At 37.0% G+C, this 70,698-nt stretch overlaps 6 protein-coding genes and 1 long non-coding RNA gene across 11 annotated transcripts; 3 read left to right on the top strand and 4 right to left on the bottom strand.

Moving 5' to 3' along the window:
• The first annotated feature begins 4,934 nt into the window (after positions 1–4,934).
• Positions 4,935–7,800, top strand: LOC116202218 (F-box protein SKP2A-like). 3 transcript variants are annotated; one of them, XM_031533670.1, is made up of 6 exons: positions 4,965–5,082; positions 5,554–5,594; positions 5,689–6,002; positions 6,294–6,642; positions 6,738–6,879; positions 7,099–7,800. In XM_031533670.1, the coding sequence occupies exons 3-6, from the start codon at positions 5,740–5,742 to the stop codon at positions 7,506–7,508; spliced, it is 1,164 nt and encodes a 387-aa protein (XP_031389530.1). In that variant the 5' UTR covers positions 4,965–5,082; positions 5,554–5,594; positions 5,689–5,739; the 3' UTR covers positions 7,509–7,800. The 3 variants fall into 3 exon arrangements, with proteins under 3 accessions (XP_031389529.1, XP_031389530.1, XP_031389531.1); XM_031533669.1 differs by lacking the exon at positions 5,554–5,594 and having other exon boundaries at positions 4,935–5,082; XM_031533671.1 differs by lacking the exon at positions 4,965–5,082 and having other exon boundaries at positions 5,544–5,594.
• A 134-nt stretch (positions 7,801–7,934) lies between these two features.
• Positions 7,935–12,230, bottom strand: LOC116202217 (putative DEAD-box ATP-dependent RNA helicase 29). The gene is made up of 11 exons (XM_031533668.1): positions 11,786–12,230; positions 10,439–11,600; positions 10,238–10,295; positions 9,978–10,079; positions 9,791–9,839; positions 9,459–9,535; positions 9,287–9,339; positions 9,068–9,149; positions 8,929–8,985; positions 8,622–8,760; positions 7,935–8,456 (listed from the first exon to the last, which is right to left on the bottom strand). Exons 1-11 carry the CDS (start codon positions 12,228–12,230, stop codon positions 8,263–8,265), a joined length of 2,418 nt encoding a protein of 805 aa, XP_031389528.1. The 3' UTR covers positions 7,935–8,262.
• A 583-nt stretch (positions 12,231–12,813) lies between these two features.
• On the bottom strand, positions 12,814–15,667 carry LOC116202219 (ras-related protein RABC1). Of its 2 annotated transcripts, none has more exons than XM_031533673.1 (7): positions 15,484–15,667; positions 15,231–15,376; positions 14,465–14,533; positions 13,974–14,039; positions 13,736–13,857; positions 13,311–13,439; positions 12,814–13,104 (listed from the first exon to the last, which is right to left on the bottom strand). In XM_031533673.1, the coding sequence occupies exons 2-7, from the start codon at positions 15,364–15,366 to the stop codon at positions 12,991–12,993; spliced, it is 636 nt and encodes a 211-aa protein (XP_031389533.1). In that variant the 5' UTR covers positions 15,367–15,376; positions 15,484–15,667; the 3' UTR covers positions 12,814–12,990. The 2 variants fall into 2 exon arrangements, with proteins under 2 accessions (XP_031389533.1, XP_031389532.1); XM_031533672.1 differs by having other exon boundaries at positions 15,231–15,384; positions 15,484–15,666.
• Positions 15,668–31,645: 15,978 nt separating this feature from the next.
• LOC116203309 (probable indole-3-pyruvate monooxygenase YUCCA11) lies at positions 31,646–33,412 on the top strand. The gene is made up of 4 exons (XM_031534995.1): positions 31,646–32,269; positions 32,551–32,787; positions 32,911–33,033; positions 33,166–33,412. Exons 1-4 carry the CDS (start codon positions 31,646–31,648, stop codon positions 33,346–33,348), a joined length of 1,167 nt encoding a protein of 388 aa, XP_031390855.1. The 3' UTR covers positions 33,349–33,412.
• A 269-nt stretch (positions 33,413–33,681) lies between these two features.
• LOC116205998 lies at positions 33,682–35,429 on the bottom strand. The gene is made up of 3 exons (XR_004156615.1): positions 35,204–35,429; positions 34,824–34,875; positions 33,682–33,925 (listed from the first exon to the last, which is right to left on the bottom strand). It is a non-coding gene; the product is annotated as an uncharacterized LOC116205998 (long non-coding RNA).
• A 5,836-nt stretch (positions 35,430–41,265) lies between these two features.
• On the top strand, positions 41,266–43,886 carry LOC116202568 (heavy metal-associated isoprenylated plant protein 30-like). The gene is made up of 3 exons (XM_031534163.1): positions 41,266–41,462; positions 42,869–42,944; positions 43,393–43,886. The coding sequence occupies exons 1-3, from the start codon at positions 41,307–41,309 to the stop codon at positions 43,713–43,715; spliced, it is 555 nt and encodes a 184-aa protein (XP_031390023.1). The 5' UTR covers positions 41,266–41,306; the 3' UTR covers positions 43,716–43,886.
• A 10,565-nt stretch (positions 43,887–54,451) lies between these two features.
• LOC116206045 (B3 domain-containing protein Os03g0120900-like) lies at positions 54,452–56,855 on the bottom strand. 2 transcript variants are annotated; one of them, XR_004156626.1, is made up of 2 exons: positions 54,743–56,855; positions 54,452–54,648 (listed from the first exon to the last, which is right to left on the bottom strand). XR_004156626.1 is itself a non-coding variant. In XM_031538776.1 (2 exons), the coding sequence occupies exons 1-2, from the start codon at positions 56,392–56,394 to the stop codon at positions 55,130–55,132; spliced, it is 1,191 nt and encodes a 396-aa protein (XP_031394636.1). In that variant the 5' UTR covers positions 56,395–56,855; the 3' UTR covers positions 54,704–55,129. The 2 variants fall into 2 exon arrangements, 1 of the variants encoding a protein (XP_031394636.1); XM_031538776.1 differs by lacking the exon at positions 54,452–54,648 and having other exon boundaries at positions 54,704–56,278; positions 56,353–56,855.
• Between the last annotated feature and the right edge of the window lie 13,843 nt (positions 56,856–70,698).

Raw genomic sequence — 70,698 nt, forward strand, 5'->3', positions numbered from 1 at the left:
TGTAAGGGAATGTCCATTTAGACCAAATATCAAAGATATTTCTCCGATTTAACATGGACTCAACTCAACATCTTGGAACCGGACCAAGTTTGGAATGAACAATTAACGAAATGAACCAGCAAAGAGCAGCTGCGAATATACTAATGCACCAACTGGGGGGAATTTTGTTCGTGGAGAAGCGTCAAAACAAGAGAAATATTCCGAGTGACCCCATCTGAGCTAAAAGTCGATCGATCTCTTCATTAAAGATATTGGCAATTTCTACAATACAAAATGGGGGATGATAAGCTACACAATGTGAGGGTGGTGTGATCCTATGGAAAACAACAAAGATAATCAAGACCTCTATCCGACTTTTTCACTTAAAACTTTTGTTCTTTATCAACGACAATAATGGAGTCATTTCAAATCTCCCATCAAGCAAAAAGGACGAATTTTAGGGATCTTGGAAATGTACATGGACAGGAAGAATTGGACAATTCATCACTTCAAAAAAAGATTAAATAAATGAAAAGAAAGAGAAATGCGGGGATTAGATTTGGAACATTACAAACAAAATATAATAAATATACGTATCTATCTATCCTTTTCGTACCAAAGATATGAATAATTTACCCGCACGAAGAGGACATTGATGGTGGCATGACCCACCACTCTTACTCGCCGTCATTATCTCATGCATTTGGTCTATACAATAGAAATTCTGATTTATTACCCAAAAAAAATAAAAAAGAAATTCTGATTTTAATATATTTACATGGCATTAAATTTCCTGGTTAAGAAGTTGAGTTTTGATGATTATTAGCTTGTTTTTGCCAGTATCCAGGTGTTTTTCCCCCCTCTTATGGGAGTTGTTTTATAAGGATACTTTATAGTTCAGTATAAGAAAATAAAAAAAATATGTACAAAGAGATATAAATGATCACACTACCAATAATCGAATCTAAAATATCTTACTTCTTAAGCGATAACGTGTATTGTGACATTATATCTCATTTTTCTAGTAATCAAGTGTTTTTAGACCATTTTCTATTATTATTTTGATATTATATATATGTTATCATCACGTTCTTTTCCTTTTTTTTAACATAATTTATAAATCAAGTCTAATCTGCACTGTTATTGCTCTCATCTATCAAAACGGGTACTGCTTGTAATAGACTACAATTTATTAGTTACTAAGTTTATTCTTGCATACTGCTGGATAGCAGTCAATCGTAATATATATTTTCAAAGTATTTCGCAATATTTAGAAGTATGTAGTATGTGTACGGAGATGCATCTCATATGCAACCTCGCGGCTCAAGTATGGCCGATAATTGGTGGCTGGACATGGATGACATTGGATTAATTGGTACACCTACAATTGTTCATGTGAATGATACATTTAGACCTTACAAAAAATATCCAATTCCAACCTTTATAAGAAAAAGATGCACGCCAGACTAATTGCCTCTTTAACTGGAAAAGCAAATTGGGTGTGCCCCTTCTTTGATTATGTGATTAATTTTGGGATGGGACCATCCTTAGAAAGACTTTAGGTAATATTAATATGGGCTTTTTTTCTCAGTTATTAACTCTTCATAATGCTTTAAAATTCATATTCTAGATGACGTTTAAAAGAATGGATTGTAAACTTTTTTTTTCTCCCCTTAAATCACTACACCATCTAACGTGGGGAGACTCATTGCCACGATGATACGAAGTCATATTAGAATTTTTCAAATTTTGAATATAAATCATTGATTTGCACGACAAACTCTGAAAATTCATCATTTCTATAATTTTACCGAGTAGTGAAGTTTCATTTTACATATAACTAGCCTTTTCCTCATGCAATAATCAAATTTTCGACCTGTTTTACTTTTAATTTTCACTTATATTCGTAGCTTTAGGGTATTCTTTTTAATCTTTGAAATTTTGATTAAAGTATTTTTAGTTTGAAATAATTCAAATTTTAATAGATTAACAATGTTTTATTTAAATAGATTAACTATGCTTTATTTATAAATTTAATAAATTAAAATATTTAATATATAATAAATATTTTAATACCAGATAAAACCTGGACAGAACGATAAAATAAAAGTTGAAATTTTTCGGAAAAGAATAGATTTAGTCCTCTAGGTTAGAGCACTTTTCTATTTTCATTCTTTTTTTTATTATTATTTTTATGTTTTCATTATTTACCTTTGAACACTTTTCTATTTTAATCATTTATAAAAATTGTTAAATGTGGCTGAGTTGGAGCCAAGTTTGAAAGGTGCTCAAATCTTGAGGACCAAATCTATACTTTTCCCAAATTTTTATGGTACGTTTGATAACTAAGTTTTATTTAATTTAAATTAACTTTACTTTTATCTCAATTCACTAACACATTATTGTATTTTTTGTTGTTTGTAATCGATCACTTACGGTTACTTGGTTCATTGAAAAAATCATTCCAAGGCCCCTCACGGGGGTCGTTCAAAGCAGAACATAAAACTGAAAACAAAGACGTGTTTCATTAAACCCAATATATATATTGTTTCTAATCTAAGATAAAATAAAGAAATCCTTTTTTCTTCATTAATCTTCATTGGCAAATTGCATATGATTTTTTTTTAGTGCCCGCAACAAAAGAATTCGTCAAACTTCTTTTTTTTGATATACCTACCCAATCCTGGATAGTTTTTGGAGTCAATATCAGGTTAGGACATGAAACCGGCTACAGACTCTAACTTAATCCAATATTTTCTATTTTTTTCTTTAATTTCATAATAAATTCACTCACATATATTTTTTTGTCTTTATTACAATTAATTTTTTAATATTAAATTCTATCAACTATTCATTATTTTTTTCCTCAATTCAACAACACCATAATGGCTTTTCTATTTTTCTCAATCTCTCACATACTTTTTCGAATTACTTTTGTCTTTATTCCATCAAATCAAACTAAAAGCAAACTCTACTCTATTACCAAACGCATAGTTAAGTATTAATATAAAAGTATTGAAGTTAATTTAGCATGTAATTCCAAATTTGATCCGGTGACAATGCACCTAGAATGTGTGCCACCCTTTTTTAGGGTGGCACACATTCTAGGTACATTTACGTGGAGTAACTCCCGATATAGCAGTAAAAGCAAGACGTGTAGGCGGATCGACTCATCAAGTTCCCATTGAAATAGGATCCACACAAGGAAAAGCACTTGCCATTCGTTGGTTATTAGGGGCATCCCGAAAACGTCCGGGTCGAAATATGGCTTTCAAATTAAGTTCCGAATTAGTGGATACTGCCAAAGGGAGTGGCGATACCATACGCAAAAAGGAAGAGACTCAATGCACCTAGAATGTGTGCATTTCTGAGAAGAAATTTTTATAATTAACACTTCATTTGATGTAACAGTCTGGAGGGCCCCTACTAGAGGGGGATAAGATTGGATTTTAAACCCAGAAAACAACGGAAATTTAAAAAGAAAAAAGAAATGAATAAGTTAAAAAAAAAGAGAGTAATTAATCACTTTTATCTTTTTAGGAATTCAGTGGGTGGAAACAAACAAATAAATTTCCCAAAAAAGGGAGATAAGAAAGACATCCAACGTTGGAAGGAAAGGGACCCGCATAAATGCAATTTGATTTGTGGCTTTTAGTAATTGTGGTGCGGCTTCGGTTCTTAGCAAAACGGAATGGAACATTCTAGCTGGACTCCATCACCACACATCCCACCCCTCCCCCTCTCGCCCTCTCTCGTGCTTTCTTCTTCTCTCTCTCTCTCTCTCTCTCTCGAAAGCTTTTACTTTTCCATTGAAACTTCTGTAGGTTGGCCGATGTATCCCTTAATTCTCGACCCTTAAATTGGGAAGGAAAAAACTCAATCAAGACGTGTAAAAAGATGCTTATCGACCACTTTAAAATGATCATCGATGGCTAACACGAGAAAAACGTCCGAGTTTTCACTTATGACCATGATCGATTCCTAAAATGTTATTGCACATAATCGTTTCGAAGATTACTCGTATAATCCGAATGTGGAAACTCATGAAAGATTTACAGTGTAATCACTTTAAAAATAATTGCACTATACATGCAGGTAAATTAGTCATAACTATAGCCAAAATAGCTTAATTCCAAAGGAGTTTGGTGTGAGATAATCCATGAGGATTATTGAGAATCTAATTTTAAATTCTATGGGCCATCAAATTATCATGTTTGGGTGAAGCAAATCATTGATAATATGAATGTCCAAGGCAATCCACATTTCCCTTCACTAGTAATATACTTTCCCAAACAGAGTGCGTCCAAAAAGTCTAAGATTACCAACAAAATTATCATCAATATAATATTACTAGTCCATATCAAACAAGGCAATGTAATATTACCAATAATTTGAAAGTAAGAATTTATATATCAGGGAAAATTTAAATTACCAGTCATCATTTATCTTAAAAAATTTGTCAGCAGTCTTAAATGATAATGCAACAAACCTGCATTTTGAAGAATTTTTATTTACATTATTGGTAAATTGCAACGTCTTTCAAGTGAGCACATGTTTTGAGAAAAATAAGTTATAATATATTACTTAATTTCTTAGTAAATTATTTACGTTTAAAGTAAATTAGTGTAATCCGAAGAATTTATTTTACATTGATAAAAAAGCATAAATTTTGAAAAAAAAAATACCGAAACTTTTAATAAAGTATTTAACTGAGCGTATGTATTTATTTATTCTACTATTTTTAGTGATTACACGATAAAATCTCCCGAAAATTTCAAGAGCGGGCGCAACGCAACTCAATCCGGGTCCACAGTATTTCCTTGTGATGATCCACTCTACCGTATTTCCTGGGGCCCATGCCTTCCCGGGTCACGTCAAGACACGTGGCATCATACGCGTCGACAATTCCGATCCCGTACGTATCTACTCCTTTTATGATTTTTCCCTGTTTTTTAAACAACAAAAGAAATTGTTTTTCTTCTTGGGGGACTTTAACCTTGCCTTGCCTCCCTCCTCTTGTCTTAATATAGGCCATTGAAGCCCGCGGCTTCCTTTCTCCTCCACAAGCCAAAGACCCTCTCCAAGCTCAGTACCCAAAGCAAGGTATGATCAACGCCCCCCCTCTCCTCTTTCCCCGTCTTTCTTTGCCTGCTGATAGTGCTTCTCGGTCATGTCCGGAAGTAATCTTACAGAGTGATTTCGTCTGTGCGGAATTTCCTTGTTGATGATTCTGTCAAGAAACATGCTTGATGGGTTTGTTGATTCGACCCCTTGAATTTTCTTTCATGGGGTGTCAAGTTGAATTCGTTGAATTGCTTCAGTAAACTGGTTTCTTGATTTTGGGTCGCTTTGGAGTTTGTGGGTGATCACCCATTTCTAGTCTCTGTTGCTCTGAAAGAAAATTTTGCTTGGTGAACGAAAAGATGATTGTCCAAGTTTGCATTTTTGATGCTTTCGTGTGGAGATCATACTCTTGGTAGCTCGTCCGTATGCTGAAAACTGGACATACTGTAGTTTGTGAAGCCATCAATGTTGGGTGGGTTCTGGTTCTGAATAGCTTCCAGTTTCTCACAGGATAACGGGTCATTGGTGCTTGTCTGTAGGCTCTAGGCCTGGTTTGTTTCACTCAAACCCTGAAAACTTGTTGAGGTTTCCTCGAGCTCTAATGTTGATGCTCACCTCTTGTGTTTGTCTCATCAATGGAAACAGGGAGTTTGTTGTTCGACGAATTGGTGGAGGTGCCTCGTCTAGGGTGAAGTGATGAGCAAGGATAAATTGAAGGGTGAGGACTTAAACCTGTGCTTTGAGAAGCTGATGATGGTTGTTGATGGTTGCGGTGGGATCAGTGGGGAGAAAGTGAAGATGGAAGGTGTCGTCATCATTGATTGGAAAGACATTCCGATGGAGCTTTTGCTGAGAATCATGTCGCTCGTCGATGATCGGACCATAATCATGGCTTCGGGGGTGTGCAGTGGATGGAGGGATGCGATTGGCTTGGGCCTCACCCGTCTCTCTCTCGCATGGTACATATACGGTCCATTTTATGCTTATTATGATCAATGGTCCTTTTGTATCTTGTCTGTTCTGCTACTGGGAATTTCATATATAGCATCGTGATATTGTTTTGATGGAATCTCGAGATTTTTTAGTTGCTGATTTTCTTCTTTTCTAAATGAAAGATCTAACTTGGAATTTCTATTGCTGTTCAAAGTTTCATGACTGAAAATTTTGTCTGTGGCCAGTTTCTGTGATCCTGTTCAAAATGTTCATCCACCTTATACTTTTTGCTGAATTCCAATTACTCCCCCTTTTAGGATGAAGAAGAACATGAACAACCTGGTACTTTCTCTTGCTCCCAAGTTCACGAAACTGCAGTCTCTCAATCTGCGCCAAGATAAGCCCCAGCTCGAAGATAATGCTGTTGAGGCCATTGCAAACAACTGCCGTGATCTGCAAGACCTCGACCTCAGCAAGAGCTTCAAGCTTACTGACCGCTCCCTGTATGCCCTGGCTCATGGTTGCCCTAATCTTCTCAAGCTCAACATAAGTGGGTGCTCAGCTTTCAGCGATGATGCCCTCGAGTACCTTACTAACTTCTGCAGGAAGTTGAAGATTCTGAATCTGTGCGGGTGTGTGAAAGCTGCATCAGACAAAGCACTGCTGGTACATCTATTTCCTGGAATCTTGCCTTACAAGACTTTTTGTATTGTATATATATAAATATATATTCTTGACAGAATATGTTATTCTTTCAAAAGGCTATAGGGAGGAACTGCAGTCAGTTGCAGTCATTGAATCTGGGATGGTGCGAAGATGTGGGTGATGCCGGTGTTATGAGTTTGGCATTTGGGTGCCCGAACCTCAGGGTTCTTGACTTATGTGGCTGCGTCTGTATAACAGGTATTCGTAACATGTTTATCAATTAATACATTGTTCATAAATTAATGTTTGGGAACTTATGAGTTCTCGTTCCCCTTGCCTCCTACTTGAGAGTCTATGTTCAATGGAAGAAAAATACTCTGGCACAAATATTTATGTCTACCCGGGAGCAAAGAGTTGTTGCTAGTGATGAACTCATATGGCCTAACTAATGGTTGGTGATTTTATTTTTATTTACAGATGACAGTGTGATTGCCTTGGCAAATGGGTGCCCCCACCTGACATCCCTGGGGCTCTACTACTGCCAGAACATTACTGATAGAGCCATGTATTCCCTGGCCCACAGTCGGGTCAGGCACCGCCCTCCTACTGCTCCCTCAATGTGGGAATCATCATCAGCATCATCCTTGTCATCCAATAGAAAGGGCGAGGACAACAATGAAGGGTTGAAGAGCCTCAACATAAGCCAGTGCACAGCCTTGACGCCCCCAGCAGTGCAGGCAGTGTGTGACTCGTTCCCAGCCCTCCACACATGTCCAGGGCGGCACTCCCTCATCATTAGCGGGTGCCTTAACCTCACGTCTGTCCACTGTGCCTGTGCTTTTCAGGCACATCGAGTTTCGAGCACTGTGCCGCACCTGGCTCATTGAGATCATGACGACATGGTAGGATCCTTCAGAGTGTAATTTGGAGGGGAATGTAAATATTGCTTTGTTTGTTTGTTGTAGAAGTTCCGAAGCAGATACTGAGGAAGGCAGATCTGCCCGTTCCGGGTCGTCGGAAGGATGCACAAATTGCTTTTTCTGTTCACCTCGAACTGTTCTAGGTTATGGGATGTGTTCTGTTATTATCCCAGACAACAATGTTTTATGTGCCAATATGAGAAAATATGAGGACGGTCTTCTGTTTTTTGCTGAATAAATGAGGACGATCTTCTCTTTTCCTCTAATCCCCTACTGATCATTTCAAATCAAGGACCAGAACTAAGATGTCACTACCTGGACTCAAACCCAGGTGGAGCTCATTGCGAGGTTTAGACCGCTATGATATTAGATGAAACATAAAAACAACTAATATAGCCAATAGTCCTTTGTATAGATACCGGAATACTTGACAATTCTGTTCGAATATCGACGACGATGTTCATGGAACAGGAAGACACCGACAGATTCGGATAAGCGCCTTTGTTTACTTTCTCTCGCAGATGGAGAATGACTATCCCTCATTATAAGCTACAATTCGGTTAATAAACAATCAAACCAATTCTTTGACTTGGCTCGCAGTTCCTCACAGTCAGCAGTTTTCGGGTGACAAAAAACGCTCATACCAAAAGGGGAAAGACCAGCGAGGTGGTCAAAATTTGTGGAGACAAATGTTAGCTCAGCTTAGGGCAACACCCAGCGTTCACTTCTTTGACTTTCCCTTGCCCTTTCTTCCATTCCTCGTGGATTGCTGCTTACGCTTCGCCTTGCTCTTGACATAGGACATCCTGTCAGCTTTCTTCTGCCTCTCCTTCCTAACTTGTTCGAGATCCTTGATCTCTGGACGAACATGAGCATTGGGAAGCTTCTTTTTGCCCCACCTCGAGCCATGATTTGCTGCACATTTACGCATTCACAATTAGATCACCAAACAGAACAGATGCATAGGAATATCGACTCTCGAGTTGGAAGATGGGGGAAATCGATATTAATATAGACTGTTCATTAACATCCAGGCAAATCGAATCGATTATCATATTGCTTAAAAATAATAAGGCTCACCTGTGACGCTAGTGTATTCTCCACCAGTCTCTTCATTGCTCGTCTCTTTATGGGAAATCTTGCTGTGTGATCTTTGTTTCCACTTGTTGTATATTCCAGTCTTCTTTGCTTTTACCTTCGACCCACTCTCAGTCTTTATCTGCACAAGAATTAGGGAAACATGGTAAATCAAGCAATAACTTCAAAAGGACAAATTAAGAGGGGGCAAATCAAGAGTTCATCCTGATTCATAAATTGACACCTGAATTGAAGAAACCGTAACAAGGAGAAAACAATAACATTAAATATCAGAATTGTCGATCGGTACCTTTCCACTGGCTGTAACCCGGTCACCATTATTCAATTTAACATACTTTTTGCTCCTCTGCCACAGAAGAGAGATCGCAATAAGTTTCAAACTGAAAGTCCACAGAGATAAATATCAATAAATCAGCTTTCAACTGCACCTTATCCCAATGATACTGTGATTTCTGCTTCTGCATGCCTTCACTATTGTCTGCGACCAGATCAAGCACAGCATTTTCCAACCTGAAAAAATTAGGATAGCTTAGGGAACCACCTAGAACTAGCTGGATAAGATCTGACTGCAACATTGCTGCAACAAAATTCATGCCGCATGCTTCACACCTGAATTCTGAAGAGATTTATGTCTCATAGATTTTTACCTATTTGATCCAAAGCCTTCGTTTGCTCTAACCAATAAACCGGACTCTGTGTGCTGAAAGAAAACCGGAGTCGAAGTTTGAGTTAAACATATTCACAATATATATCACAAAAGAAAAAAGAAATTTCAGCATGGACAAACTGAAAAAAAGTGATATTTAGTTTGATACTTACATGATTTGTTGGTATTGAGCTTATGTAGTACTCTTCATCCTTGAAACTCTTAGCCTTTCTTTTTAAACAACAAGCTTCTGTCATCCGTGAAAAAAAATCAACCACAATTAAGAACAATTAGACAAAGACAATAATCCAAATAGAGTAAACCACAATTAGTACAAGACAACAGTTTCATGTTTCCAATTCAATTTCAGCAATAACTGGTATATAGTACAACATATAGACTACATGTATTGACCAAAGACTGTGCCTATCTCCTATATTCTAACATTCTTTCCGCGAATAAACAGCAGACAACAAGAAAATTGATAGCTAGGACAAAGTATGACCTTTTGTTTCTCTTTCCTTGGAAGAAGGTACATCAGATTTGATCTCCTCCTGCAAGAAGAGGAAGGAAAGTTAATAATCGCGCCGAAAGCAGTGAAAACATGATCTGTAAAGCCCTTACTGCATATATTACATACCGACTGCTTTAACTTATTGAATTAAAAATAAGAACATAACCAACACATCTACCTCTTCTAAAGGTTTGGTACTCCGTTTCTGATGTACCAAATTAATGATCTCCTCATGGACAGCTCTTTTCTTCTTCATCACATCAACCCACTGACCAAGACCCTGAAAATACATGAAATAAATGTCAAGAGTTGATACACTAGCTGGAGTATGTTAAAGGAAATAAGTTAGAGCTAATGACACCCCCAACGAAAGAGAAGAGGCACGGAGAGAGAAAAGGTAACAAAGAAAAAAGGAAAGACATGGATGTGTAAAGCAACCTGCACATTCTTTGATTTGGCAGCTTCACCTTCAGCTTCCAGAATGGTCTGCTTGGGTCTAGCACAAATCAGCCATTAAAACAAGCAATAACTTAGGTAATTTGCATCTCATGAAAGAAGGGGAAAAAGAAAAGGCATGAACGCTAGAACTGTTGACTCTAACTAAAGAGTAATACTCTGGAAATGAGCAAATCTGCTTACCTGAATGCTTTCAAGCGTTCAGAGAAGGCCAGGGCCATCAGTTCACCGCCTTCCAGCACATTCTTAAATGTTGGATGCAAGCCTTCACGAGGTAAATCCTTGGACCTCTTTATTGATTCCTTTGAGGGTAAGGGTTTTGTCTTCGAATACAAGCGAAAAGCATTTGTACAGGTTCTCTGCAGTGAAGTCAGCTCTGCAGACGAGGAGATGATTTCACGAACTCTATCAGAGACAAGATCAATTGCTGTTTGTGGAAAACGGCCATAAACAGTTTCACCATTTGCGATTGCCTGGTCAATCTTGGACATCACCCCATCTTTATCGTTGAGCACCTCTTCCTCAGTTGGAGCAGCTCTAATCGGCTTTGATAAAAATAGATGGAGGTCCAACAGATAAGGCATATCCTCAGATGTCACAAAAGAATACGCTCTACCAGTCCGACCAGCTCTTGCAGCCCTTCCAACTCGATGGACAAAAATCTTGGGCTTAGGTGGGAAATCCCAGTTGATAACATTATCGAGCAAAGGAATATCAATGCCCCTGGCCGCAACATCTGTGACAATCAACAACATGGTCTTCCTTGACCTAAACCTTGATATATGAATCTTTCGAGCATCTTGGTCCATATCTCCATAACACACAGAAGGCTCAATACTCTCCTCTCTAAACAATGTATTTAGGAACTCCACGTGATGTTTAGTGGACACAAATATCAGTGTCTGCTCATCAGAACCAATCTGCTCACGTACTAAATACAACACTGCTGCAAATTTTTCTTCCTGTCTCAAGGTGAAAAATGTAAGCTTCAAGTCGGGGCTAATCTTGGTGTCAACATCAAGTCGCACGAGCTGAGGATCACGGAGACCAGCCTTGGCAAACTCAGCAAGAGCACTGGGTAATGTCGCGCTAAAAAGCAAGGTCTGTCGATTCTCACTAAGCTGGGTGAGTATTTTATGCAGTTGCTCGGCAAAACCCATGCCAAAAAGACTATCTGCTTCATCAAAGACCACATATTCCACTGTGCGCAGAGACATATCATCGACTTCAGTTAAATGGTGCATCAGCCTACCGGGAGTGGCAATTATAATGTCAGGGTTCTGAGATAATTCTTCGAACTGACTTTCCATTCTATCACCCCCGACGAGCAAACTTGTTCGAAGATCTGAGACATGAAGAATACTCCATATGGTCAATCCGTGATCGCTTTGCTTTGGGTTAACATGGGCTCGGAATAAGTAATCATGCTAAAAGATTAAAGCTTTACATGAGAATACACTCCAAATGCTCTCGCTTCATGAAAGTTCACCATAATTAAAGGGCTCTGAGCGCAATTCATCGAGAACTAACCTGTGAACCGGCCAAGCTCCTTCGTGAACTTCAGAGTCTGCAGAGCCAAATCTCTGGTGGGTGAGAGAATCAGAGCTCTGACCGCACCCTGAGGCAGGTGCTGCTTCAGCTTCTCCAGCATGGGCACAAGAAACGCTGCTGTCTTGCCGGAGCCGGTCCTTGCCATGGCGACGACGTCGACGCCGGAGAGGATGAGGGGCATCGTCTTCCTCTGAATCGGCGTGGGGACCCTGTAGCCTTTTCGCTTGACGCCGTTGTAGACATTGGGGCTGAGCCCGAGGGACTCGAACCCGCCAGACTTAGCCTTCTTCTTCTGCTTCTCCCTGCGTTTCAGCTCGGCCTTTGAGCTCACGAGCATAGGCACCGATCTCGCCATTGCAGAGGGCTTCTCCCAAGGTCGGTGCCGCCGAAGAAGAAAGAGGAGACACTGTCGCGCTCCGCTCATACTATAAACCCTCGCACTGGGTTATATCTTTCGAAAATTACATTTTAACCCCTCCACATGTATCTTTTGTAATGACCCCCACAATCATTAGTATTGAGATTTGGCCCCAAGTCTCTATCCCAAACTTTTTTGTTGTTTTTTTTTTTTTGGGTGAAAAAAATAGAGGTTATGATTGGGGGGCACACACAAAGCTACCCTCACAAACAAGGCGCTGCATACAAAACTCTTGCCTTAGGAAAACTGTAATCGCACGGGAGGAGACTTGAACTCCGGAATGTTCAAGGCAACTATCCCAAATCTTATCACCAAATTGCCAGGCCTCGGTGGTCTCAAACTCTTTACAAAATACCTGTATCTTAAGTCTTAAGACTCGAGTAGGAAGCAGGATAGGAATGCGAGTTGTCTCACCGAATTCGGTGAATATGCATGCAAGCACCTTGACAATTTGATTTTTCGACTTGAATCGACTTCCCTGTAAACCTTTGTTAGTTCAACAGACCTCATGATTAGAATTTACGATTCGATTCGACTGCAATTCAATCGATTTCATTTTTCTATCAATATTTTCTCGATTATATTGTAATTTTCACAGAAACAACACATCGCATATCAATATAATCAGTAGTCTTGAACATAGGGAAGCATCGAACATGAACATAATGCGCTAAATTAAATGCTTCACGGTTACATACAAGAGAATTTCCATCACAGAGGTTTTGCGAGCTTGGAACAAACATTTAAGAAAAACAACTCCTTCAATTCACCAAGAACAACAGTAGCCACTGGCGGCAGCAGATTCAGGCTGCTTCTCTTTGAAGATATTCTTCTTCACACCCGAAGAGCCCTCCGCCAGAAGGCTCGGAGTTTCTAAGATCTGCAAGACGGCAAGACATTGATAACTCTTCAGCACCTCATGAAAAAGGTCCTCACTTCTAGAACACAGGGATTCAATCACAAGAACGCATAATTATTACCGCAATGGCGTTTGCATCATTAACATCAAAATTGGGAGTGGTCTCTAAATCCTACCAATCGACTGTAATGAGTGTATATGATGGATGATACTAGGGAACTACCAACCTTTAAAACAAGCTCCTCGTAACATTGCTCCACATTCACACGAGTTTTGGCGCTGCATTCCAGGAAAAGGCACCCATATTCTCGGGCGAAGTCCATTCCTTCCTTTTTAGAGACAACCCTTTCACTTTCCTGCAAAAGTAGTAACCTGTATATTACCACGCTGATGGCCATTCCACTTACAGACCCGTACAAGAGTTTATTCATGTATCCGCAAGAACAAGGTTCTCTGACCAACAAATTACTCATCAAGTAATTGCACCAAGCATTCATATATTTACAAGGACAAGGTTCATTGACCAACAAATTACTCATCGAGTATTTGCACCAAGCATCGGAACTCTCTTTTACATAGGACTATTCAACAGAAGTGAAAAGACCAAAAAGGAGTCGCGTGCTCTATAAGGGAGTATGCCACAACTAGATACCTTGTCAACTTTGTTGCCGACAAGCATCTTGATGCAATCCTGATTAGTTGAGTACAAATCGATCTCCTTGGCCCATATATCAGCAAGATTTGTGAATGTTTCTCTCCTTGTGACATCATACACTGTCAATCGTTAAATTGCACTCAGTAAAACAAATTCCCAGTCCAGCAGCACCTCCAGAGACCAAGCATTGAGCGACCACATTTGTATATCTTCAGCAGTAAATAATGCCACATACCCATAATTATTCCTTGAGCTCCCCTATAGTAGGAACTTGTCAGGGTTCGAAATCTCTCTTGTCCAGCTGCATTGAAACAAAAGAACACATACATTAGAAAATATACGTCCTTCTATATTGCGCAAAAGCTCTCTTAAGGAATCATGCAACCTTCATAGGTTGCCACATACCACAATCATAACTCCACAAATTGGTGAATTCCTTCTGAGTTATACATCCAACACAACACAATCAAGTGTTCAAGGTGCAACAGTTTGCTTTGTCATAATAAGCACTCAATGTCAACAAATTTGGATTATCCTCGTACACGGAATGAATCTTCACCTCATCTAATAACCCACCAAGAAGACAAGAATAAACCAAGTGATGCAGAATAAATATTCCCTTCCCTCTCTCATTTCTATTTTTGTATAGTCTAATGACTTCGATCTTGAACTGTTCCTTAATAGTAAAGTGCAATAGTTTAGCCAGAATGTGAATTGAAGCATTACCTGTATCCCAAATCGCAAGCTTCAATTTCTTTCCCCCAACTGTAACATACTTTATCTTAAAATCCACACCTATAAAAATATAAGGAAAGTCAAAGAACAAAATTCAGCAGCCTTCAACCTGAACATAAAGAAACTCAAGCACATGATGATCTGTAACTACATAATCTATGACGACCAGAAACTGAAACTTACAAAACTAAACTGCTTCCAAGGAATTGAGAAGAAGCATGTAAGCTACCTAGGGGAAAAGCTATCTCTAAAATCGACTCAAGATAATACAGAAGACCATGACCAAAGGCAATCTAGTCTTGATGCAATCATAGACTCCACCATCACCTCCAATTGGAATACATACCAATCTTCGCAAACTTTTTGTTAAAAAAATTATGAAATGCCAAGTCTTGGATTCGATTTTTCATCTGGGTATCGCTAAAAAAGATCCTTTAGTGAATAGGAGTTCAAGAGTAGTCAATAAGAGCACAGGAGGTCAGATACAATACATTGTCGATAACTTAATAATAGCAAACGAATGACCCCGGCAGACAAATAACCTCAACTGACTGAAATATCAAATACTAGACTATTGAACTAGATAATACATATTCAAATATATAGAACAAGAGTCAGTGCACTGCTCCATGATTGCTAACTACTTCCTCCCCAACAATATCTAGTAAACAAAATAAGAGCTTTCAACATCCAAGATAATCGGTACGCGAACACATCATGAGGAGTTAAATTCATGACAAGCTAAAGAAAGGATTACCAATAGTAGGAGAGAGGTCCTCAAAGGTGTTGGAAGTGAAACTCAACAAGAGAGTGCTCTTCCCAACTCCAGAGTCCCCGATCAGTAGCAACTTGAACAGGTAATCGAACTCCGGCTGGCTCGACGAAGCATCCATAGCCGGAACCCTAAAACCCTAGCAACCGGACATAAGGAACCGCCACGAGTCAATAAACTTTAGCAAGAAACACATTGGGAATCGTTTCCGGGGAGCCGAGAGGGGAAATGGAAGTACCTGTGAGCTGAAAGACAGATTGATGATTCCGGCGCTCCGACGGCGAGCTGTCTGATCCGAAGAGAAGCAAGAATCTGAGGAAAAGCAGTGATCGGAAGATATATGGGTTGAGGCAAAGAGGAAGAAGAGTGAGAGGGAAGAAGTTGCAGAGGTGCGAAGAAAAGAAAGTTCTGAAGTCTCCTCTTTTTCTTTTTCTAAGCATTTTTATAGAAATATAATAATATAATTTGTTTAACGAAAGAGAAAACATTTAATTTTGGTCCTCAAAATATCAGTTTGTCAACAATTTGGTCATTGAAAGAATAGTTGGCCAACAATTTGGCCCTCGAAAGATTAATTTGACCAACAATTTTGCCCCTCAATAAATTTTGTCAATAATTTGGTCATCGAAAGATTAGTTGGCCAACGATTTGATTATTGAGAAATCAATTGGCCAATAATTCGGTCCTGAAATATTGTTCCGCCAAACAATTTAATCATGAAGTTAACTGACTATCAACACCGTAACGATAATTTGACGGACAAGCTAATATGACACATCCTTAACTATCGACAATTGAAAATTAATTTTTTAATCCCAAAACCTGATATGACGTCGTTTTGATTGTCCCACCCCTTATCTTCTACAACGAAAACAAGAATCTTAACTAACCCAGAATCAACAAAGGTGGTCCAACTTGCACGAAACACGTGATGGAGTTGTTGATTTCGTCACTCATTCACTTTGTCTTCACATTTTACATAGAGATTTTTGAAATTAGGGTTGAAATAGGGGAGGGAAATGGCGGGATTTACAAAGTTAAGGGAGTGAAAATGTGAACAATATCTTTTTGGTATTGTGGGGGGATTGAACGACATCATTCAGTTTCAGTGGGGTTGTGAGATTTCTTTTGAGAGATGGATGGATGATCAAAATGATGTCATATCTCGGGTTTAGAGATTAAAAAATTAAATTTTCAATTGTCATTAGTTGAGAATGTGTCATATCTGCTTCTAGGTCAGATTATCATCACGACGTCTGTAGTCAGATAATGTTAGGACTAAATGTCTGGAGGAATGGTCTTTCGAGGATCGAATTGTAAGCCAACTGATCGTTCGATGACCAAATTATTGACAAAATTCATTGAAGGACCAAATTGTTGGCAAAATTAATCTCCGAGGACCAAATTGTTGACCAACTAATCTTTTGAAAACCAAACCGTTGACAAAATTCATTGAAGGACTAAATTATTTACAAATTGATCTTTTAAGTACCAAATTGAATGTTTTCTCTAAAATAATCAAATTAATTGATGTATAATAAATAAAGCCATAGAATCAAATCTCTATTTTTATTTTTATTTATCATTTGGTCTTCATACCCAATATCCTCTCTCCTTCGCAAAGCACTCATTCTCTCTCGTAGCGTCCTACTTCACTTCAACGCCGCGAAGTTCCTCTCCAAAAAGATAAAATACGACAAAAAATTATAATTCAACCCAAAAAGATAAAGAAAACCAGAGAAGCTCCACGTTGTTGATGACCACCAGATAATCGTAGTGAGGTTGCCGTCGAGCACAGACACCACCGGTGACCTTGCGGTGTAGGTAGTGGCGACGGTGGTTGGCGATTGTGAGAAAAGAGAGAGAGAGAGAGCCGGCGAAGAGATAAATTATATATATAGTCCATCACAGTTGAGACGGTAAAAGTGCTGCAAAAATAGATTAGGGGGCAAAAGGTGTCTTTCCCTAAAATGGTTTCGTGGCAACGAGTTTATTAATTACCAATTTAAATCTTGCAATACATGGCAACACCGGTGCTGGCGCGATTGGCACAATTTCTTCGATCAAGTTTAATTTCAAGTGTAAATATATTGATTTACGAGATAAATCATATAGTGTACAGTGTACTCACCTAATTTAGTAACAAATCTAAAAAGTGTAATAAGTTCTATACATGGTTCAGTAGGGAAGCCAATATATCTTCATAATTCATCTCGATCTTAATTCATAACAACTCTTTTAATATTTTTATCTGATTAATCACATTACTATCTCTCTTACTATCAGCCTGTTACCTACAATTCAGAATCATTTTAGGATGTCGGTAAGAAATCACGTGCAAACATATTTTTTTTTCGTTATAAGATTATGGCGTAGTACGATAATAGAAATAACAAACCCAAATAAAGGGGTATGAAAGTCTCACTGACGAGGATTGACCCGAGATCTCATGGTTTCCGGCGGCGACTTATGCTACTGCACCAAATATCATTCCTCACAAAAAAAAAACATAAATTTTTTGGTATACATTATTACGAACATTTTTAAAATAGGAAAAAATGCATGAACAAAAACATCATATAACATCGCTCTCAAAAATAAAAAATAATATTCTATAAAATCTATAGCTTTTATATATCGTCATTGAAATTTAAATAATATAAAGTATATCACCTGGCATATTTCAGTTTCATTTATTTTGAACATAAGTTTTATAATATATAGTATATCATCCTCCTTTTTCTCTCTTTCATCTCACCGTTTTTGTTTTTGTTTTTTTTTTCCTTTTTAATTAATCAATATAAACGATCTACATAAATATGATTAAAAAACTATAAAATAATTATAATTTTTTGAGATTTTTAAAGAGCGAGAAGAAAGTTATAGCTGATTGTGCTGTAGTACGAGTATACATGTCTTGTATATACTTAATTATATCATGACGGACAGTTGAAACTTAGAGAAGAAAATATAGAGCAAATAAAACATCTATATAAATATGTTCAGACAGGATTTGTACGGGACATAGAAATGAACTCGGGAATCTTTACAGGTTCGATGGTGCATATAAGATTTTCTGAGAGAGTTGTTTATCTCAACATAAAGTTTAGCAATATTGAAGAACTATTCCTCATCTCTCCTTCGAACTTTTGGAATGATTTTGGAATAATGATTCTCGACATATAGAGGGTGCTCTATTTGTAAAATATTAAAGTGCACTATTGAATTTGAAGGGATACTATTATCGAAAAGATGTGTCTCAATAAATGTTTTTTTTTATAAGAGACTTGCCCTTATGAGTAATTACACTTTCACTCATACTATGTATTTAGCAAACTTGTTACACTACCTGAAAATGTTTTATGGAGATTTGACCGTAAAACACTTTTCCGAAATTATAACTAACTGTTGCAATGACCAAAAATGAATTTCATTGAATTTCGAATTTCCTCCTAACAAATATCGGAAAGTCAAGAAAGTTTTAAACCAAACAGACAGAGCATCAGATTAATTTTAATTCTGCACAGAAAAGCACAAAAATTGATTACGAATTTTTATTTTCTTTTAGGGATAAACGGTCTATATATGTTATGAGGGTAGAGTAGTAGGAATTAGTATTTACCTAAATATATCGAACGGATAAAAATGGAATCCTTGAAAATTTAATAAATAATTTTTTAGCTCCATCACTTGATTAAAAAAATATAAGAAAAAAGGCGTTGATTAATAAGTTTTAATTGATTTGAGTTAAAAAAAATAAGTAGAATGGCGCTTGTTATATCAAAATGTAATGTACAATGTATGGGAAATAATAGGCTACCATTGGATTTACACGTGCGATGACATTTCTAAATTGACGTAGATTCTAGGAAGGACAAAGCAAACAGGACTATAAGGGACATCTGTTGTGCAAATTTCAAACTACGTTATTATTTTTTTTTTCCGACCAAACGCTCAAACCATTACATAAAATCGATTGTTGTTGCCAATAAATTGAGTTTTCTATAAAGTAGTGATTTGTTACAATCTGTTGTTGTAACCAATGTTATCAGAACCGCACTAGACATCGAACCGGCCGAGCTATGAGTTCATGGGTTTATGGGTCCAATTGGGAGTTCGATGGGCCGGACCGTATGCTTAATTATAAAATAAATAAATATTTATTATTTTAAGAAAATAATATAAAATACAAAAAATAGTAATAAATATTAGATAATATGTGTCAAAAAATACAAAAAAAAATTATTTGCATCAATTGCATATGAAAATCGAAGAACCATAATTGTTACCTTCTCTCCATCTTTACTCTTTTTTACATGTAAATTCACAATTACAAGCAATGTGCTGAATGATTTTCCTCAATGATTATATGTGCAGCGACATTTAGTGAAACACAAAATCACATCTTGATGGGTTGCAGAGTTCTCCCTTCAAATATGAAAATGTGAAGTCCAAACCAAGGCATCCCTCTGCATCTGCTCGCATTTGTTATCACCGATCGACCATTATCAGAGGACAAAATAAATCTACAAAATGGAGTTTGCGATAGAGATATCATTGGATAAACTTAAGACTGATCCAATTGTGATCCCACTGAAGCAGTTGCTGAAGCAGTGCCAAGAGCAAACATGACTGCAGTTCAAAAGAACGAGTCAAATATATGAGCAAAGATCACCCAAATAATTGACAGTAAAGAAGCGAAAATTGTCTGCAGAGATCTTGAGAAAAGATTTTGCAACTCAAAATTGCGTGATTCTTGTTTGACGCATAAGATAATCTTTCCAAGGTATTGGATCATCTCACATATGGGCTTGGTTTCAGTAGCTCATCTAAGCAGAGATAAGATCTGGTCGTCTCTGGGGATCACTCTACCCGAAATGAGAGACACCCCCATCAAAATTCGCACACATAATGCCAAGAAAGCATACTCGTCGGGCAAAATTGGCGTTCACATAACAAGAGAATGCTCAAGAAAATACGAAAGCTGATAAAAATCCAAACTTTACCCTCTTTCCACTCGCAATTCACCACCCAAAGAATGAAAATCTCGAACAGGGACGTGAAATTGAAGAGAAACCTAGATTACAGATGGCACAAAATTGGATAAAAAGACAGAAAAGTTGAACCCAAATCAAGACAACCCACCAAAGGAAGAAGGAAAGCAATGAGATAATTACTTAGATAGAAGTTCGTTAACATTATATGTTTATATATCTAAGCTTCGCCTTTTGTTATGTATCCTTGAACCTGACTCAGGTGCTCCTTGACCTGGATATAAGCATGAAAAATTGGATGTTTGATTCCTTAGATGAATTCTTTTATACACCGATATGGCTTGCAAAGACCATTCCCCTGCAATTCTTGCTATTTTTCCGTGAAGGAATATCTGCAAAATAAGAAGAAAGCTCAAGCAAAGTTCAACAAAAACTCTCCTGCAACTCTAGTAAGAACTTCTCTGAGACTGGAAGATGAGCCGAGAAGAGGTGGGAAGGAGAACGGAAGGAGAAGATGAAGCCGAGAAGAGGCATCGATTCAGAATTCACTCGGAGACTTCGATATGGAGACTTCGAGAAGTTGCGGCCTCTGGCCCTCTACAATTGCAATAGAGAAGAAGAGGAGAACAAAGACTACTAGGGTTTCATTTCATCAGTTTTGAGTTTTTTTTTTATTTTTTTTTAGATTTACATTTAGGTCCTTCATGTTTAAAACATTATAAACCCATTCAATCGACTGGTTCACATGGGTTTGATGGGTTTACTTAAAAACCGGCCGATTTTTTGGGTTCATTGGTTTATTTGTGCATTTTCGGTTTTTAAGCTAACCGGACTGGACATAGGTCCGATTTCCGATTCTACTGGTCCGACCGGCCAATCCGGTCCGGTTCTGATAACAATGGTTGTAACATTCCGAAAATTAGTAGCTTAATGTATCTCGAATGTATTCTTAAAAACCATTTGCACGATTACCTTTTAAAAGATTATAAATGTATAATCAATTTATAATTTATAAGATAAGTTTCTTTTTTACTTTCCGCGTGTATCTTTTTTTACTGTTATTAGCTCATCCAATTTTAAAGTGCCACTTATCCATCTTGGATCCATTTCCATCGCCTCAACTTTGCCATCTTTATATTCTGCCTCCTTCGATTTTCATTTCATTTAGCCAGATAATCGAGAGAAGCAGAGGGCCTCCGGAGAGGAAATATGAGGGAAAATAAAGAACAATTTTAGAAAAATAGAAAACGTTTGCTTCGGGGTATCAAGGCTTGTTGAGCGAGTAACCTATTTTTTAGTATTTTTATTATCGTTATATTGGTATTTTTATAATTACATTGTCATGATCATGTCAATGTTTCGAATCATGCATGTATTTTTCAATGACTGATTGTGATATTTGTGAATGCGTTAGTGATGTTTTGAGATGTGGACTGAGATTGATGGAAATTAGTGAATCATGTGGCGCCTTGAGCTAGTCGTAAGCCGAACAATAGGAAAATGCTACTAGAGCAGAGAGGCTGCCAATGTGAAGTCATTATAGTGATCGGGAGTTGAGAAGGGGCATCTGGATGATCTGACTTCTGGAGGTGTCGATGATGTTTTTATGATATTACTGAATCCGTGCTATGATCCGGTTAGTTTAGGTTATAGTTATTCACTTGGCGTCAAGCTCGCCCCTAAAAATATATTCCTCAGCAGTTTTACAAGTCAAAATGACGGTATAACTATGGTATTTTGTCGGGATTTTTACGCATACAAATTGTAATTTTATGAGTATTCCTTATTTATATGGAAATTCACACGTATTCCTTATTTTACAATTGTCGACTAATGAGACTCATGCATAGACGAGAGAAGCCTCAATTATATACTCAGGAAGAAATTCATGCAAGAGGTCTCTTTTAATTTTCCGTTAGAGGGATGCGGATTGGTCTAGTATTAGAATAGGCGAAAAGAAAAGAGTGGGTAGGATAAGTCGAATTAAAATTATTTCTTGATTCCAGACAAGAATGGCGGTGCATATTGTACCATTCCTTTCCTCCATGAAAATTTTCAAATCTACAAGATAAATTAATCAACTAGGTGAAAAATCCCGCAAATGTTGAGGCATATAAAATTTTACTTCGATTTTTTAAAATTAGTTGTAATTTATAATTTTTTTTAAAGTAACGCTATAATTTTAATCAAACTAAATCAATTCTACATACTTTAAATTTTTTATTAGTCTGATTCATACAATAAATATATAATTATTTTTTTTCCACTTTTGTTACATGTCATTCTCGTAACTTACATAATAGAGGGCATGATTTAGGTAAAACATACCAGAATGTGGAGAGGTTTTCAAATTGTGTATTTATGAGATGACATGTATATTCATAACATGTAATGATCATGATACCATAATACAACAAATAAATAGTTATCATAGTCTGCCATTTTTGGATGAATTTATAATAGTCTAACATTGTCACCACCCAATTTTGGTCTACCAACTCCTCATGGGGGCGAAATCGTCATTTTGTCGCACGTGAGGGAAGTATTTCCAATTAATTACTTGAGTATTCACGATTTTTTTTAAAAATGATATTTTCCTAATTTAACACCAATTTTATAAATTTTTCAAAAAATAATATCATTTGGGGCGTTTTCGAATTTCGCGTACATCGACGTCAATTTTCAAAATCCAGGACAAAATTCGAGATTGGAGATAATTTCATCGCATAATATCGATCAATGAATTTTTTCTAAGCGCGATGGCGGTCTCGATTTATTTTTCCGACTTCCGATCAAGAGAGGAATTTTCGATTTGTACGCGCGTCGAATTCGAATTTCAAAAAAAAAAAAGAAAAAGAAAAAAAAAAGTCAGAACCGGTCAGAAGTCAGACGACTTCTGACCGATTGACTCGACGCCACCCCCCCCCCCCAAGGTTCTTGTTCTTCTTCTTCCTTTTTCCTCCTTTCCTTTCTTGGCTCTTTCTTCTTTTTTTTTTTCTTTTCTTTTCCTTTCTTTTCCTTTTCTCCTTCTCCTCCTGGACGGCGACGAACCCAACCCTTGACCGCGCGACGTCAGAGGCCTGCCACACGCCAATTCCTCTGCACACGCCGACCCGACTGCACACGCCAACGATTTCCGACACGCAAACGCCATCTCTCTCTCTCTCGATTTTTTTCGGAACATACTCGCGGCTCGTGGGCAGAGGACGGACAGACACGAAAAATCCCGGAGCTCACCGATTCTCTCCGAAAGAAAAACAAAACCCTTAGCTGATCCGAGAAAAACTCCCAGCTCTCCCACGGCCGAGAAACCCACAGCTCACCCACGGTCGAAAATCTCCAGCTCCCTAGCCGAACCCGTAACTCCCCCCATAGCTCGACCTCCGAACGCCCGACCTCGTAGACCCACAGCTCCCCGATCCCCGACGCCCTCAGCTCACGGCGCCTACACGGCCCAACCCTAAGCTCGCGGTGCCTCTAGCTCAAACTCCGAAAAAAAATCGTTTGCCTTCCCTCGGTTCGGACCCCGGATAGAATCACGGGACCCGACTCCTCGTCCCGGGCCCCCGTCACGAGAACGGATCCGAGCGTTCCCCGTCACACGAGCCTCCTCCAGCGGGCCGCCGAGCCCCTTCCGGAGTCGGAAGTCGCCCCGACTCGTCAACACATCGCCCGGACCACCCCTCTCCTTCTCTCTATTTTTTCGATTTCTTTCCTAATCGGGTCTACCGTGATTTTCCGGGTTGAACAGACACGAACCGCCCAGCAGCCCGTGTCCGACGGCCTTGCCCGCGTCCGGCAGTGCAGTCCGTGTCCAGCAGCAACCCAGCCCGGTCCAGCTGTAGCTCAGCCGGCCCAGCTCGCGTCGGTCTAGCTCGGTCCATTCGGCCCAGTCTGGCCCATTCGGCCCAATTCGGCCCAGCGACCCAACTCCCCGACGAAATTTTCTGATTTTTTTTTTTCTAATTTTTTATTTTTACAGAACCACCCCTCAACTTCCCAAACTAGGTAAATCCTTGACTTAGTGGCATAATTAGGGCTCCATTTCTGAATGTTTATGCTTGCTTGGATGGATATGATGTGAAATGAGTGTTATTGGGTCGTCTGGGTGATCGGATTCGTCCCGAACTCTATTTTACGAACTTTTTATTTTGTCTCATTTCAGTCCAGAGGGCGCATTTTTATTTTTCCAGATCTGCCTCAAATTTTAAAATTCTTTTCAGCCAACTCCCAATCATTTGTACCATTTCCCATTCAGTCCCTGAAATTTTTCAGAATTTTTCAAGCATCCCAAGGAACTTTTCAAGTTGTTTCAGTTTAGTCCCGGGGCCATTTTAGCCTTTTTCAGATCTGCCCCGAATTTTAAAGTTTTTTCCAGTCAAGTCCCAGTCATTTTAATATTCCCAGATCAGTCCTTGAAATTTCCCCAATCGACAATGTAAGTGCCCCTTTAAATATTTGTTCCTGTAATTATTTGTATACAACGTGATGATGCGTGCTCTTTGCATGATTTTTTGCTTCCATGAGTCGGTGCCGTTTTATCAGTTTTATCAACATTATGTTTGCGTATGCTTGTATGTGTTTATTATGATCATGGCGGCACCGATTGTGTAAATTTACATGTTTGTTGTGCTTAACGTGATATTGTGCTCATGATCCGAGCTTAAATGCTTTATTCTCGTTTTAATCGAAACCTCACATGAATCGGATTAATCATGCAAACTCGACCTAAATTAATTTTTAAATCCTAAGGTGGTCGGGAATTAGGATTCGCATCGGACGGTCCATCAATGATCGGCTCGACGGTCTAAAACTCGAATATTTAGAGCATTTGGCAAAACATTAATTAGTTTAATCAATAATTTCACTAACTGGGTAATTGGACGTTCATGCGATTAATTAATTCACTTGGCTCTAATGATTTTGTACGAATTGGTAATAAACCGGTAACACGCGTCGATAGGTTGCAAACATGCGTTGGTGCCCTTTTCAAAACTTGCAAATTTTATCAAAACTGAGACACGTGGCTCGATGTGACATGGATGTCTAGGAAGGACTTGCGCGTCTTGACTCGTGGCATCACCTGATTTAAGGAAAACTCAGGTCGAGACGTGAAAGTTTTTCTTAGATCACTTCCGGATAGATTAACCGATCTTTTGGCTCTTTTAGGGTTCTTGACAACCCTGGAAGGTCCAAGGGATCAGTTAGCGCCGGTCACAGGCCGAGGTGGCCCGCACCGTGTAATCTCTCTTTCTCGAAAACAATTTTTACCTCAAGGGCAAAATCGTCTATTTACAACCTAGCAACACCCCCTAAGGTTAGAATAAGAGAAACACACGGTATCAGGGTAGGGATGGGCTACCTATCTAGGCGCAGGTTCATCTGCATAGTCCGCTCTATCCGACCGATGAATTTTTGTTATTCTAACATAGTCTCGGGTAGTTAGTTCGGGTGGATTGGCTCAAAATACAAATACCGGACTAATTGTATACTTGGCTAAGACAAAATGGGTAACAGTGGGATAGGCACTAGGTTCTAGGATGTACGGACGGAATCAATGTTCGGTAATAACCTGTAACAACCGTAGTGTCACAACATAAAACAATCCTAAAAATAACCCACAAACACAAGACTTGACAACAGACATCATGTACGTCAAGTCCTCGAAAAATAATGCCAAATGCGAAATACCTCCCGAGGCGATCCTTGATCGATTCACACCTTATACCCACTTTGTTTGCTTCAGGGTAGGATTTGTATGCCAAGATACCCCGGTTAATAATTGGTTAATTCACGTAAATTCGGCAATAACAAAACCCCATTGTTTGTTTTATTTATGTCCGCTTGTTAACATTCTTGCACTTGTTTGTTATGCGGATCGAGCCCGATCCTTTAGGGCACGATTCATAGGGGGTCCAACGCCCCAATCGTAGATCACGGGGTCCAATTCCCCTATCACTGAGCGCGCATCTTAATTTCAATTTTGGTCTATTCAAACCACACGGTGAGCACGAGTGGAATAATAACCGAACGTGATTCGACCGGGATTCAGTTGTCGTAATTTGTATTTTACTTATTTGAGAGGACAATGTAAGGATTTATGTTGTACATTTATTCATGTAAGAATCCCGGTTCGGAGAGTGGACGGTCGGAGTGTTCCTTCGAATTTACGGTGTCAAAACGCATAAGATGAGCGGAACTTAATTAAGCGGTAATTAAATTAAAATGGCAAGCCTAGACAAGATAGAGTATCGATAGGGCATGCGAGATATAGGCTCGCATGTAACAGAACCCCCGAATTCGGAAACTCGGGTTTCGTAGACCATATGCCTTAGCAATTAGGTGTACCCCGTACCCCTAGACCCGGGTAACTTGTCGGCCCTCGACTTTCGGGTCGTAAAATGGCAAGTGGCAACTCCTTCTCACGTGCGTCCGTCGCACGTCCCCGGGAAGGTGGACACTCCCAAGCCGCGTTGCATAGGCGTGCGCACGCGTGCCCCGACGAGATGAAATTCGGGTGCGCACAGCTTGGCGACTCCACTGGGATACTTAGAGGGTTCGGGCTCGTTCCCGCTTGCTTTGTTTGCTTGTTTATTTACCGCTTTTCGCATTTCCCGCTTATCTACTTTGCGCACTTTTATTTTCCGCACATGCATTGCATATCATACTAGCTTCTAGGTATCTATGGGTCGCGTCCCACGACTGGTAATAGGAGCATAGGTTAGATAGGGGTTCCGAGTAAGGGTACGTTGCACGGTTGGACCGTCGATTAGGCCCCCAAAGATCCCCGCCCGATTTCAAGGAATTGACACCCTTGAGTTGGGAGCTCCCATCCTTACGTAGCACGGTTCCTGTAGCACTAAAACCATGCATTCTGCAGGAGCTCCATGCCATCCTCCAACCCGGCTTCGATGAACAGTCCATCGAGTCGGCTTGCGTGCCACTTGAGTCTTTTCTGTTTCAAGAGCTATGTACCTTGTAATTTGTACTAAGCCGTGGGCATTTACTTTCTTCGCACACATGCATCATATGTTTTACAAAATTAGGGTGCCATTCATATTGACGAGTGCTAAGTCGATCTTCCTTTCGTCTTGGTAAGAGACGCCTCACTCGTCTTCTTGCTCGCACCTCGATAGAGCCCGCCAATCTACGAGGACCTCACCGACTCTCCACAGGATGCATGCTACACGTCTCCCAGGACACCCTTTCCTTCGAGCACATCCAGTATGATCGACCTCACCAGCACTATGATCGATCACTGAGAGATTGCTGAGAGATGAGGAATTCGTCGGCCAACCACAACTTCAGAAGGAGCCTGCACGAACGAACGCCGTCCTGGAGAGGTCTAGGAAGAAGGCTCGTAGAGACCCGCACATGCGCTCTATGATAGATGTCTCCGCAAGGCCCTCGCCTAGAACCGGTGCTTTCCAATGCCGCGCTCGCTCAAATTTCGAGTGTAGTGGAAGATCGACTTAGGACTTTATTTTACAAAATTTACATTGTACTTTGATCGTTTTGAATCAATGTGAATGGCGGCATTAGTTTTGAAAAACTCACGCATCGCATGTATCCTGCTTGGGATTTGGAAAACGGCCGAAAAGAAAAAATCTCGGAGCTCACGGACGGTCGAAAAAAACTCGCAGCTCGATTTTCGGTTAAAAGGATCCCGCTATCTCTTAGCTCGAGACGGAGCCAAAGAAAAAACCCCCAGCTCGAGTTCGATTCGGGGGATCCTCGCGGAAAAAAAGAAAACTTCAGCTCGAGTTCTCTCGCCCGGAGCTCGCTCGAAAAAAACGGAAGCTCGAACTCCGGAAAACCCCCAGCTCATTCGGACAACTCCCTCGGCTCGGACGTTCATTTTCGCCCTCAACTCTGAAATTCTCAGCTCGAACCCTCGGAAACCCCGGAACTCGTTCGAACCCCGTGCTCCCTCAGCTCCAGACCGGGCTATGTGCTCCCGGAGCTCAACGCCCACGCTCCCTCGGACCTCCCCTTTCTTTTTGTGTTTCGGGTAGCTAATCAGGTCGTATTTTTTTTTTTTGGATCAACACAGGTAGCAGCAGTCCAGTCCAGCTTGCGTCCAGCGGCCCGGCCCGCGTCCAACAGCAGCCCAGCAGAATTCGGCCCATTTTGTCACCATCGGCCCAGTCCAGCAGTCAACGGCCCATTTCAGCCCAGTCTGCCCACATCGGCCCAGTCTAGCTCATCGGCCCAATTCGGCCAGTCTCAGCAGCCCAATTCGTCTAAAATTTCCTCTATTTACATAACTGCCCCCGTTCTTTTCAAACAAGGTAAATTCTTGACTTAGTGGCATGATTAGGACTTCATTCCTGAATATTAATGCTTGCTTGATGAATATAATGTGAAATGAGAGTTCTTGGGTCGCGTGGGTGATCGGATTTGTCCCAAACTCGATTTTACGAACTTTCTGTTTTGTCACATTTTAGTCTCGGGACCACTTTATTTTTTTTCAGATCTGCCCCGAATTCTAAAAATTATTTTCAATCAAGTCTCGGTCATTTTACTATTTTCTAATCAGTCCTTGAATTTTTCAGAATTTTCTAAGCATCCCAAAAAACTTTTCAAGTTGTTTCAGTTTAGTCCGGGGTCATTTTTCATCCCTTTCAGATCTGCCCCGAATTTCAAAAATTCTTTTCAATAAAGTCCCAGTCATTTTACTATTTTTCAATCAGTCCTGGAATTTCCAGAATTTTTCAAGCATCCTAAGGAACTTTCCAAGTTGTTTCAGTTTAGTCCTGGGGCCATTTTTTTTGTTTTCAGAACAGTCCCGATTTTCAAATTCATTTCAAACAAGTCCTGGGACATTTTCAGTAATTTTACATAGTCCCCAACTTTTTTAAGAATTTTCAAATCGGTCCCCAAAACTTCATCCGAATTTTCAAATCAGTCCATGCTCTTTTAAAATAGTTCAATTCAGTCCCTTGGACATTTTCTAAAAAAAAATATCCGGCCCTTTTCTACTTGGATCACCCACCAACAATGTATGTGCCCCATTTAAATATTTTATTTTGTAATTATATGTATACAACGTGACCATATCGGAAATTAGTGTTTATCGAGCAGTCAACTAATGGCTATCTCGACGATTCGAAATCCGTAAACTAAACCATTCGGCAAATTTCTAATTAACCTAAAATTCTACATGCTGGGTAATCGGGACGTTAAATTTGGCTAAATTAAATCACTGGACTCTCTTAAATAAATGCTACGAACTGATTAATAATCTGTAATCGCATCGACAGTTCAAGAACTGTTAGTTATGCCTTTTTCAAAATTCACAATTTCAAAAGCACCGAGATACGTACAACGTAATCTTGATTTTCATGCATACACATATTTACCGATTCAAGGGCATGATTACCGGTTCTTGTCCTGCCGTCACCCTAGTGTAGGTTTGTGTTTAGAACGGGTTAAAACATGGGAAAACAAATTAATTTCAAACTCGGCTTAAATCAAACATGGGAAAATAGTCAAGTAGAGGGTTAGGTTTTGGGTTCTAGGTGAAAATACTCTTAATCTGTAAAATTCATATTGTCACGATACAGAATAATCTAAAAATAACCCACTCATTCGAGACTTGACTATGGACATCATGTCTGTCGGGTCCGTTAAATGATGTCGAATGTTACATACCCTATCCATCATCCTATTTGTTTGTTTTAGGGTAGGATTTGTATGCCAAGATACCCCGGATAATAATTGATTAACTCACGTAAATTCGGCAATAACAAAATCTCATTGTTTGTTTATTTGCGCTTACTTGTTACATTTTTACACTTATTTGTTATGCGGGTCGAGTCCGATCTTTTAGGATACGATTCACTGGGTCCAATGCCCATAACCTTCGATCATGGGGTCTAATGCCCTCATACACCGAGTGCGCATATAATTTAATTTCCGGTCTTTTCCAAAATCATACGGTGAGCATGAGTGAAATAACGGCCGAACGCGAACCGACCGGGATTCAGTCATTGTAATTTATCTTTTATTTGAGAGAACAATGTAAGGGTTTTATGATGCATATTTATTCATGTAATAATCCCGGTCGGAGAGTGGACGGTTCAAGTGTCTATTCGAATTTACGGTGTCAAAACGAGTAAGATGAGCGGAACTTAATTAAGCGGTAATTAAATAAAAAATGGCAAGCCTAGACAAGCTAGAGTACCGATAGGGCATGCGAGATATAAGCTCGCATGTAACAGAACCCCCGAATTCGGAACCTCGGGTTTCGTAGACCATATGCCTTAGCAATTAGGTGTACCCCGTACCCCTAGACCCGGGCAATTCACTAGCCCTCGACCTTCGAGTCGTAAACAGGTAGTGGCGACTCCTTCTCACGTGCGTCCGTCGCGCGTCCTCGGGAAGGTGGACACTCCCAAGCCGCGTTGCATTTAGGCGCGCGCATGTGTGCCCCGACGAGACGAAATTCGGGTGCGCACAAGAATAAAAGAATCAAAGAGGGTATAGCATATTAGCGCACACTCAAGATGTTCCAGATTCGACACTCGCTATTACGAGACTACCTTGCCATTTATTAGCTACTATGATTTACATTTCATTGTATTAAATTCACGAACTTACCTTATAATTGAAAAAATTAATAATAAAAGAAGAAAATGATTGATATGGTTCAACAAATCATTGATGTTTATGGGAATTTAAAAAAAAGAAGGAAGCTCTCTTTGACATAAACAGGTTTTAATAATCTATTTATGGGAATGGGAATTTTGAAAAAAAAATTGGAAATGATAAAAGAAAAGAGAGACACGTCAAGCTCTCCTTGACATAAAAAGGTTTTAATTTATTGTAAGATGTAATATTGTAAGATAAGATTGTAAAATTGTAAGATTATTTTAAGAGGCTATTCGATAATTAAGGAAACTAACTACTGATTTTCTTTTTCTACTGATTTTCTTTTTCCTCCCATAGCCATATATGATAAGTAAATCCAGTAGACTTTGGTCATTTTCTTCCGTGCTGAATCGAATGCTGCCACTTGGTTCAGGGTAATCAATGACCTTAGGTCATTTTTTTGCATGTCCTTCTTCACGACCTCCATCTAAAATCAAATTGATTCCCCTAGCAAATATTACAACAATTATCAAATAAAACGGCCAATCACAGCCGTTAAAACTGTAGAATCCACGGATTCAACGGCTGTTGCATTTCCTAATATCCTTGGTATGAAATTGCTAGGAGAAACGGCCCCGCGTAATCTACCGTCGGCTCCGCTACCAAATTTGTACTTCAATTATTTTTGAACTCAGCAGTATATATAGCACTGTCCTGGGACATCGGTCTTTCATCAGGACCCGACATCCAAGAAAAGAATTCACATTACATATTGTTCTCCAAGGTTTAGGGTGGTTATCTTATCCCATAGTGATGTCAGTGAGAGAGGTAACCGTAGCCATTGTCGGGGCAGGTCCGGCAGGTTTGGCAACCTCGGCCTGTTTGAATTATGCCAATGTTCCAAACATCGTCCTAGAGAGGGAGAACGTTTGTGCCTCTCTTTGGAAGAAGAGGGCCTATGACAGGGTGAAACTTCACCTGGCCAAGGAGTTCTGCCACCTCCCTCTCATGCCTATCCCTCCAAGCTTGCCTAGGTTCGTTCCTCGGGTTGATTTCATCAACTACCTGGACGACTATGCGTCCAGCTTCAACGTCGAGCTGTGTTATAATCGGACTGTTGAGTCCGCCTCCTATGACAAGACTACTGGGAAGTGGCGCATCGTGGTGAAGAATACGGAACCCGTGCTGGGGGAATATGAGGCCTACATCGCCAAGTTCCTGGTCGTTGCGACGGGGGAAAACAGTGAAGGAGTCATCCCCAAGGTGCCAGGGTTGGATGGGTTCTCCGGGGAGTGGATGCACTCCAGTTTGTACGAGAATGCTCGGAGGTTTGTCGATAAGGATGTTCTGGTTGTGGGCTGCGGGAACTCCGGGATGGAGATTGCATATGACCTTTCCAGTAACGGTGCCAATACATCTATAGTTGTTCGAAACCCTGTAATATCCGACCTCCTGTGCTCTACTATACGTGTTTTTCCCATGGCATTTTTCAATTAAAATTCTCAACTTTTTCTTCGTAATCAAAGTCGTTGCATTCGTAACCAAAACGAGGGACAGTTGGATCAATATAGTTAATAATTAGGATACTAACAATTGGGTGAAGAACATAACATGCATCTTATATGATTAAATCAGTTGGTCTGGTTAACTGTCATGGTACTTTTTCATCTAGCACAGCTTTATTACATGTATGTCATATATATTTATGCCTGCTGCAGGTTCATGTGCTGACCGTAGAGATTGTGTACCTCGGGATGAGTCTGTTGAGGTATCTGCCTATGTCCATAGTTGATAACATCGTCGTGTTACTCTCCAAGCTGAGGTTCGGAAAGATGTCGAAGCATTATGGTATTGAAAGGCCCAAAGAAGGACCATTCTCCTTCAAAGAGAAGACAGGTAGAACTCCTACCATTGATGTTGGGGCTATGGATAGGATCAAGGAAGGAAAGATCGAGGTAATTAATAATACTAAATAGAGGATGCGCCCAAGGAGATGCACATATTGGAAGTGTTTCAACTGATCTCGATGGAGTTATGTATAATGTATATATTTATATGGCATGATGTTTTTGCTTTAGGTTCTTCCCGCCATTGAAAAGATCAAAGGTGATGTGGTGGAGTTTGAAGATGGTGAGAAAGCTCATATTGATGCCATTATCTTCGCCACAGGCTACAAAAGCACAGTACGGAACTGGCTCAAGGTAAAGTTTTATGGGACAGATTGTAAAAGTACGAACCAAACAATTAGAGATATAATATATATATATATATAGATATATATATAAATTAGAACAAAGTTCAGTTGCTCCAACTTGTTTACTGTTAATTTTCAGGGAGGTGAGGACCTATTCAATGCACAGGGAATGCCCAAAGAGAGCTTTCCAAACCATTGGAAAGGAAAGAATGGTCTGTACTGCGCTGGGTTTTCGAGGAAAGGCTTAGCAGGGATATCGAAGGATGCTGTGAATATTGCGAACGACATCGTCTCGAGCTACACTTTTGATAATTGTCATTGATGCGGGCCAGGGTTTCGCTGTTTTTCTCAGTTTTTCATTTCCCAGAGAATTAGGTATCATTGGAAACAAGTATATTGGGTTGTAAGGACATTTTGCATGCACAAGCATGTGGTGGGGACTGGTTCTTTTGCTTAGTTCGGATATAAGGGGGAAATCAAGAAAAATGAAGGGAAGGGATCCAAATATAATCCCTTAGATATAATCCATTATATCTTCTAAGGAGGTTTAGATCCCTCCCCTTCATTCTAGAACAAGGAGTAAGAATGTGTAATGGTCTGCAATTTTTATTTCGGTAGTTTGTTTTTTTAAAAAAAAGAAGCTCGGCACACATACTTTCTGCTTGAAGAGAAATGATGAATGTTGTAGTATTCAACCAAAATGAAAACAAAATAAAAAGAAACAAATGTTTTTTTCCCTGAATAATACGGAGAAACAAATTTATTTACATCATTGACTTTTCTAGCGAAGGGCCAAAAGAATCAGATCATATGGCTTAATTATAAGATGATCCAATCCTCCCCTAGCTTATTAATTGCTTCTTTTTTGGCTTTAAAGGGCTCCTCCACCTCCACTCCATCTGAAATAAGACAACAAGTACTTAAGAAAATAAATAAATAAATAATATAACTTATCAAAAAAGAAATAAGAAAACAAGTCTTACAAGTCTCCACACCCCCCCCCCCCCCCCCCAAAATAAATATGGTTTGCTTGAATGGAAGCCTAGGGTTTAAGCCTCCAACGGTACCAAATTGGAATGGGTAATTGTAAAAAATATCCAACCGTTTTTAGTAAAATAAAAATCGCTATTTCAACAATTTTAATTGGAAAAACTTTATAGTTTCATAGCTGTATAACATGAGACTCTTCTATATTATTTGTTTTATATGAACTCAAATTAAATATATCAAATTTAAATGTATGAATATTCAAAATGGGTCACCTCTGATCATCCGAATCTCTGTGAGAAAATTATTGTTAGGCCTAGTGCCTTCACACTTGCCTCTTTCGCGGATCTTAATAGATAGTCATTTGTTATACGTGATTGGTCGCTTTATTGCATATGGTAATGTTGTATAGTCTGGTTCATCAAAAAAATTGTTGTATGGTCTGAAAAAGCTTTGAAGATATATTTGTAGTGTTCATGGTATTATTTCAAAATTTATGTGGTCGCGTATTATTGAATGCGAGAAAAGAATTGACAGATCAGGGCCCCATATAAGTGATAATCGATATAACCTACCCAAAAAAGAAAAATACTGATGATATAAAACCACATGCCTTTTTTAATAAAATTATAATTAAAACATTACTATAGATTTTCATTAGTGCAAGACCAAGCGTCGGGACAGTATTTTACAAATTACCCCAACGGCAATTGCAAGACGAACGATGAAGCCAATTTGGAATAGAGAATCGGGTGCCTAGCTAGTATGTATGTACTAGTTAGTTAGAGAAAGAGGAAATTATATATGTACCAGTGGCCAGCCCCATCTCTGCGTGGGTGATCCGGATCAACAGCACCTTTAACTGCACATGCATGAGGAGTTATTCGTATGAGCTCCAATCTCCCGAAATGTACACGCATAAGATTGAAATTATACTGAGTATGATATTTGTCTTTGATATTAGTTGGGCGATATAAAAAATCCGTAATATGTTAACTGAATACCTATATGACTTAGATACACTTTTGAACGAGAACTAACAGTAATTCTTTAAACATGCCCAACATCTAATAAGGGTGCAGACACTGAACTAAGCTTCTTGGAGGTTTAGACCAAATGTGAAACATAATCCCTAATGCCAACGTACGTAGAATAGTTCGTCACTCAGCAAGCTTAGATAGAATACTTACTGTAGTAATGGAGACAGAAATGCGAACATCGCGCGGATACGAGGGGGATGAGGAACTGGAAGTAGAAGAGTGCGGTGATGAAGATGATGATAAATCTGTGGCAAATGCTGCTAAACAATGGCTTCGCCATTCTTTCCTTGCAACTCTTGTTCTTGAGGTGATGGATATAAAAGCATTACATATATATATATATATATAATGTATATATATAGCCTTAACACAAGCTGTGAACCTTCTTAACAAAATGATCGACTCTAATCTTGTTTTTCAGGTTCATTAATTTATTTATAATAGGAGAAGAGTCACATTTTGGAAAAGGAAAAAGTCATAAGGATTATCATAATATGATATCCTAATACGGCCTGATCGATTGGAACATTGACTTAGTCCTCCAAGCATCCGTCGATTTGATTTGATTTTTTCCCCCCTAATCACATCAAAGAGCTCGAAAATTACAAAAATCCCAGGTTGAATTTTATTTGCGCGCGAAGAAAAGCTTCTCGTGGGTCCAAGCGATGTCGAAGGAAATATATATAAGTTGAGTCTACATTAAACACTTTTAAGTGCTATTGGTTTTTGGAGCAAATTAGTCAAATCAATATGGTATTGCAATATGAGTCTACTTTATTTTTATATTTTAATTTTCAATGGTGGACTAGGTCATCTTTGAATATTAGTCTTGATACTTATATTGGACAAGTTTATATGGAAGCGATCTAGCATTCTAATAAATAGATGGGCAAATTTTAAAGGAAAATTATCCAGTCCTTTCACGGATCCATCGAGAGTCAATGGTGGCAAACAACGATTTCTTTTGGGTCTAAAAAAAGGTACATCTAGATAAACAAAAAATTGGTGAGAAACGGGGATAAAGCCCATGTATATCTAGAGATAATAATTCATAAAAAGGTGGAATATAATTGCAAATCAGAAGACATAACTGAAAACTTGAAATACTCTCTCCGAGGAATCATGTTTTCAAACCTTCTGATAATCAACTCATTATCAATAGTCATATTAGTAATTCGTGTAAAGTGTTGAAATCTAAGCAAAATTAATTCGTAATATCTTATTATATCTTTTTTGGTTCCAAGGGAGGCCATGACTTAATACAATGAAATGAAATTTTTAAATATATCTAATAAATGGGCACAAATAGTCTCACATGAATATCGAATCCGAGACAACATAGTCGCCAGGCGATAGTGCGAGCTATTGCGCTACACCTTCATTGATTATCTTATGACATCTTATCCAGCCAACTAATTATGTGAGAAATCTATGGAGATGTGAAATCCTAAATTTGTAATCACACGCTATTTCAAATAAGTAATAATGCTAATTATAGTTTTAAAGTAGAAAAATGTTAAGTTGCATATTAAAGAGTGAGAAAAGATATTTTCAATCTCTTCGAGATTGGCACTACGCCCATTCCTACGCGAACCCATTCTTGCTATAGATTTTGCCATACTTTATCATCGAAATCAGAGAGGCTTTCCTTGAACCTTCGGGTTAGGGATTCGCTGAGATGGGCTGGTATATTTGTTGTTGGCTGCTGGCTGCTTTGGAGTTGGAGGAATAAGGAGTTGTTCCAAAATAACTTTAGAAGACCATTCGATGAAAACTGATTGCATCCTTCGCAGTGCTCATGGATTTAGTAGATCTAAGGATTTGGAGGACAAGGTCTCTCCATCTATGGTGAAATCTTGAAAATTTATTCGATGGACTAGACCGGATGAGGGTTGGTTCAAACTAAACACAGATGGAACAACTCGTGATAATCCGGGACCGGCAGGAGCGGATGGTCTTAACAGGGATTCTAATGGCACTTGGCTAGCAGGTTTTGTGCATAACATCAGGGCTGATTCGTCTTCGATAGCTGAGCTATGGGAAGTATGTTCTGGTTTGCAAGTTGCATGGTTATGAGATGTCAAAAGCTGATTTAAAAAGTCGACTCTGCGGCCATCAAGGAACTTCTCATAGGCCGTGAGGCAAGAACACCTCTGCTTCGCCCTCTTCTTTCTGTGTCTCGCTGTTGGATGGAAAAAGATTGGGAAGTCGTAGTGGTTCATACTTACAAGAAAGGTAACTGATGTATGGGTATGTTAGCGCGAAGAGCTGCTTCTTTGCTTTTGGGTTTTCACATTTTGTATTTGGTTCCTAATGGCCTAGGTTCTTTATTACTAGGCGATCTCACAGGAACCTCCATACCTCGTTATTGTACCTTTCAGTTTATTTGGACTTTTGCCCCATTTTCTACAAAAAAAAAAAAAGAGTGAGAAAATATAAACTACTTGAAGTAGAATAAACTAGGTGCCGGCATGTGCTTCATGCAAATTCGAGAAGTTATATATATATATATATATATATATTGTGTTTTTTGGAAAATTTTAAATTTTTTGTGAATTTATTTTTTTTCTTTTTTCAAGAAAATCTTAACTTTTATTTGCAAATTTAATGTAATAATTATATATTATAATTTCATTAAAAATAAAATAATAATATTATTGAGAGAATTTGAAAAGTTAAGAACTATCAAAATGGAGCTCTCGCATATTACACAATGCTTTTTTCATATAATTTTTTTTATATGTGTTTAAAATGGACAATCAACCTAGATAATATAGGAAGGAAAAATATAATTGTGACGATTAAATTATATAAAAAATAGTATTGTAAAATATACACTTATAATGAAAGGAAAATTACATAATGAAACTAAGAAGAATAAACTTACACTGGGAAGAAGTAACCTAATTTTTTATGAAATTATTATTGTTAAATAATATTACAGAATATATTACATCTTAAAAAACATATAAATGTACAGTATGAATAAAAGGTATGAATGAAAGATGTAATAGATATAATAATCACTTTAAATAAATATATAAAAGCATATCGAGATTAAGAGATAACGGATATGGGGGCAACGTCGATCTAATGCATATCCTAATTATTCTGTTGATGGATCTGCGAAGTTTTTATCTTTTTGGGCCCAACCTCGAGTGGCCTGATTAATGGGCGAAGTATGGTTTGGGCCCAATCATGGTCATAGAAAGGTAATCGGCGCAAAAAGAACTTCTAATAATTTTGGGCCCATGGGCTTCTAGCAACTGATGATAGGGAAACATTATTGCAAATAGACCATAGACATGGTAACACGTATTCACAAGATAAGAGAATGGAAAAAAAACAGGTACGGGAATTGTACTAGATTCATCGGCTTTCCTATAATCGAAAAAAAAAAAACAGTGTGGGAGAAAAGCTACTAATGACGACTAAGTACAGAACCATCTAATTCTAGTGAGAGCGAGCGACTAACAATCAAGGTTTAATCCCAATTCAAGAAATGAAATCTAATCCATATGATCAATTTACCCTAATAAATATAACTGTGTTACCAAATGAGATGTCAAGAGCAATCGACATGTAAGTGTACCACTCAAAATTCTTGATTTAATAAATCACCCTCTCATCTTAACATAATCCCACATTAAGATCACAGTATGATAATCCGATATTATCAATCAGAATGAGAGAACTCTTGGGGAATTATTTCTTTCTAATTTTTACTATATAAAAAAAACTGATGTGTTGTTGATTAGAATATGGAACTTCATCAGTATAGACACTAGAAAGTGACATGCACAATGAGTTTATTTTAACGAAACATTATCAGCATCGCAAGGAAAAGGTTAAGCTCAAGAATATATAAGAGCATCCCAGAAAAATGAGTGCGAGAGAATAATCTGATCGCAGACATTCCCCCAAGAAAACCAAACCCGCACGCGGACTGTCCCACGAAATGGATCTTTTGTTGGGTCTATTTCTAGGATAACCGATCCAGAATATTAAACATTAATTAGTACCAAATAATTATGATTAATCGACTCTCTCTCTCTATATATATGTCGGGAAAATATTTACCAAAAATCAGCTCAACCTGCCGTACTATATACTTATTTTAAGAACATCTATATATGTTGATAGCCGAACCCACAGGTTATTCATATGCATGCCTCGAGAAATGGAAAGGAGATTAGTTTCTCGTTATCTTCGACGTAAAAACTAGTTCATAAATATCGTAAAATTCCTAATACAAGTGTCGTTGCTCTGGATGAAGTTGTCGTGCTTTTCATTGCCATTCTTTATCTGATGATTTGGAGGAATATTTCCTCCATCCGCCGATGCATTCTTCAGTGGTTATCTACTAATATTATTCGATCCTTCTATTTTTATTATTTTTTTTATCAATACTCTAGTTTTTTAAAAACCATAAATGCCCTTTTCTTGTCCATCATTTCAGATAAAGATTTCTTTTATTTTTCTTTTAAATATAAAACTGCTAGAAGAATAGAATCTCAGCAGGGCTTTCTTTTCTGCCTGCATGCTCGATTGGATAAGCATGTGATACAAACCAATAATTTATTAGAAGGGCCTAATAAGCATGTGGCAATGTGGGAATATCACCTTTTGTTTTGTCATTCTTTAATTTCCACATATATAACTGGTACGCGTTTTTTTTTTCCAGGTTATAAAAAATATGCTCAATATCTAGTACAATGAAAAATAAATTCTAAATAAGTAATAAAGGGATACAGGTAGTCCCATTAGGTATTGAACCTGCAACCTCTAGGTCAACATGTAAGGGCGTGTGCCACTAAATTACACATTCTTTTGATTTTTATTTTGGTTTTTATCATTAATGTAACACACAAATGGAAGATTTTTAAGAATATATATCTCCCATTTGGCATCAGAATTCATCTTTACAGCTCCTTTAACCCATATATATATCTCCCTCAAGTCTGAACATAATTCCTTCGTGATTTTAATTGAGGCATGGCCATAGTGTATTGATTCCAAATGTGGGGTCATGCGTACGTGGCAACTGAGGTGAGGGTATTAAGTTTAGGAGAAAGTCTTATATGTAATTATTATACTATGTATGAACGTTACAAGTAAAAGAGTTCACCAATTTCTATTGATTTTTGTAAATATCACAAAAACAATTTATTGTTGATAAAAATAATTTTTTTTTATGTGTCTTGTGATATAAAGTACACTGGTCATGCCTTTTATTATGTATTACCTGAAAACAAGTATGTTCGTAACTGGTCTATATAATATGCCTGACTAATGCGACGATCACTAGATTGTTCGGTATAGTGGATGGAATTTAAAGGTAACATAGAGCATATTTTGTTAGGAAAATAGTCCATAATGGAGAAACATCCGATAAGTCAGCAAATTTCTTCAGGCCAGCATGTTTACACACGGATCGTCGACCTAGTTTTTTTTTTTTTTTGATAAGCCGTCGACTGAGTATATCATGTTAAGGTTCATCTCAGTAATTACGTATCAAGTCTAAATAATCGGATCAGACCACAGAAACGAGGTTCCTGCAGTAGCGGTGCCATCGGCCAGCTGGGACCAAAAGAGGCCTTGGATTCGTACTGTGTCTTGAATTTTATGTATCAGCCGAATGGAAACCCGACCCTAATTTTATGATCATCAATGATCTCTTTTTCCTTCTTCTGTAATTTGTTGTTTTGTGAGTCGAGTTTTAACATTCTTCGCAGTTCAATTCTTACCAATTGGGACTTCCCATGACCATCTATTTCCTATCTATCCTTTTATAGTTTTACGCATAGGCCTCGTTTGAAAACAGAAAAAAGACAAAGAGCTCTGACCAAATCCTGCTTAATCATCAACTCTTGTCTATTCTACTAATTTATATTTGTTCTGGAAAACCTATTATAGCAAAGATTCTATTCCCTTCCTAAAAGGTACTTTTAATTAATCCTGACCTCTGGGGCACGACCGACCCAACATGAGTGTGTGTGTGTACGATGTAGTAGATTTAATCACAAGAAACCGGTTTTCTCTCCATGGAATGGAATAGTTAGGGCAAGAGAGAACCTTAGGAATATCTTTTTCAGGGAAAAAGAACCAACTGGGGGAAGCGATGCCCATATGGTAGAAACGGAATATCTTCTAGGGTTTGCCTTTTAGTTTTCCTCTTCTCTTCTTAATCCTTTATTAGTGTTCTCTTCTCATCTATTGTCCAGTATTTAAGGAAGCCTTAGTTATATAGGCCATGGCCACTGCTCTAAGTGAAACGCTTCGTTTTCTCGTAACGACCCTTGGTTACTTCTTTGGCTTTCGCTATCATCATCAGACCAGACGCAAAGTCCTTCCTGAAAACTACTACTACAACAACATGCCCAAGAAGGGTCGACCTCTTTCTTTGCAGGTTTTTTGTTTTGGTCCCCTCTTTTTCTTCGTTTTTCTGTCTCATCTCTTATCTTCTTATAATATCATGCCTAAACAAGCCCTTCTTCCTTATTAATAAATGTTCTAGCCTGACTAGATGAATATTAATCTGTTAACGATATATAATGATATGAAATATATGCACGAATTAAAGGACACTAAAGTTCATTCGTCAGATTTTTCCTTCTCCTCCTTTCATAAGAGTTCTCCAAGCCATGTTTATGGGGAAAAAAAAAACCAGCTTCCTTTTTCTTGATGGTTATACCATTTGACAATGGAAAAGCTTCTTTGTTTTTGACATGCATGGAAAGCCATGTGTTGCAAAATTTGTATTTTCAAATATGTTAGGAAAGAAGCTTTGACACCGATGATGGAGAACTCTTCTCCCGATACTAATTTCCTTCTTGAAATACACATCAAGTGGTGAAAAAACTTACAGCCAACGGAAGTATTATTTAAAAAATTTGAGGAAGCTATTAGGTTGCATTTGACAATCGAGGTTTAGCATAGGATTTAGAAGGATATACAGGCCGAGGGGGATCGACAGTTAGGATTCAACTAGTAAAAGTTATTGAACTTACCTTGTATTATTATATATTGAAAAGTGATTTATGGAAATGACAATTGCATTGCCTTTAATTAATTGTAAAATTAAAATTTAATAAAGAAGAATCCCTCCTCGACCACCACGCATGCATCACCACCAGTGGTGAGTTGTAGTTGGCCAAATCTATCTGGACAGGTCTCGATCAAGGTCATCAGACCTTGATAATTTGAGGCTGTGGATGCCACCTTTGAGCTCGTCAGGCCTTGATTTGAGCCCTGGCAGCGTCTATCATAGTTGTCAGTGCTGCTGAGCTCGTCCTAGGCAAAGCAGGACATAAATGCAGCACATCGATTTATATCTAAGTACTTGATCCTTTCCGAGACAAGCCAAAATAAAGTCCAAGGTTTAGATAGTTGATTCCGATTATATTCCGATCAACAAAGCAAATGAAATAAAGAAAATAGCACCATCCACATTGGGTTGATCTCCTAAGGATCATTTTTCAAAATAAATGAAAAGATTTTTCCTTTTTTTTTTGTCCGGGGGGATAAAGTTCCATTCACATAATGAGAGAGGAAACAGTTGGGTGAATATGAGAGTCAGTCAACAAATATGAAAAGAGATATCTTTATGTCTGTTTTAGGGCAAAAGTAGGCTTTTCCCTTAATCCCTTTGGTTTGCTACAACTTATGATTAAAACCGAATTAAAACTTTGGCAGGACAAAAGGAACAAAGAAATAATCACAAAGGGCGTGTGAAAACCGCTTGCACATATAAAACTTTCCGCAAAACAATGTATTCCGATGAACACTTGAAACCTGATTCTCTCTTTTATGCAGACTGTGGAGCTCAAAGTCAGGATGTGCTGCAGTGGCTGTGAGCGAGTTGTGAAAAACGCCGTATACAAACTCAGAGGTACATAAAAAAGTTGTTTAAACTTCGTAATTACAATAACTGATTTTTGAAACCGGTTGGAATCTGCTTTTGCTGTTGTTTATTTGTGATTCCTTCTTATGGGGGGTGGGGTGGGGTTGGTGGCTGTAGTTCCCGGAACTAATTATGGTTAAATATTGATTCCAATACTCACTCTTCAGATCAATGGAACAGGAATCGGAACTGATTCTATCTATACTACGTGCGTTTCTAAGGAAATGCAACGTATCGAATATTGTCGTTTAGAATCTTGAAAACACGGAGAACATTTTGGGACTCTGTCTATCATTTATGATTCCAACTTCTCAATTGAAATTGTGCGTCTCATATCACTGTGACGATTAGCTTTCATGGATCGTATACTGCAGTAGTAATCGCGAAAACCATCTTGATAAATATGATGATGCATGAAAATTGTTATTGATGTTAGGGGTCGACTCTGTGGAGGTCAACCTTGAGATGGAGAAGGTGACGGTGGTGGGGTACGTGGATCGGAACAAGGTGCTCAAGACGGTGAGGAGAGCCGGGAAAAAGGCTGAGTTTTGGCCCTACCCAAACCCGCCGCTCTACTTCACCACTGCCACGGAGTACTTCAAGGACACCACCAATGAGTTCAAGGGGAGTTACAACTACTACCGCCACGGCTACAATGTCGGCGACAGGCATGGCAACATCCCTGTAACCCACCGCGGCGACGACCGAGTCAGCAACATGTTCAACGACGACAACGTGAATGCCTGCTGTGTCATGTAATATCTGCCTATGCATATGACCATTCAAATATTTGCTTTATATATATAGTATTTGTATTACTTAAATATGTACTGTTCACAAAAGAGAATATGCAATGAATGTAAATAAATTAGCTATACATATATGTACGTGTTCTAAAACAAGTGCATAAAGAAGAAATCTTGTGTCACAGTTGAAGAAAAATATTTTATTAAACGAATATGTCTATTTAAACCAGATGAATCTCAACCATCAGATTTGTAAAACTCACATTTAAAGTCAAAATGTGAAGATATATGACTAAAATTTATGTATTCTAATAGACTGGGTTCGTGCGAGAACTCCAGCAACCAAAGGATGTAGTTGTATCCGATCATAAATATAGGGAATATGTTCGATTACGAGAACATCTAGCATTGTTCTTTCCTTGGCAAATAATGTCTTCTTTCCTAGATTTTTATTCCAGAAGCCTAAGCCATCCAACTTAACCGCGGGCCCAAAATGGGCTAGAAGGCTACCCCTTGGGCCAATTCAGCCCACACAAAGAACTCATCAAGTATGTCCAATGGGCCTATTGGATACTCTGGGCCTCGACTCCAAGTCTTAGCAAATATGTCTAATGGATCTAAAGCCCATGCTCCTCTTCCCTAATTCTGGAATAAACTTGTAAAAGGTTACCTACACACAGCTCAATCCCCTTTCTTCTCTCCCTTAAAAAATCGTGAAATGATATTTTGCTCTACGTGATTGACAGCAGTTGGTCAAAATTGGTGTTTGCCAAATTTTCTTTACCAAAGAATCAGTCTCGCAGTTGATCAACCGCTAGTCAATCGTATTTGATTTGATTTGATTTTTTTTTTTTGCGTTAAGAAATATTATAAATTCTGCATATAATTACTAACCCCTTGAAAGTATAGGGCCATCCATGTACTTGACCACATGCACCCGAAGAAATCATTTGGCTTAGGGACCTCCAGTTATTATGATTTTCTTCTGTATGGATATGTCTGTCAACTCCGTGCATACTATCCAAAAGAAAAGGAAGATAAAGAAGAAGAAGAAGAAGAAAATGTGAAAGTTGTATGTGTGTATATATATATATATTGATAGGTACAGTTGTACGTAGATGTTGTCAGAATTGGGGATGTTACCAAACCCTCATGATAAAGTCGGGCTAACTCTAATTAATTCACATGGTCCACATGGTTGAAATGGTCCATGTATTATATATACCATAAAAAAAGAAAGTTGCTTTTTCCTTTTTTCTTATATTAATAAGTCAATTACTTGGCATCAACGCGGATTAGATAATAATATTTGAGATGACATAAGAGTTGCCTGTGCGCACTAATTGATGTGAACATATGAGGCATCCCCTATTTCTAGACATATTACAAGGACTTTAAACAACGCAGTCATATGTTTTTTTATATTTTGAAAATGATACAATTAAATAACCCAGCTTTACATGCACAGGTGCAAGTGAAAATTAAATACTTCAGGCCAATTCTTTGGAATATATATATATATATATATATGTATAAATTTTGGATCTGTACATACATTATTCACATGTAATTACAGAAATTTAATTCGGATGGGAAAGATTGACAAACCGGGAGCATGGAATTGAATTCAACTCCACAATCTATGAAATTTAGGATTCTTACAGTTGCTTAGAAAGTAGGAGACAAAATTAGTAGCAAGCACAGTCTTGGCAATTGGCGGCAATTAATGTGGGAGAGAAAAGCCAGTCCAGTCCCTGACATAGAACATAGATGACTTTATTATCATACTAAAGGGGCATCTGCAATTGTAATTTCCAATTAAATATAAATAAAATAATAATAAAAAATATTATGAACTCTGCAAGATAGAATGTTAACCTCTGATAAGAAAGTTACATATCACATATTTTTTATAGGCATCCTACCCAAATATATATATATATGCATCTCGTTCCACATTTTTGGTACTCCCCTTATCTAACTATTAATATTTTCAGTGCGATCATGAAATGTCCCCCTCTTAGCCCTATTTTCCGCTTTCGTGACAATTACAGTTGGGAATCCATTTGAGGGAGAGACAACTTCTTTCATAATGGATGGATACTTTTCACTTACCTAATAGGTAATACACACATACACACATATATATATATATGTACGTATATATGAATGATATACCAATACACATTTAATCACATCCTGGAAGTCTAGAAAGAACAACCTTTTTCGAGTTGTCCCATATAACGTGACTCCCTCCCATCACTTCCCAACGTTTTCTGTGGACACATTTATTTATAGAGTGGGGGAGAGCCTCTTTGCCTCTGTTTTCTGGGATCTGGTGCTCCTGTCACTCCCCACTTTTTGCACTGTCATTTCTGTTATAACAATCAATGCATTGTCACGATGACATATACATATATAGGTGTGTGTGTGTCGATATCAATATATGCATATGTAGAGATTCATGCGGAAGCCCTAACCCTCTTCAGAAAGCTAATTAATATGCATTTGCAGCTATTATATATATATGTGTGTGTGTGTGTGTGTGTGTGTATGCTTTTGCTTTTGCTGCGGCTGCTGATCCATTTCCTTTTCCTTCTTTTCTCCTCTCTGAGTCTGATCCCATCGTGACCAGAACCGAAGCATCACTTTCAAGCCGATTGGGTTAACGGATTCCAGAAAAAAAGCATATTGTACACCGCCCATTGCATCCCCGCCGTTCATCTCTTTTCTCAATCGTATTTTCCTTAAAATATCAGAGAATTTATTTCTGAAAGAGATATGACAATAAGAAAGGAGCTACTCATGAGTCATGTGATCTCCCACAGCTTAAAAAAAGAAGCTAGTAAACAAACCATATGCTCAAGGGCAGAGCGAGTTGTTAGTGAGAGCAGGTTTTACCTGTAATATGGGGAGTACAAGTTGGGAAGGGTGTGCTCGAATATACAACAACGCAGCAATTAGTTTTCATCCCCTACTAATGTAATCGAGATAGAAACCAATCAAATTAACCAACAAGCAATAAAGAAAAGAACACCGATAATTTTTATAGGGAATATCCCGACGTAGAGAAAAATCATTGGACCAATTCCGAATCAACAATCCACTATCAATGAAGATTACGTAATATTTTTCATCAAGGGCATGCCCTTGGATCCACCAAACTCAAGAGAACAAGCTCTTGGACCACTCAAACTTCAAATTCGTCATCCACAAGGGTGATTTACAAAACCGGCCACAACAGCACCTAGAGAGCTTGAATATAACTCTGACCGTTTAGAACCTACCCCCACGATGTGTTGAAGCCGTTGCCAGAGTTTCGTCCCAATCGAAGTTCGTCTGACTTCCTGATCGAGGCTTGATCTAGTTGTGATCGCATAGAAAAATCCGTTATGCTGCTTCTCTGTTCTCTGTTCTGCCGCTGCTTCTCTACTGATTCCTATCACTCACCACTCCACTATTTGCTAAGCTCTTTTGCTGAAATTAACCTTCACAAATGTGGGTCCTTAGACCCATTAAAGCTCGATAAAATCCCAACACAATTTGAGCTCAACTTCATTTAAATTGGAGGGATACCCAACAAACTCCCACTCTAGACTATTTAGACTTTGAATATACCGGCTATACTTCGACAAACATGGGGCTTCTCCTTAGCAAGAGGTTCTATCATCATATCAGTTCATTCTCGTCAGTGTGCACTTTGTCTAGTTTCACCAACTTAGACTCTAACATATCTCTAATCCAATGAAACTTAATATCGATATGCTTTGACCTCGAACGAAAAGTGGGATTCTTGCAAAGATAAATGACGCTTTGACTATCACAGTTTAGAACATACCTCTCTTGATTTAAGCTTAACTCCGGCAGAAACTTTTACAACCACAACATCTTCTTGCAACATTCTGTCACCGCGATGTAATCAGCTTCCATGGTAGATAAAACGATGCATTTTCGAAGCCTTGATTGCCATGAAATAGCCCCCTCTGCAAAAATCATCATCTTGAAGTGGATTTCTGGGAATCAATATCTCCTGCAATATCCACATCTGTGTAGCCCACTGACTCCGGCTTATTCGTGCCAAAGTGTAAAAACACCTTGGATGTTCCTCTGCTGCTTCTCTATTTTCTGTTTTGCGATTGCTTCTCTGCTAATTCTTGTCACTCACCACTCCACTCTTTGCTCAGCTCTTTTGCTGAAATTAACCCTCACAAATGTAGGTCATTTGGCCTATTAAAGCCCGATAAAAGCCTAATACGATTTGAGCCCAACTTTCTCCAATTGGAGGGATACCCAACAATACAAAAGATACTGAAGGCACTGTCTAAGCAGGATCAAGGCCGATGCTCGAACATGATTATTAGTCCCTGCCTACAACAACTGAGGATGCCCATGATTTTACTTGTAAAAAAAAAAATCATCAGTAACCATGTGAATTGCCCTACATGAACGAACAGGTTTGGAGTCATCATCGATCTAATGAAACGGTTACAACTTCATATACCTTCCCTTCAAGTTCGGAAATAAAATGGGAAACTCAACAACAGAGTTCTATACTCATATGATATGATTTATATATTATTTGGCTGTGATATTTTTTGCCCATATTATTAGTATAACTAGAGCTAATTAATTGTCTTAAGTAACTGGAATTTAACGTCCCAAACCCTCGGGTACGTCTCAGAGGAGCTGGCCTCCGAACTAGTTCTGCATGCATGCCTGCCTGCCTGTCTATCTATCTGTTAGATAAGAACGAGACGGGATGAGAACAATATCGATCACAAACAACTTGTCACGTTCCGACGTTTTAAAGATAATATTTACGGCCAAGTGGTCCATGCGCAAGGCCGGAGAATTCAAATAGTCGATGGCACGCCTCTCCTGCGTTGGCAAATAGGAGGGGGAACGAAAACTACTTTTCTATTATCTCGTTCATTGCCGTCATTGATTACGCCTCTTAAAGCTAACACCAACCCACCCCCCCACACACATCCTTTTCTAGTGTGGGGACTTCCCTCTGTCTCTCTCTCTCAACACATTCATAGTATATAGATGTTTGTACAACCTCAACCTTCGATGGTTCGTACAAGCCAAATTTTGTCCTCTACGCACTTGATTGGATCCATGAATTTATATACTATATCTACGTTGGATCTTATTAAGTTCTGATACATTGATGACATGAATAGTACTATACTTTAATTAGACATTGCTACTGCCATCTTTCTTATTACCTTTTTTGGTATATGCATTATGGTACTCAAAAATCTAATAGGTCACAACTAAATCAGTTGGAGTTGGGTTAAGTCACTAAATGATAAATATCTTCTAATTATGAATTATATCATTTTGCAAGACCTAAATTCTAGATAATTAGGCACATAAATTTCACTGGTTATGATTGAATCCAGAACTTCTTGATTTCAAGTCAGCACCTTAAATTTGGAAAAACATGTCAAATTACTTGAACCATCCTAAATTAGTACAATCATCGATGGTCAGAATCGAGAAATATACAGCTAGGATATCGGGTTTGTTGTCTATATCACTACGCCTTTTCTTCTTGCAAGCAATATATTCCAAACACAAAAAATCATTTTCGTGATAGTGATATATATATATATATATATATATATATATACATATACACACACATATATTTATAAAATAAGTGCGTTATATGTACCATTTAAGTCGTTCATGGACTTACTTGCTCTTGCCTTGTCACGTGGTACTACATCGGAAGGTGACAGAATTTTATACCTCTAGCGTTTGCTAGGAATTTCGGTATCCATTGGACTTACAACACATGGCACTGCCACTATATATGTCTCAGATGACATATTTTGACTAGAAATAAATATGGATCATAATTCTCGACCTACATAAAATTTAATCGCATACATCTTCATCTACTAGCTTAAAACTTTCAAGACGATTAAAACCATATTTACGTCACTTTTGAGGATAGATGAAGAATAACTCGACGAATAAATTCTCGGTTTCTATTTTATTAGCCCATCCAGGCCTCTCGTTTAAAAGAAATCATTTCTAGCTGTTCAATATGATACAATCATTCGTGTGCTGGAACTTGGTCTAAGCATGATTTTGATCCAAACTTAAACATCATGAGTCAAATATTAATTAAAGTTAGCGACGCCGGTCATGGCCCAACCGACCACCCAAACTCCGTCCATAAGAAAAAAGTTGGAGGATATATGTGACATCCATCACATCAATTTATCTGCCATGTAACAACTTAATAATGTATCATCATCAATGGAACACATTTTAAAGATGTTATACGTCGAGGATAATAATGCAATAACCAAGCCCGCTCTTGATTTGCCCTATTTATTAAATTTTATTTATTAATTTTTACTAATAATCCAACAATCAACCCTCTTACGTGTCAGATCACTTATATATATAGCTAGATTCATCTTCTCACGACCTAGCCTACCAATGCAATCCTCCAGCCTTGACCACTTAATTAAATTCATTAATCATAATCAACATTTATAGACTCCAATCTTAAAGTGTATATGGAACTCCTAAACTGTTTCTTTCATTTTTCAGATTTTTACACTACACTTGACACTTTGAATTTTTCTAATATTCTTTTCATTCTTTTCGATGATAAGGGAGGCTCGTGAGCCTATCACAAGAAGAGGAACTAATGCGCTCACTAATGAGAAGATCGAACTCATGACTTCTTAATTCCAAGTCAACGTCTTGTGTCACAACATTAAGACTCCTTCCTCTTCTTTTCCAATGTTATATTGTTTAATCCCCTTGTTTTTTTTGGGTGAATTTAGGGGGCCGAAGCCCAATGAGTCTTCTTGAATATGTCATTAAAAAAATATCTTTGAATTTAATTTCCTTAAATTCCATTACTCAAAAAGAAATTTATAAATTTGAAAAACTATGATTAGTTAATATTAATAGTCATGTCAATTTATGTTGTGAAAGGTTTATCCTTTAGTGGATTAATTCGACTCGAACTGAGTTATTTGGAGTCCGTTGGACTTTCTGAAGGTTATACACCCAAAAAAAATAGTGATAGTCATGTCCCTTGGTACAAAATAGAAAACTCCAATAATAATAATATCCCTTGCCCTAAAACATATCCAAAAAATTACCAAATTCATTCTCGATCAAATTTTTGCTTCATTTACTATAAGGACTAATCTGTATCTATATATAACTAAAATTTCCTTGAGTAGTAATAAATGCTACTCAATAAATTTTCTTATGTTAATGTAATTAAAAAAATAGAAAAACTAGTTTTAAATTTATGAAATTAAAATTAAAATACTACTTAAAATATATTATTGATGTAATATAATCACATATTAATAAAAAATCAAATTTATCATGCGAAAATAACGACTTTGATTGGAATATTTCAAAAAAGGTGCAAAATGAAATTTATATATCTAAATGCGATATCTTCAATATATAATAGGAAAAATTAATTTTAATTTTCTGAAATTAAAATTAAGATACTACTTATATTTAAATTATTTATGCAATATTAATCACAAATAAAATTTAAAAACCAGATTTATCATATATTTAAGTAGTATGATAAACTTGATTTTTAACTTGAGCAGTAATAAAAGATACTCAATAAATGTTCTGACGTTAATGTAACTAAAAAATAGAAAAAAATTATTTTAAATTTCTGAAATTAAAATACTACTTAAACATATATTATTTATGTAATATAATCACATATAAATAAAAAAATCAAATTTATCATGCAAAAATAAGGACTTTGATTGGAATATTTCGAAAAAAGTGCAAAATAAAATTCATATATCTAAACATGATATCGTTAGTAAAAAATAGGAAAAATAAATTTTAAATTTCTGAAATTAAAATTGAAATACTACTTATATATAAATTATTTATGTAATATTAATCACATATAAAATTAAAAAACCAAATTCATCATGAAATAAGGATTTTGATTGCAATATTTCAAAAACTATGCAATATAAAATTTAAATTTCACTTGATATATTCAATATATGTTTGTAATTTAATAAAAAATTTCAATATGCATTGAATGACATACTTAGTTACCACATAAATTTATAAGACAAACTCTAACTCTACGAATGAGGGTCACATAAAAAGTGAAAAATTAATTAATGAAAGTAATAATATACCAATATAATATTTAAAAAATATTTGCAAAATTAAATTGGAATACTTGCACTTCGTATTTGCGAGTGAATGTGAATAATATTAACGATTAAACAAATATACGCAATTATATAGGAAAATTGGTAGAAAACTTGCACTAAACTATCTAAAATTAGTTTAACACAAAGTTTGTAATTCAAAATATTATCTTTGGGAAGTTTTGATTGTTCTTAAAAAGTAAATTTGTTTTAAATATTATAACAAATTTATCCGTGCAATGTAGAGTTAGAATACTCGTCTAGATTAATTTTCGCTTATATTATAATAGTCTAGTTTTGCTAAGAACGGAATCCTTAATTCTTGTACATCATAAATGCACCTTTTGACCTTTCTATCTTCTTGCGCGAAGCATTTTTTCTGTTAATTTTAATTTTCAACTGGTATTTTAATTTTTCCTTTTCTTTTTGGAAATAAAATACTTAGGTTTTAGTACATTATCCCATTTGTCTTTTTCTTTGAAAATCGACATATATGAAATTTTCAAAGACCAGAGAAAAATGGCTTATGGCACTCACTTCCTGTTTCTCGATCAAGAAGCATCTTTGGATTGGAGTGATGGTATTGGGATTGCAGCAAAAAATCTCGTTATTGCTGCGACTGCCTTTTTCAGTTTGCCAGCTGCTAGCTGCAGAGGCCAAAGTACGTACCTCATGCGCAGCCCCCATACTTCAAAAGCAGCAATCAATGAGAAAGGCAAAGGAATGGAAACTCTCCTCTTCGACATTTTTTCCCTTATAAAAGACAGCCTGCTGTGATCAGAATAACAGCAAAACGTTAGAAGAATTTCTGAAATTACCTATAATTTTACATACACATTTCGCATTTATTAATCATAAGCCTCATTTTATTTTTCTTTTTTTATTTAATTGATTTGATTTCCTAAAGGTTGTGTCACAGAGTTCAAACAATTTGCTTTGATAACAGGGTTTGCGCATAGTTATATATATTCCGAAAACTTCGAGTTTATTAGGAGCGACTACAAGCGAGCTTAATGAACCGACAGAAGTCACACAAATTTGCTTTGAGGTGGAATTTTAACTTGCAATTTTTATGTACAATGGAAGTCAACAATCAGTTCGTGCAAAATATTTAAGTCGCCATAAATCATCGTTGCAAGTGCATATACAAAGCTGGAAAACCGAAGGAATTACTGTATGTTAGAGTTCTGCTCAATTTTTCCTTTCCTTAACCATATATATGAGTTCTATACCATCAAGACACAGTGAGTACTAGCTAGTAGCTTTTATGCTTACGAGCTCCACCCATTTTAATTACGACAGAGGAACCTCAAAATTTCATGAAAATGGAAGTTTGTCAAGCTAGTGATCGATACGAAGAACGCCTCCAGAATCTCAGAAACACCAGAAATCAGTATATTTATTTACCACTGAGTACTATCGATGCACAAAAAAAATTTGTCCGGTGATGAAAAGTTGAAAAAAAGGATAACCTTGACGAATGCTGGTACAAGATGATCGATAGGCAATCATGATTGATACAGATCAGAAACATGGATATATATACATGCGCTGCTGATGTATGCTATCTTTCCTTCTGCATGTCTCCCACTACCGAAATCATTTGTTCTGACTTAGAGATCAAACACAGGATATATATTTCGCTAGGACTTATAGCAGTAGGATTAGGTTACAACTCTTGTATTGAAGTGTGCGTCTGAGGTGCGGTGGACTCTACATCGAATTTGATTGCCCTCCCTTGTAACTGGAAAATATATGATTGCCCTTATGCGGTACTTTCTGGTTGCCCTAGCTAGCTTTTCATGGCGATCAATTTATATGATGCCTAAACTAATCATATGGTCGTGCATATTTAAGATCTCATCAGCTTGCAATTTCTTGTCCTCCTCTTGTCCCATTGAAAGGTTCAAAAATACCCCTTATAAGACATTTCCGAAAGTTTACCCTACAAATGTGAGTTACTCAATCAGTTTAAAATGGAATTATAATTTCATTTCTAGTCCAACTTGTCATGAAAAATATTATGAGGGATCTAAGCCAGAATTTATGACATTTATCCTCTATTTATTAAGTCGAGGGAAACATAGAGAAAGGGAGGAGAGGGTAGGGAAACTTGTATTTCCTTCCGTTTCCCTCGTACCCAGACAAACCTTTAGAAAATGATGATCCTTCCAGAGAACAATGGTAAAGAAATTATGAAAGACTGAGACACACCATGACTAATACGTTTTTAAAAAGATAACTATTTTAGTATATTGATCCAATAATTAGGAAGAGGCAGTACATCTATGTATGTACATTTCACCCCCATAAGATCATCGGCAGAATATTTTCTATATTTCCTACATAAACCACTTTTAGACTGTTAGATTAAGATCTTTGTCAAACCATATAGTATAGGAACTACCAAATTTCAGTGCGAAATCCCATTAATATCTTGAAATGAAATTTTCAGACTGTGTGTGAGGACAACAAGAAGTACTGGTGGATGGGGCACTACATATATACATGCATATTATAGCACATGAAAGAACTGGGAGATACTATCGCTCAAAAGAAATGCTGAATAATCGACTAAGCCTAGCTAGGTTAAATTTTTTTATGAAATATTCTTTGTTGACTTATTGTCGATAATAAGACCGAGTAGGATACGGTACCTTTCCGGCATTGAAACTTTGCTTCCACTTCTCCGCTATGCAGTCATGTCAGCAGTGAGCTGAAGATGAAGAAGCTCCTATAACGACCTGACTGTAGAGACTAGAGAGAGGGATGGGAGGAGGAGGGGGATGATATCATATCCAAAGGAAACAACAGCATGAAACCTCTGGAAATTAGACAAAGATCGATATACCTCGAACATGACATGAATCTTTTCTGTTAATCGAATAGAATTGTGCTATACAGAAGTTCTAATGCGGAGATTGTCTCAAAAGTTTTCCATCCTAGTTCCTGACAAGCAGCAAATCTCTTCAAAATCAACTGGTGTAAACTAGCAGCGGTGGGTGTATGACTTGACTTGTATTGAACTCCGGCAATCTTTTCGGCTATTGGTTATCCCCACATTAATATCTGATGTGCTTCAGTTCTCTCCAAGAAGGCGAGATGCGCGAGTCCAACTTTTCCCCATTAATTTTGGCTAGGGAAAAGATTACCAATCTTTTTCATCTTATTTCAATGGCGATAGACTATGTAGCTTCTCCATGAAAGAGCTCTTTTAATCTTGAAAGCTATGAATCTCTCAAATACCAAAGTCCAAGGACGATGTTGATGCTTTGCCCTTGTTCAGCCACCCACTGGGGACCGGCTTGCCATCATAGACGCTCAATTGCTGATACTCATGAATTGATTGCGAAGATGAAAGATCAGTATGAGGAGCCTCATCATGTTCATCAGATTCCGATGTTGGATAATCCATGTTAACTCCAAACAACCTTAGCTGCCTCCTATTATTAGTAGGTGGCGCCACCGCTTTTGTGCCCTGGACCACGGGCACTGACTCAAATACCACGGGCACTGGCTGTTCAATCCCACCACCAAAAAGGCCTCCGCCTAGCGGAGCCGCCGCACTTGATCTAAGATACAGTACTGAGCCGTCACCATATGCCGGATTCATCACATTTCCATACATGTTTGTCCGGTATGGATTAAGGCTGACATCATTGATTGTCGTTAAACCCATATTATGGTGGTCCCTCGGAAAATTACTAGGACAATTAGTATTCCACATCCCAGTAGGAACCGGCCGGTGAAACGAGAAGCTGTGAGGGAACGAGACGTTACCAGGGTAATTGATAGACATGGGCATATCTCGTCGTGCGTTGGGCTTGTGCCTCCAATCGATGAACAAGCGGTCCTTGCCTGCATCCCCAACCCCGCGCTGGAACGAGACGATATCGCCTGCATCAAGCTTCTTCTCCTTGACGAAGCGGCTCCATCCCTTGGTCATCACGTAGCTCTGGCTGCTGTTCCAGTAGGAGTACCGGAACCGCCAAGGCTTCCCCGCCCTGTCCTCAAAGCTGAGGAGGAGACCCCCCTTCTCGCTGGTGGACGAGTCGAGGGGGAAGAATCTCTCCGCGTGCTGCTTCGGGATGACAAGCCTGTTGAGCTTGCCCACATCGCTCGGGGTTACAACCTTGTCGAACATGTGCTCCTTCTCGACCACGGCCGCTTCCCTATTGGCCTTGCTATCTTCCCCTTCTTCTCCCTCCTCCTCTTCGCGGCATTCTAGATTCATCGAGAGGTCAGTGAACTCGAGGTTCTTTGGAGAACCCTCACCGGACCGAACCGGGCTATCGTCTTCGGGCTTGAACGACTTGCAGCCCCCAAGCCAAGTACCCATCTGGGGGCGGTGGTGGTGGTTGCTAAGAGCAATAAACCCTCTATTGTACTGAAGTGGAGAAGAAGAAGAAGTAGTAGTAGTAGCACAAGTAGAAGAAGGAAAAGGGTGAAATTGGTGTTCACCTCTAATGGCTTCCTCTTCTTGTTCAACAAAAGTTGGAACATCTCTTCTTGGGTTGAGATCCATTTGGATGTGAAAGGGAAGATTTGATTTGGTTATAATATATTCTTAGGGTAAGGATTGATGATGGAGAGATTTTGTGAGACCCAAATGGAGATCGGGTTTGGGGAGACGGGAGATGATGAGAGTGAAGGTAGAGAGAGAGAGAGAGAGAGGGGGCCGGTTAAGGGGTACCTCTCAGGCGACAATGTTCGGTCGGTGCTTTCTTCTTTGACCAAGAAGAAGAAGAAGATTCATTAGACATCTATTCATCTATGGTTCACACACACACCCCCATGGACGATTCAAAGTGTGCAACTTCTTGTTGTTGACCCTTGAAAGTAGAGCGTGAACTGGACATTTATAAGGCAGAGGGACAAAGAGAGAGACAGAGAGAGAGAGAGACTAATGATACTCATATGGTTGTGATTTTCTATCACGAGGTGCCTCCCCCGGAAGTTTCCCCAAAGTTGGGCTCACTCTCTCTCTCTCTCTTTTTCTTTTTCTTTTATACATGCTTTGATATTCGAATGTCTTATTGAATTTCGATTAATTCAGTTCGAAACGAATCGGTTAAGGGAGAAATCTCTCCCTAGCATGAACTTTCTTTATTCACAAGAGTCAAATGCAAAATATTACCCAAAATAATAAGTATCGAATCACTTAAATCAATTCACGTCAGTTTATATATTTATATTTAAACAAGCGAAAAGTTTTTCCATTTTAATATATCACTAGAGACTACTTGCCAGATAGTAATTTCCATTCAATGACCGACTTACTCTAAGTATGAAGTGTTTCAGTGCTTTCTAGTCTTCGTGCTACAATTAAAACCCACCCATTAACAGTCTGCCAAGCGAATCACATCTCGTAATTGAAACCAAATGCGTTCACCCTGAATAAATTATTATAGTTTGTTTATATTAATAGTAAACACGACAAGAATGAAATAGTTGGATGAATGAAGTATAATTTAATTAGCTTTAACTTCTAATTAATGACATTTGTCCACCGAAAAAATTAATGCCCTTTTCGTTTTTAAAGATTGCCACATTCAGCTTGCATATATAATTTCTAATTTCACTCATTACTAATCAATAAGGTGTTGATTGTATGGTAAACAACTTCAATCTCATACTATCACGAGAATAGAACTGTTAGTTTTTGTCATTATCAATTTTCACTCATTGCTATACGATAATCTGTCTCAAGATTGGAAATGAAAGAGGAGAAAAAAGTAATTGTCGATTGATATTTATGACGTCTATTAGATTAAGAACTAAGAACTATATATGCGTTAAACTTATGGTCTTTATTTATGGTGATTTTATCGAGATTTATAAAAAGATATATGTATGCTCAATCTATATTATATTATATATGTATATGCGACTTAATAATGGCCTTATTATTTGGTTGACCCAGGTAATTAATTAAGCCCCATAAGCTATGTAACAATTAATTTCGTTCAATTGTGAGAGTTAGAGGGGGAAGAGCATTTGAAGGTAGGACCGTGTATATCATCTCGTTGGCTCATGTGAGCTAAGTTCCTGTCGCCATCCTGGGTGGTACACACTTGGTCTTCAATTTCTTATTCCTAGTTGAATTTCCTCTCTTCCTTAGTGATAAGGCCTAGATAGAGATCCAGCTGTTCTTGATATATATATCATTATATATTACATATAGACTAGCACGAACTTTGGAAATTCACCTGCACAATTGGGAGTTGTTTTTTCCTTTTTAGTCTTGGAATTTTGCTTGATAATTCCTCCCATTTTTCTATGGATTTATTAATTAGAAAGCACCAAAGCCTCGCATTTAAGTCCATCTGGGGTATCCAAGTGGGGCTAGCTCTTGACTTGGCTCCTATTATTTTGTGGGGACCGATAATTCCCTCCCACCACGCCTAGAATGGGTTAAACTTATCTTAGACTTCGTTTATTACAGAAATGAATTGATGAATTGTCCTATCTTAAATTCGTTCTTGTTAGATGATTTTTGTTTATTGTGAAATCCAAGTATATAATATCACTCAAGGGCATGACTAAATTAGATATTTGATCGTCAAAATGAAAGATTTTACTTGACTTCTATGCAAGGCATTATTCACTTGAAGATTTTTGCCATCTTTATTGCATATGCTTTATATCAAAGTCAAGTATACTGAAGCTACAGGCGGAAAGGGAAAGAAAAATTACATGAAGCTACATGCAATCTACAATTCTTAATGCAGGGAAATTTTCAAGGACATCTTTCTCTTAGCTTTACATTTCAGCTCCTTCAGGTATCGATATTCTCCTAGAGAAGGAAACTCAATAGCTGATTAGCTTGCTAAATCTGAAATTGGCAAAGCTCAAGAATTTATAGTTTGGATCTAGTTTTCACCTCTCTTTTTTCCCTTCTTTGTTCTGTTATGCTCTTCTTCATCTTCATGTGACGTTTCTCTGTTACCTCATTTATATGTATCTGCTTGCGAACTATTTAATCTCCATGTGGCTATTGTTTCTATTATTATAAAAAAAATCTATGATACTTTTTTTTTTGATAAGTGGTGTAATTTTATCTATTTCAAAAAATATGTACTGAGTATCACAAATCCGATGAAATACAAATACAAAAAACCAAATAACTAACAGCTTAAAAGCCTAGAGCTTGGCAATTAGTGAATGGACAGATTTTACAGAGAGATTAGGCAAAGTAGAGATCTTCATTTTGGCCATAGACACCACATCCTGCACCAAGCTTCCAATTCGTTTGATTTGCTTCTGAAGCAGCCTTCTGTTCTGTTCATTCCACACCTGGTAGATATAAATGGTCCATAGCAGTTTCAAAATAACAGCATCTAAAATACTTCCCCTTAATTTCTATATTATATGAACATGAAAAGGTAGAATCTAATCCATTTGTATATTATATGAACATGAAAAAGTAGAATCTAATCCGTTTGTAACTCCTAATTACTTTTTATAAGACACTAGAGAATAACGTTGCCTCGGACAAGATAATATTATTCGATCGATATGTTAAAACCATATTCAACATTTGTGTAATAATGGATTCATAAATATTTTTGTAATAAAATTGAGAGTTAGTGATTATAGAAACAGAAACGATAAATTATTCACAATTATTATTCTTTTCTCCCTCAAAATTTTTTGGGAGGAAGAAAAGAAGGGTAAGGGAAAAACACAGAAAGCGATAAGACCTTGAGTAAATAAGAGCATCCATATCAAGCGATAATGGGCTTCTTAAATGAAAATGAAATAGCATTTTGGGTCTTGTCGGAATAAAATGCAACTGTTATATCAAAAAAGAATGTGCAGTATAATGGCACACGCTCTCATATGGTAGAAAAGAGATTATGAATTCGATACTTATTTGGACTACTCATACTCATTTATTAGTTATATAATTTTTATTTCATTATGCTAAGTTTATGAGCCCTTCCTGTAATCCAAAAAATCTCATGCACACATGCATGGGATGCCGTGTCAGTATTCTGTCACATTTTACATATGCTATTTAGTGAATTTTTTAAATTTTCGTACTATTTGGAGAAACTAAAGAAAACTGTACTCTCTCGTGAAAAAAAAAATCATGTTATACAATATAATTTAACCTTTGATTTCCAATGAGAACTTATTTTACTTCTTTTTGCTTAACCTATCGCGTAATAAAATGCCCGGCCATAGGCACCCCTTGGTTTTAAAGAAAAAAAGAAAGATGTCCCTCCCTAAATTTAATTAATTTTTTTCCGTAAATAATAAAATTCATTTTATTTTGAATCTTAAATTTGATTTTGATATTTGATTGCAACTGGGTAGACTAAACAGACCCGAGGGTTCCGCTTTAGGAAGCTTACCTAGCCAGTCAATACGCATTGATTTTTTTTTTTGGTAGAAATACGCATCGAAGTTCTTATCAAGGGATGCATGCAAATAAAATTACTTAAAGTTCTAGAGAAATGACTCAGTTTGAAATAAATTATACCATTTGGAGTAAATTACATATATTTTTGAGAAATTAATTACTAATAAATTACTTACATATGAAATAAATTACGTGATTTTGAAAAATCTTTACTTATATTGTTAGTAAATTTACATGAATTTTGAGGGAATTTTACTTAAACTTTTAATAAAATACTTTTTTTTTCTAACTCGGAGTGTTCGGACTTCGTCCGACTGATCTCCGGGGTTCCGTGAACTCCCGGCGGCGCAAGAGCGGGTAATTACGCCAAACATACTCCGGTGGTCCCAAGGGGATTCGAATCCGGGTCTCGATGCAAACTTGGATGCACATTAACCATTAGGCCGAACCCCTTAAAATTTTTTAATAAAATACTTGAGTGCATTATATCACTGCTTTTGGTAAGTACACTATACAATTTTCTGACTCTCAACAATTGATTGCTCGATTTCCGATAAATTAATCACAATTAAATAGGAGCTGGATTTGGGGTCTTGGTCATGACCTCAGCTGGCTGTCATCTCATCAAGTTGATTATTACTTAATTATCGAGACTACACAAATTGGCACATTAGGAGTTCTAGCTAGTTGGAGACCGAACTAAAATTTAATTAGTCCCATTCTAAGACCGGTGTAGATCATTATATGACGTGTTTTTCCAGCAGACAAGCAAAGTAACTGTCTATTCTGTCTCTCCGGGGGCTGTAGCCTGTTTGGAACAGTTGCAGAAGTCTTGTCAATAAATTAGTAACCAGTCTATTTTGTCTGCCATTGCCACAAAGTTATATTATCTTACATTATGAATCTTAATGAGATCTCTCAATATATCTTTAAACTAAACCAGAATATTTAATTTGCCATATACATTGCATGAATTAGTTATCCATGCGAAATTATAAGGAAACGATAGTTTGAGCCGAAGATTGAAAGTGGGCATGTAATTTACATTAATGGGTTAGTCATACCAAATGTGTTTCACTAACATGTAAGGCCAATGAGTACTCGCGGTAATACTTCCATTTTCTCAATAGATCGAGTAGTATGTTCCGGTCTTTGTCTATTAAAGATCCATCTTTTGACCTATCAAAAAAAAGAAAAAAGAACCATCCTTTTGATATGACTTCAATGACTGCACCCGAACGAACCAAAATGCATTGTAAGGAAACAGAAAGAAACAACACAAGAAACAAAACAAATACAAAACGAACCATATGTATTGAAAAAAAAAAGAGAGAGGAACCTTTGCAATAATCTATATATACATGCATTAATGAGGAGATAAAGTTAAAAAGAATTCAGAAAAAAATAATTAGAAAATTCAAGTTTATTAATTCAATGGACTCAAAAGGACGACAGTGACGAGCCGGCTAAGGAATTGTTCTAGAAACTTATGTAAAAGTTTCTATTAGGGCTGCAATCCAATAAATGTATTTATTTTCGTAGGGATTAGTTTTATTTCTATGATGAAAATTGAAAAATAATATATATAACGAATAATTAGTACTTTCCCGTCCAATAAATACAAAAGATGTTTGGCAAAAAAATTTTGTTTTTTTACCTAAAATAACTCATAATTTACCCGTTTTGTCAAATTTATCATATGTTTTTTTTTGTCAAATCTATCACATTGTTTACTTTTTGCATCAAATCTATCCTGGCGTTATCTTTTCCGTCAATATTTAACGGCCATGCTGATGTGACACGTGGAGAGATAGTGGGCCACACTTGCCACGTGGATGCCACGTCAACACGGCCATTAGATGTCGATGGAAAAAATAGCGCCGGGATAGATTTGATGTAAAAAGTAAATCATGAAATAGATTTGACAAAAAAATATATAATAGATTTGACAAAACGGATAAACCATGAGTCATTTTAGATAAAATTTCAAAAAAAAAAATACAGAAGATGAACTTCAACTTTTCATTCAGTTGTTATTTTCTTTCGATCCCAATGCATTATTGTGGGCAGCTCTGAAGCTCCCCTCTTCTACTGTCAAGATAATGTTCTTATATCACTAATGAGTCGCGAAAAAAACAAGATACTGTTCTCCTAGACAATATAACAATATAAAGCATCTGTTTTTTTTTGTTCCCTGAAATATAAAGCATCTATTTAGATGTTAATATTTAGTAATTAAATTAAATTGTCATTGAGATGATCAGTGCAGTTGTCGAACATATAAAAGAAATAAATTATTGATAATTACTTGATTATTCACTTTCACTATGAAATTTACACACACACACACACACACATATATGAACCTGGAAGTATTGTTGGCCAGTACAATTTACAATGTATCTTAAAATGCACGATCGTCAAATGGAATTTTCTCACTGTTTTAATTTCTCCATTTTACGTCTAACCAAATTGTGTGTAAAAGGTTAAAAAATGAATTACACCAAATTAGATGATAAGATAGATTTTAGCAATTTAAGGCAGAAAAATAACTTTCTCTTTTTCAGTAATACCAGGTACTGCATAAGATAATTAATTAGCTTTGTTTATGCATTCCTCGCACAATCGCCATATAACATAATTGTCTGCTTAAGTGTATATGTTTTAATTTATTGTTAGGATTTACAATGACAACGAATCGCATGTTTTCTAACTTAAATAATCTTCTTACAGTTATTAAAGTTGCTTAATAACAACGAATATATCACACTTTTAACAAAGAAAAAAGATAAAATGAGCAAAATTTGTTTTAATGTATGTCAAAATCAAAATTTATTAGCAAGATTTATTCTATTTCCGAAAATATTATAATAATAATTCTTATTTGAAATTACTAAATAGTAAAAAATTAACGCTCACACAATGCAGGGGCAATTATCTACTTAATTTTTATAATACAAGAGAATTTATTTGGAGGACGCATAATTAATAATTAGGTCCAACACCTTTTAGCATTTGCGTCTGTGACAGATTCCAATTCCCAACCGGCCCCACCGGTTTGCTATTGAAACGGAAGACTTCACAAAAGTCGTGCGCTAAAAAATAGAACTGTCCGAGGAAAGAAAATTCTTAAACGTCTTTATGTCCTAGCTAGAGTTCATAGCAGCTACATGTAATTTTATACGTGTATGATTGATTCAATTGGTAAAGCGAGAATATGATTAGAACCGAATCCACACTTTATTTCATTTTTACTTATCAAAAGAAATATATATTTTTTGACTTTGTACTTGTGCTACACGCGATTGTTGCAATTTACTTATCAAAAATAAATATATGTATATATTTTACTAGACGCATAAGCCTTCATTACGATTGGAAATAAAAAAAAATATGTCAAGAAATGAGGGTGGGTTCATTGATCCCACGAGTGAATAAAAAGTTGAATCTATATTGGATCTCACCTGAATTGCCCTGTCTATCCTCCTTAGGAGAGGTTTGGTATTACACTCACTCGACTTAAAATCAAATATGTTAGCACTCGATTTTTATCAATGGAAACTTATTTTAATTATTTTTTGCATATCACATAATAAATCACCCGGCCATATGGGCAACCGTTTGGTATTAGGGAAAAAAAAAGGCGAGAGATGTATCTTCGTATATTTTTCTTTTTTTTGTTAATGTTCTTTCCCTTTCCCAGTAAATAATTTAAATTCATATTCTTCCGAATCTTATATTTGGTTTTAATATTTCATTTTCATCAGGTAAACTCGTTGATTAATCAGGCGCCAGCTAAAATTCTGCTTGAGGAAACCTACACCTAGGTAGCCAGTCAATAACTACGCATCAAAAGTTGTTATGGCTCTCAACAATTAATTACTTAATTTCCTATAAATTAACTGTAATTAAACAGGAGCTCGATTTAGGGTCATGTTCATGAACTCAGCTGGCCGCCATCAAGTTGATCAATAATACTTAATTGTTGAGATTACCCACATTGGCATTTTAGGAGTCGTAATAGCTAGTTTGGAGACCGAATCAGAGTTTAATTAGTATTAGTCTCATTCTAGGACCAGAATTTATCACTATATTTGTTCCAGCAGACAAGCAAAAAACATTATTATCTCCCTGGGCGCCATAGCCTGTTTGGAACACTTGCGGAAGTCTTCTAAATAAATTAATAATCTATCTATCTATCTATATATCTATCTAATCTAATCTAATCTAATCTAATAATAGTAAACTTATAAAGTTTTGAGCATATTAGAGTATATAATATGTTGTTACTCTTGCACATTTTTTTATCGTGTGGATTTATTTTATTATATCATATCTTATTATATTTTTTATGAATCAAAATAAACTTTACCCTTGTTACTCTTTGTCTTATTAGGCATGAATTAAAAAAGATTTCATTTTCTTAATGATGATGATGATTATCATTATTATTATTATTGTTATTATTATATCTTATTCAAATTTAATATACAAAAAATAAAAAAAAAAGGTAATATTTTTGTAAAAAGTTTTCCACCACTTCATTTATTGGGACATAACCACTACTTTTTACATTTATTACTTTCTGATCTTAAAGAAATTTTGTTTTTACATCTAATATTATTTTTGGATTATTGGATTCAGACTAATTAATTACACAATAAACAAAACGAGATTCAACACAAAATAAATAAATAATTAGAGTATGTGTTTCTTCAATAGAGCACTACTACTGAATTAAACGCAAATTATAAGTTTGAGAAAGCATAAAAGATTACAAGTAGCAATATACAATTTAGCGGGCCAAGTGTACAGTTAAAAATAAATATATAAATATAAACAAATGGCTCAGTCAGCGTAAGGCATTATATTATCTCTTACATATAGGCCATATTTCATGAAATGCTAAAGCAACCGTTTGCCATTTAGGTCTTTTTGGAGTAAGCTCTTCATGTTAAATTGTATTAATAATATTGTATTAAACGATGTAATCTAAATATAATAACATGTATTCATCCAAAAAAATATAATGACATGCAAATATGCGAGTACTATAAGTCTATAACGCATATAAATACTAACACCGCCCGTGCATGTACGGGCCACAAACTCTAGTATATTATAAAGATAATAAATAATGATTTTACATCTATTTATTAAATACAAAAGATGTACTTAAACATTTCCTTCAATTATTATTATTTTTCGATTCCTCTGAAAATGTGGGCAGCTCCTAAAAACTCCCGCGTTTCTTCTATTGTCAAGATGATGTTCTTCTAGACGATAAAACAATGTAAAGAATATATCATACTTTATCAAAAAAGACAAAATGAGCAAAAAAATGTTTTAATATGTAAAAATCAAAATTTATCAACGAGATATATTCTATTTTTCATAACATTATAACAATTCTTATTTGAAATAACTAAAAAGTGAAAGAAAAAGGTGTCACTCATCCAATGTAGGGGTAATTATTTTTATTTATTTTTTATTTTTTGCTCAAAGGGGATTATCTAGTTTCTAGTTTTTATAATACATGAGTGAGATATATTTTATTTGGGGGACATAATGAAAATGGCGCAACGCCCTTTACCATTGCTTGTGTGACGGATGTCAGTTCCCAACTGGGCACCGGTTTGCGCTCCTGAAATATTGGAGGACTTTGCAAAAGTCGTATGCCAAAAATTAGTAGAGCTGTGTCCCTAATTGAAATTTTATTGTCGAGAGAATGAAAAGTCACAAACGTCTCAATGTCCTAGCGAGAATTCGTAGCAAGAATATGATTACAACCGAATCTATACTTCATTTTATTGAGAATATAAGCTGCTGAAAAGCGAAAGTACAAGGGAAATTATTAGAATAAATTACGCAGAACCCTGTCCCATTTATGTTACTAAAGCTAGGATATGTATAGAACGAGACTAGATAATCAACGTATTAATATATTTGGAATTTGTAACGTTAAACTTGTAGCTACATACGGCTGTGGACTATTACCAACGCTAAGATAGATTGCAAGCGGTCTCGCCCTATACGCGACATTGATCCAGCTGAGCAACTGTCTATATATTCTGGGAATGGAAGGCAGTAGGGTGACAGTTATTCATCCTCAGCAAATTAACATTTACTTCTGTCTCAATAACCTTCGGCGTGGATATGACGGCAAATAAATTAAGTTAAATCCATCTTCTCGATTGAGTGCTTATATTTCATTTACTTAACAACACATGTATGTATCACTATCAACGTTGAATCCATCGCTTGACCAAGTAAGGTGAAATCTCTAATTATAGTTTTATTCATGATGCTTTTCTAGTTATTGTATGCTCATCCTTCAATCTGTTTCTTACCAAATTTACACGAGAAAGTTATAAGGTCCAAAAACAACATGAATTACAATATTCCCAACTGACTAATCTCCAGTTTTTCAATTGCTTTAAGAAAAAAACATTTATTTGCATTTCATTTTTCCAGTTATATATTGTGATTTTAGAATTCGTCAAAACTCAATTCATAATACTAAATGAAACGATCAAAACGACAACTTGGCTAACTAAGTATAGTAGCTTGCCCGACCTAAAAGGGCTCTTATATTAGTTATATTGTTACAGTTTATGGCTCATTCTGTATATCTCATGTGCCTGTTGATAATATCATAATGTAAATATGATCATTACTGACTTGTCCATGTATTAAAAACTTATGACCCTCTAGTAATTGGAGCACGTGGTGTGAGGGAATCAAGTTAAGGTAGTTCCCACTTGGACTAGTTGATGACTAACATCAATCCACATCCCCACATAAAATTTGAAACAAGTTGGCCTCTATATGAAAAGGCCCAAAAGGTCCCTCGACCGTCCCGAGGGTACGGTACCCCGACCTCTAGACTGGTAAATACAGTCCCCCACTTTTCTTTTCTATCATCTTTGGTGCGAAGGACAACCGGAATGGTAGAATTTTCCATCTAAAAACTAGTATACATGGGATTTATAGTGCTTTGTTATTCTCACTAATGATAAGTGTACTTAACAATAAATTAAAACATTAATAATCAAATTTATTACTATCTTTCGAGATATGTAATATTTATGCAGACCAAGTTACGTACAGTTTGAGAGATTATAAAATGGCCTTTTTGGACAGCCTACGTCTCCGGTGTCTGCTTTCGTCATTTCCTCGGATTAGAGTGACGTAATTGGGTTTGTTGAACTTATCAACAACATTTTTTTATTAATTAATCTCCAGACTAAGATTAATTTGACTTTCAAACAACTAATGGCGAACAACTGTTTCGTGACCAATCTTTTGTCTCCTCTCGTATCCCGAAGCTCAGATCCCAACTTTTAATTTGTTATTTGGACCAACAGTGGCCTACTTGTTTTATCAGCAAAAAAAAAAAAATGGCCTACTTGTTCTGCTCAATCGGCATATATATGATGCCTATTCCTTCGTAATTAAGACGTCTCCTTGTTAATTCATTGTATTTTATTAATTAATTTCCTCTGGTGGTCGGCAGTAATAAGAAGAAATTATAATAATCACTACTGGAGAAAGAAAAATTAGTACACTCCTAGCTAAAGTATAAAAACTAAAATATAGTACATACGTACCAAATTAACAAGAACATCTTCATTGATTATTTTGGGCATTTCAAGAGTTACATAAAACCATTTGTCTATCTATAGAGACACTAAGCAACTAAACTATCTTAACCAACCAATGGGAGTTGATTGATACGTTCGATACTTATTTCCCTTAAGCATGATCTTGAGTTCGAATCTAATGATGAAGAAAATCTACACTAAAAGAGCTTTACCCCTTACAAGGCCGATCAGGATCGAATTGGATCAATCGGTGCCAATGGACTTCCGAATACCATAGTACACACCGAAAAAATTATCTTATCCAAAAAATATAAATATCTTACTAAAATTTAAAACTAAACTAAGAAATAACTAATTTCAAAAATACGTACCCTGCAGGTAATTGTGGCTTTCTATGCTATCACTTCCTTATCTAGTCCTTTGTTAGCTTTTCAGATGGAATTGATGCAAAACCAATCGTTACTTCAACTAAACCGTTAGGATTGAATCTAATTGCTACTAAAACTACTTGGAACATATTAGTGACGGAGTTGGTCATCATAAATGTCAAACTTATAGGTTTAACGACAGACAAATTAGGCAGCTGCCAACATCTAATCACTAGTAATTAGAGCGTCCTAGGTATATCTTGATCATACTAATCTCTCTATCGGTTCGCCCAACCACCTTTTTATGTTAGATCTAGCATATTTATAGCAATTGACTTCCTTTGCGGAAGGCGAACAATGAACCCGCAATTCGGCAGGCAGCGTAGACTATCTCGGTGGCTAGTACGGGGGGTTTGTGGTCCTGTGTTTCGTAAATCACACGTATTGTAACGTGTCGAATGACTGATAATGACCGTAATGTATGCAAAGAAGATGGTCCATACGGCTATATAACTGATCTAGGTACGTAATAGGCTTTTCAAGGCACAAGTAACACCCTAGACGTGCTATATTGCGGCTCTTTCGTGTGATTTGAAGTTAAAACCATAATTAGATGGACAAAATTCTTCATCATCATTTCAACCATCCATTAGTAATATGATTTTTTTTAACCACTAATATCATCAATCTATTAGCTAGAACTAATTTTATAGAGCGTTAGCTTGGTCTTAACCACAAAGTGATTTCAGTTGGTTTCAAAATCCTACACTGCAAATAAAGTCCGCTCACTCGCAGTTCAATAATATGTAACGCAAATTTTTTTGAACCCCTACCCAATATTCAGTCTATTAACGGTAGAATTCTTACAATCACGAATTTTCTCCATTCATAGGATTCAAATTTGATACATTTTAAGAGAAAGAGGCAATAGCCACATAAACCAACTCATGTTGGTAGTAATATGATCTTTTTGGGATAAAAAGTAATATAATTTCTTCTTCAGTTCCAAAGAAGACCCATTGACCTTGTTCAATGAAATAAAAATCCTAATAGATAATAAAGGGATACGGATAATCCCGTAACGAGTATCGAATCCAAAATCTATATATATAAATACACATTATATCTTTTTTCGGTTACAATAGGAGGCTCATATCTTAGTATAAGGAATGAAAAAAAATCCAAATAAAGGTGCACAAGTAGTCTCAATTATGAGAATCAAACTTGGAACATCTAGGTTAACAGGCGAGGGTATTAGCCACTGCACTACACCCCCTTTCTCCACATTACACCTTCTTTTAATAGTGACATGATATGATATGATTATGTTTTCTCAGTAGGAATATGATATGATTCCTTTTTTTGGGTTAAAAGGAGGCCCAAGGTTTAGAACAATGAAAGATAAATCTTAAATAACTAATAAAAGGGCACTAGTAGTTCCACTAGGTTTCGAACCTATGACATCTAGGTCAATAGACGAGAGCGTACGCCACTGCGCTACAATCTCTTTTGATTATGATATGATTCTTTTTTCGGTATGAATCCTGGTATCCGGAAGTTCAATTGAATTTTGAATAATCCGGTCGAGTGGGTTCGGTCCACTAACGGGTAAAACTTTCCCAACGTGAATTTTCTGCATTTACAAGGACTCGAACCTGAAACCCTGCTCAAGCGAAACAAGCGCCGAACTGCTTGAACTAACCCACACCGATTTATAATGTGATTCTTTAACTATGCTGGCACCATTAGACTCTAATTTATTGCCATGTGGAGGCATAACTTCCGAATTCTAACCAGGCATAGTCAAAGAAAATCTCTATATACGTCTTTATTATTTCTCCTTGACTTTGGAATTATATGAATTTCAAATTAAGGAATAGGGTGGGGTTTACCCTAGGCTCATGATCAAATTGCCTCATTTTCTAGTAGAGGAAAGAAAAGTACTATAATTATTCATTCAAGCTGCAGAACTTGCTTCAACAAAGCAAGGAAAATAAATGCTTACCCCAAAAAAAAAGGCGAGGAAAATAAATATTAAGCACCAGTCATTATGGCACTTTATATAAATTATATGACCAATCACGTAGTTGAAAAGATAAAAAAAATTCGTCTGCGATTTTTGGCATTTAAATAGACTGTTTATTAAAGTTCTAATTGTATAAATGTGATTAGGTAGCCCAGATATAAGGGAAGGTAGAAAGATATTGGCGATCACGACATCTAGCTATACTGAGGATTATTCATAACAAACAATTAATTTGAAGTTTCAGTGGATATAAAATCAGCTAAGAAAAATCCGTGTAGTATCACCATGGTTGTGCTATAACATCACGGGTGCGAAATCATCCCGATCAGAAGTCAGGGAAAGATTAGTGCCTGTACTAAGTGTGTGTTTTTTTCTCCAAAATAGCGAGGAGTTCATTCGTTATACATATGGATGCCAGCGAAAATACTGATCAAACAAATG

Source organism: Punica granatum, chromosome 4, assembly GCF_007655135.1.
Source record: "Punica granatum isolate Tunisia-2019 chromosome 4, ASM765513v2, whole genome shotgun sequence".
NCBI classification, from domain to species: domain Eukaryota; kingdom Viridiplantae; phylum Streptophyta; class Magnoliopsida; order Myrtales; family Lythraceae; genus Punica; species Punica granatum.

What these genes read in the sequence shown, in the direction of transcription:
- LOC116202218 (XM_031533669.1), top strand. Translation starts at nt 5,740, where the DNA reads ATGAGCAAGGATAAATTGAAGGGTGAGGACTTAAACCTGTGCTTTGAG. An exon ending in CATCAGACAAAGCACTGCTG is followed by an intron (nt 6,643 to 6,737) that starts GTACATCTATTT and finishes TTCTTTCAAAAG; the next exon opens with GCTATAGGGAGGAACTGCAG. An exon ending in TGGCTGCGTCTGTATAACAG is followed by an intron (nt 6,880 to 7,098) that starts GTATTCGTAACA and finishes TTTTATTTACAG; the next exon opens with ATGACAGTGTGATTGCCTTG.
- LOC116202217 (XM_031533668.1), bottom strand. Translation starts at nt 12,230, where the DNA reads ATGAGCGGAGCGCGACAGTGTCTCCTCTTTCTTCTTCGGCGGCACCGA. An exon ending in GCTCAATACCAACAAATCAT is followed by an intron (nt 9,340 to 9,458) that starts GTAAGTATCAAA and finishes GTTTTCTTTCAG; the next exon opens with CACACAGAGTCCGGTTTATT. An exon ending in CACAGTATCATTGGGATAAG is followed by an intron (nt 8,986 to 9,067) that starts GTGCAGTTGAAA and finishes CTTCTGTGGCAG; the next exon opens with AGGAGCAAAAAGTATGTTAA.
- LOC116202219 (XM_031533673.1), bottom strand. Translation starts at nt 15,366, where the DNA reads ATGGATGCTTCGTCGAGCCAGCCGGAGTTCGATTACCTGTTCAAGTTG. An exon ending in GCTTGCGATTTGGGATACAG is followed by an intron (nt 14,040 to 14,464) that starts GTAATGCTTCAA and finishes GTTTCAATGCAG; the next exon opens with CTGGACAAGAGAGATTTCGA. An exon ending in ACGAGGAGCTTGTTTTAAAG is followed by an intron (nt 13,105 to 13,310) that starts GTTGGTAGTTCC and finishes GCCGTCTTGCAG; the next exon opens with ATCTTAGAAACTCCGAGCCT.
- LOC116203309 (XM_031534995.1), top strand. Translation starts at nt 31,646, where the DNA reads ATGTCAGTGAGAGAGGTAACCGTAGCCATTGTCGGGGCAGGTCCGGCA. An exon ending in CTATAGTTGTTCGAAACCCT is followed by an intron (nt 32,270 to 32,550) that starts GTAATATCCGAC and finishes TGCCTGCTGCAG; the next exon opens with GTTCATGTGCTGACCGTAGA. An exon ending in CAGTACGGAACTGGCTCAAG is followed by an intron (nt 33,034 to 33,165) that starts GTAAAGTTTTAT and finishes GTTAATTTTCAG; the next exon opens with GGAGGTGAGGACCTATTCAA.
- LOC116202568 (XM_031534163.1), top strand. Translation starts at nt 41,307, where the DNA reads ATGGCCACTGCTCTAAGTGAAACGCTTCGTTTTCTCGTAACGACCCTT. An exon ending in GTCGACCTCTTTCTTTGCAG is followed by an intron (nt 41,463 to 42,868) that starts GTTTTTTGTTTT and finishes TCTTTTATGCAG; the next exon opens with ACTGTGGAGCTCAAAGTCAG. An exon ending in CGCCGTATACAAACTCAGAG is followed by an intron (nt 42,945 to 43,392) that starts GTACATAAAAAA and finishes TATTGATGTTAG; the next exon opens with GGGTCGACTCTGTGGAGGTC.
- LOC116206045 (XM_031538776.1), bottom strand. Translation starts at nt 56,394, where the DNA reads ATGTTCCAACTTTTGTTGAACAAGAAGAGGAAGCCATTAGAG. An exon ending in AGAAGAGGAAGCCATTAGAG is followed by an intron (nt 56,279 to 56,352) that starts GTGAACACCAAT and finishes TCTCCACTTCAG; the next exon opens with TACAATAGAGGGTTTATTGC.